The sequence below is a fragment of the Ovis aries genome, chromosome 11 (assembly GCF_016772045.2).
Source record: "Ovis aries strain OAR_USU_Benz2616 breed Rambouillet chromosome 11, ARS-UI_Ramb_v3.0, whole genome shotgun sequence".
In the NCBI taxonomy this organism is placed as follows: domain Eukaryota; kingdom Metazoa; phylum Chordata; class Mammalia; order Artiodactyla; family Bovidae; genus Ovis; species Ovis aries.
Genome location: NC_056064.1, coordinates 41,542,398 through 41,610,296, shown reverse-complemented (window position 1 = coordinate 41,610,296; position 67,899 = coordinate 41,542,398). Strand labels below are relative to the sequence as shown.

At 53.1% G+C, this 67,899-nt stretch overlaps 3 protein-coding genes and 1 non-coding gene across 6 annotated transcripts; all 4 read left to right on the top strand.

The window, feature by feature from the left end:
• Positions 1-8,924: 8,924 nt before the first annotated feature.
• LOC114117039 (U6 spliceosomal RNA) lies at positions 8,925-9,028 on the top strand. Its single transcript, XR_003590834.2, has one exon. It is a non-coding gene; the product is annotated as a U6 spliceosomal RNA (small nuclear RNA).
• Positions 9,029-13,918: 4,890 nt separating this feature from the next.
• Positions 13,919-26,716, top strand: LOC101118712 (keratin, type I cytoskeletal 42). 3 transcript variants are annotated; one of them, XM_027974527.3, is made up of 9 exons: positions 13,919-18,620; positions 19,761-19,889; positions 22,205-22,287; positions 22,413-22,569; positions 23,711-23,872; positions 24,452-24,577; positions 24,825-25,045; positions 26,232-26,281; positions 26,406-26,716. In XM_027974527.3, exons 1-9 carry the CDS (start codon positions 18,498-18,500, stop codon positions 26,501-26,503), a joined length of 1,149 nt encoding a protein of 382 aa, XP_027830328.1. In that variant the 5' UTR covers positions 13,919-18,497; the 3' UTR covers positions 26,504-26,716. The 3 variants fall into 3 exon arrangements, with proteins under 3 accessions (XP_027830328.1, XP_027830329.1, XP_027830327.1); XM_027974528.3 differs by lacking the exon at positions 13,919-18,620 and adding an exon at positions 18,814-18,907; XM_027974526.3 differs by lacking the exon at positions 13,919-18,620 and having other exon boundaries at positions 19,052-19,889.
• Positions 26,717-28,612: 1,896 nt separating this feature from the next.
• KRT17 (keratin 17) lies at positions 28,613-34,168 on the top strand. The gene is given in 8 exon segments (NM_001308600.2): positions 28,613-29,128; positions 30,187-30,269; positions 30,861-31,017; positions 31,813-31,974; positions 32,594-32,719; positions 32,814-33,034; positions 33,127-33,152; positions 33,944-34,168. Coding segments are annotated over 8 exon segments (1,326 nt in total). The 5' UTR covers positions 28,613-28,672; the 3' UTR covers positions 34,039-34,168.
• An 881-nt stretch (positions 34,169-35,049) lies between these two features.
• On the top strand, positions 35,050-43,626 carry LOC101108147 (keratin, type I cytoskeletal 16). The gene is given in 13 exon segments (XM_060394896.1): positions 35,050-35,076; positions 38,256-38,735; positions 39,456-39,551; positions 40,639-40,908; positions 40,911-41,329; positions 41,784-41,823; positions 41,826-41,865; positions 41,972-42,128; positions 42,231-42,392; positions 42,482-42,607; positions 42,907-43,127; positions 43,223-43,269; positions 43,352-43,626. Coding segments are annotated over 10 exon segments (1,512 nt in total). The 5' UTR covers positions 35,050-35,076; positions 38,256-38,735; positions 39,456-39,551; positions 40,639-40,712; the 3' UTR covers positions 43,456-43,626.
• Positions 43,627-67,899: the final 24,273 nt, after the last annotated feature.

The window sequence follows — 67,899 nt, the reverse complement described above, 5'->3', positions numbered from 1 at the left end:
TCAGCCACCCGCTGGCACTTGGGGGTGCCAGCCCTGGGCCAGGCAGTGGCCTAAGCAGTTGTATAGGAAGCCCTCGGAAACAGGGCCTCCCTGCCAGCTGTGAGTCCCTTGCCCACAGCCCTGCTCGTGTACCCCTGGTTCAAGCCAGCTCAGCTCCTGGTGGACAAACAGAACGAGGGAGCCTTCTCAGGGACCACCTAGGCCAGTTTCTGACAGATGAGGAAACTGAGATCCAAGAGAGGTGGTGACTTGACCCAGAGTCCTGGGACCCTCTCCCAGGGCTGGCCCGAGTGCTGGATGGTACAGAGTCAGTCCTGGGCATCAGGACATGCCAGTGTCTGCGGTGCTGGGGCCCCTGCCCCCAGCTGGCTCCACCTGGCTGGCGTGTCCCAGAGCCAGCAGAAAGCTAGGGCGGAGGCAAGTCTGAATTGGCCCAGGTGGCTGCAAGTCCCAGCGGGCCCTCCCTGCCCGCAGGCGCTGGGAGCAGGGCCTGAGCTCCACACCCCAAATCCTCTGCCTTCCCTCCCCACCCTCGCGTTCAGCCTGGGGCCCAAACAAGGCGCGGAGCCAGCCCCAGCCTCCCTCCTTGGTAACCGAGGCACAACACCTGACAATAGAGACTCTTTGTCCTGCCAAGGCCGCACCCCACCCTGGGCCTGCATGCCTGGCTGGGGAGAAGCCTGGGGAGGGGAAGGTGGGAAGACAGGCAGGGGGAGGCGGCAGCAGGGCCCCTGAGCTTAGAGACCCTTCCCTCCCTTTTCAAGCTCGGGGGAGCCAGGGCTGTCGCCCAGCAGCCTTGGATAGTGTGGCCCCAGCCCCTTAGACTTGGTAGCAAGCAGAAGGTAGAGACGGGTCAGGTGGGTCACAGGGAAGAGTGTTATTGTTCAGTCGCTAAGTCGTGTCTGACTCTTTGTGACCCCATGGACTGCAGCACTCCAGGCTTCCCATGTCCTTCACCGTCTCCCAAACTCATGTCCATCGAGTCAGTGATGCTATCCAACTTTCTCATCCTCTGTCGTCCCCTTCTCCTCCCGCCTTCAATCTTTCCCAGCATCAGGGTCTTTTCCAATGAATCAGTTCTTCCCATCAGGTGGCCAAAGTATTGGAGCTTTCAGCTTCAACATCAGTCCTTCCAATGAATATTCAGGACTGAGTTCTTTTGGATTGACTGGTTTGATCTCCTTGCTGTCCAAGGGACTCTTAAGAGTGTGGGTCTGAGCAAGAAAGCCCTCCTGGGCCAGCTGGGCTGTGGGAAGGTTTCAGGGGGGTGGTTATGAGAAGACCCTTCTGTCCTGGTAGGGAGGAGGGCAGCAGGGCATCTTTCTTGGCAGGGGATGGATGGGAAGTTCACCAGCCCCCAAGGCTGGGGCAGGGGGCACTGGGAGGCTGTTCTAGCATTGTGTTTGGGGGCGGCTGGGTGAGCAGCGGGGATCAGGACCTAGGAAGTTGGGTGGTACTGAAGAGGGAAGGACAGCTTTTCTGGACTTCACTGGCTTTTAGTTTCCATGGCCCAGGGCTTGGGACTGTGGGGTGATAGAGGCAGACAGGGTCTCCGTCCCTGGGGAGCCCCCAGTCAGGGGAGAAACAAGGCCCCAGCCCTGGAGGGCACCTGGTCTGAGACGGGGGGCCCAGCTTCTGTTCTGGGGAGTTTGGGAACATCCATATTGGGTGACAGAGAATGGATGGAGTCTCTCAGCTTGAAGCATGGACCTCACAAGGCCTCCTTAGTGAATGCCTCTGACACTCAGGGAGCGATGGAATCTGGGGGTCTTCCTGCTTCTCCTCCCTGGGTTGGGGCACCTTCCCAGAGCTGGTGAGCCCTTCCCCTGGTTACCAGGCCTGGTCAAAGTTGTGCTTAATTGAAACTGCTTGTCCAATGCCTGCAGGTTGAGCAGAAGCTTCTCCCCCTACCTCTGCCTGGCCCTGTGGGAGAGGAACCAGCCCTGGCCCCCTTCTATGGATGAGGAGACTGAGGCTCAGCGACACGAGGGTGCCATGCTTGGGGCTTGGGTCCTACTGGCCAGACCGTTGTTTTTAGAGCTCCCAGCTCTCCGACATCTGGGGGGGAATCTGGTGTGGGTAGACCATGGGGAGAGCTGGGAGGGGGAAGTCCCACGGTATCCCTGCTGTCCCCCTCGTCCCGAGGTCCGGTGGGTGCTGTCCCGGCTCTCCGCCCCTCTCTCAGGCCCTGTCCCTTGCTTCAGTCCCTGGTGGGCTGGGGGAGGGAAGGGTGGGGCTGGAGAGCCTGGTTCCTGCTGAGACTGTATCTTCCGGGCCCACGGCCCACCCAAGCTGAGTCAGGGCTGGGCGGGAGCCAGGGGGGTGGCAGGTTTCCCAGGGCCAGCCCAGGCGGTGTCCACATTCCTCACAAGCAGGGTGCGTCGGGGTTTGGCCAAGCCAGGTGTTCTGGGCCCAGCCCCGGCCCCCGCCTGCCAGCTCAGCGCTGTGGCCTTGGCCTTGTATGGACCCTGCCTGGCAGCCGCCTAGAACGGGGCGTGGGAACTGCTTGCCTTGCACATCCCTGCTGGGAGGGGTGCAGGCTGGCTCGGGGGAAGCCTGCTGGAGCCCCAGCCCCCACCATGGCCTGGGCAGCTGGGGGGCCCACTGCTTGCCCCTCCTCACGCCCCCCCTTGCCCTCTGTGCTTGGAGAGCTGGAGGCTGAGGCTTACACCAGTGTGTGGTTTGGGCCTTGGCCTCTCTCGTGGCTCAGCAAGCACTGGAGGGAAGAGCAAAGGGTGTTCTGACAGCTGGGGAGGTGGTGAGGGCCTGCAAGGCCAGGAGGCAGCGGGTGGGGGGCACTTCCTGTTTGTAGCCCCCCAATCTCTGGAGGAGGCCTTTGTCCTCACCAGCTTGGAGACCTAGGTGCCAGGTGGGGCCTGGGGCAGAGGCTCATAGTGGTGCCCTGTGCCCATGGGGGCTGCAGCTCTGGGGCCTGCCAATAGCTTGCCACCTTCCCTGTTTCCTCCACAGCCCAGCCGGGCTCTCTGCATGGCAGGGGGCTGAGAGGGATTCATGCGGGGTCGGTCAAGGTCAGTCCCCACCAGTTCCCTGTGAGACACTCCCACAATCCATCTCTTCTCTCTGGCTTCTCCTGTCACAGGAAGACAGAGCCCCCTATTCTATCGAGGCCCCTGGGTTCTTGGGCGAACTGTGACCTTGAGACTAAGACCCGAGATGGGCCGTCCAGGGACCCTATCCCTTCCACGTGGGGGACCCTCCCCCCAGCTCTGCAGCTTCCCCATCAGCCTCTGTGGGTCAGGCCTGGCTCCTGGCTGGGGCTGGCGGAGATAGCCTTAAGTCTGGGATCTGGGGACCCTGACTGTAGTTGCCCTGTCTCCTCTGAGGGCGGCTGGTAGAGCTAGAGTTTCATTTCACTCCGGTGAATGGCGGCCGGGCACCCCTTGCCTGCCTGTCACCCAGTTCTGCGGCCTCAGCAGTTCTGAGCCCAGCCTGTGGGGCCTGGGCTGGCGTCCTCTGTCATGTCTCTGCAGTAAGCAGGGCTGGGCTGTTTCCCGGGCAGGCCTGGCGTAGCTTGGGCTGCAGAAACCACTTCCCAGGCCTTGGTGGGAACCAACGGCCCTGGCCCTGGGCCCAAGGTGGGCGTGGGAATTCTGTCCTGCATGAAAGGTTGGGGAGGGTGACACCAGGGCTGCGGGAGGAGAGGCAGGGGACAAGCTGAGATGTCAACCTTGCCCCTAGAGAGGCAGCAGGCTGAGTGCCAGGCAACCAGGGGGCTGGGCCATGGGAGGGGGAGCAGGTGGGCGCATGCAGCCCCCTCCCTAGCTAGCCCATTGCCGAGCACCAATCAGGCCTCCCCTTTCCAGCCGCCTTCAGCTGAGCCCTAGGGCTGGCTTTCTGGGTGCCCTCGTTCCTGGGGACCCTCTAGGGACTTCAGCTGCTTTTCTCCCTCCCCTGCCCAGGGCCTTGGGGCCGGAGGGCAGCACTTTGCCCCAGGGTAAGAGTTGGGTGCTGTTTGCAGTGGAAGGAAGTACCTCAGCTCCTGGAAGCCGCTCTGAGTCCTGGCATCTTTGAGCTAAGGACGGCTCAGTGTGTGAGTGTGTGTACATGTGTGTGTGCGTGCGTGTGCGTGCATGTGCTTATATCAGGGGGAGGCAGTTGTCCTAGTGGAGGTGGACTTGTGCACATTCAGACCAGGGTCCCTCTAGTTGGATTCTGATCCCTGAAGGATTCTGGGAGTTGGCACTGAGAAGTGGGCCCCAGTGCAGCTTGGGAAATCATGGGAACAGGTGAGAACAGGCTGGGAGGGCGCGGCAGCAGCTGGAATGTGCGGCCTGGAGTAGCTCCACCCTCCCTCATGCCAGAATGGGCATGAGCTGGGGAGCCAGGACCCATGCCCTCCCCATGCTGTCCCCAGCTCTGCTCTGCTGGCCCCCAGCCTCTGTTCCCCCCATGGGGTGCCCACACACCCCCTACTCCTTGCTGGTCTACAGCCTGTGGCCCTGCTGTGCCAGGCTGCTTAGGAGAAGCTGGCAACTGCTCCTGAAGGTTCCTGGGTTTTTGGCTGGCGGGTTTGTTTCTGACCCTCTGCACGGACAGACTCTGTCACTCATGGGGGACGTGTTCTGTTGACTTAGAAAAGCACAGTCTACCTGTGGAGGCTTCCCTGGGCCAGTGGATCGAGTTACTTTTTCAAAAACTGTTTTGGCTGGGCCATAAGGCGTGTGGGATCTTGGTTCCCTGACCAGGGATTACACCCTTGCCCCCTGCACTGGAAGCTCGGAGTCTTAGCCACTGGGCCACCAGGGAAGTCTCTGGATGGGGTTTTCACGTCAGCTCTGCTCCTGGGATGGGGGCTGAGGGCACCAGCCCCTCCTGGAGCTTCTGGACACACTGTCAGCCGCTGTAGAGCGGCTTTGTCCTCGCCTGCCCTACACGGTTGATCAGGATACCCTGTGGCCATGCTCCCCAGCAGGGCACATCAGCCCATCCCCTGTGGGCCCCTGCCAGCGTCTCCAAGCTCAGCTCCCATCTCTGCCTCCCCAGCTGACTCCCTCCATCTAGGACATCTCACTTCCCTGAGGGTACGAGGCCCCGGTGTGTCCTGGCCTTTGCATGTGGCAGTCACCTCCTGGGAAGGCCAGTGTCTACCTATGACCCTCATGTAGACGAGTCCCTACTCAGACCCCTGCCCCGGCTCTCTTGCCTCTTGGGCTGATGGGAGGCGCCTCATCAGCCCCAGCTGCTCAGCCAGCTTGTGATGTCCAGTGTCTCCCTCGGAGACAGAGTTCCCCGAGACCAGGGCCCACTGTCACGTGTGTCCCCTGGCATGTCCCCAGGCCCTCTCTCATGGAGGTGAGGGGGTGAGAGAGTGAATAGTGAAGGGTGCAGGCAGCTTGGGGAAGTCCCCTGAGGCCCGCGGACTTGCAAAGGGCTGTCACCAAGCCCTGCTTTTGCTCCCTCCAGTCTGAGGGGAAAACCTCTCTTGAGATCAAGGCGCAAGCTCCTGACCCCACCCAGGGTGGGGACTCAACGTTAATGGGCCAGTGTGCCCGGCAATGACTGCTTTCTGTGAGTGGGTGAATACAGTATAAGCAGAGAGAGGCTGTGTGAGTGTGCACAAGTGTGAAAGCGTGCATGAGTGTGTCCACAAGTGGGTAAAAACGTGAGCATGAGTAGTGAATGTGAATCAGTGTGTGAGGCTGGGAGAGTGCATGTGTGAGAGTGTGGATGTGAGTGTGCATGGGTGTGTTGGCATGAGGGTGTGTAAGTCTGTGAGTGTGAATGCATGTGAGCCTGTGAATGCATGTGAGCTGATTATGAGTGTGGGGTCTGTGAATGTGTATATATTGTGTGTGAGTGTGTATGGATCTATGAGTGTGTGAGTTCGTGTGCATCTGTGGATTACAAATGTGTGAGTCTAGAAGTGTGAGTGTGACGATGTGAAAGCTGTGGGTAACGTGTGAAGGTGGGAGCCTGGGTGTGTGCCTGTGGATGTGCCTGAGTGTGTAAGAGCTTACGAACGTGTCTGAGTGTGTGCCTCTGTGGTGTGAAGTTGTGTAAGTGGGAGAGTGAACATGTGGGAGAGTGTAACTGTGTAAGTGCATGAGCTCGTGACTGTGTCGGTCTATCTGTGCCAGTCTGAGCATGTGATATGGGTGTGTGAATGTGTGTGTGAGCCGTGTGTGAGCGTGCGGTTTATCTCGGAGGATGGCGTCAGGGGACCTAGAGTGGTAGGTAGGAGACGCTTGGCTCCTCTTCCCCAGGGTAGAGGTCAATCCCAGGGAACCCTCCCAGGAGTCTGGGGAGACCCCGAGAGCTGCCTGGCTCAAGTTTGCCCCAGAAGTTGACTCAGAGGGGCAGGGCGTCTTCCCCTCTTCTAGAAAGAGCTCAGAGACCAATCTTTACTAAAAGGAAAAAAACATACTACCAAATAGATTCAAAATACTCTTGCCTGGAAAATCCCACGGACGGAGGAGCCTGGTGGGCTGCAGTCCATGGGGTCGCTAAGAGTCAGACATGACTGAGTGACCTCACTTTGACTTTTCATTTTCATGCATTGGAGAAGGAAATGGCAACCCACTCCAGTGTTCTTGCCTGGAGAATCCCAGGGACGGGGGAGCCTGGTGGGCTGCCGTCTATGGGGTCGCGCAGAGTCGGACATGACAGAAGTGACTTAGCAGCAGCAGCAGCAGATTCAAAATATAATCTACAAGACATAGATAGGACTTAAAAATCAAGGCAAAAAAAAAAAAAAAGAATTAAGGCAATAAACACCTGTGAACCCACCACCTGAGTTTAGAAACAGTGACAGTTGTCTCGTCCGCCCACCCCGACCCGCACCGTGGCTTTTGGGTTGTTAGTCCTTCGCTGGAGACAGGCCTCTGGCGCGGCCAGAGCGGCTCAGTGCTGCCCCCTGGCGGCGAGGGACATCGGCCTCCTCCAGCTCGGCGCCCAGTTTGGAGTCCCAGCCAGGCCACCCTGCAGACCCCGCGGAGGTGCGCACACTTGCTGTGTACGCACGCGCAGGACCTGTCCGGGCACAGATGCGCACACCAGGCACTCAAAGCTTTGCACGCGGTCAACCTATTGTGAACGGAGCAGGTGCCATACGCTGTGTGGGGCGCTTCAGCTGGAGCCAGCTCACGGCAGCTGCTGTCCCCAGGGAGCTGGAGGCATGAAAGCGGTAGTCCCCACTGAGGGGACAGTGTCCTACCTCAGGGACCCTCTCACTCTCGGCTTGGGGAGTCTGGGCAGGAAGTAACTTTGGGGTGAGCCATTTAATAGAACGACCTAGGGTGGAGGGAAGAGAGGAGAGCTTTGGGCCTGAGGCAGAGAAGGATTTTTGGAGACGGAGAACTCACGGACAGGCAGAGTGAAATGGACAGTTCAGCTTCAGCAAGGAATTTTGTGTCCACTGGCCTGGAAGGGACACAATGGCCCAGCCTGGGCCCCTGGTGCTGTGGGGTTCGTGGGACTAGAGGAGGAGGAGCTGAAGATGGTGAGGAGGGGCCAGGTCCCTGGAGAAGGCGCCAGGTGTGAAGCGCAGGTAGAGGATGTCTTGAGTTTCATGGTCTTTTCTGCAATCTCAGGCAGCAAGCACCTTTCGGGACTGCACGGCAGAGACGCCCGACCCAGGGTTGCCAGCAGAGGGCGCTCCTGCTACAGATTTGAGGCACCAGGGGCCGGGCTATTGAGCCTCGGGTTTAACCAGGATCAGATCATTCTTGGAAGGCGCCGGGGTCTGCAGTCCTAACGGAAGCATTCTGGCTTCCCCCTTAGGGGTACGGAGCAGAGGGGTGAGAAGAGACAACCACGTGAGGTGGGAGCCCCACAACTCCCCCGCTCCCTGGCCAGGTGCTGTCTCGTCAGTGTTTACATCTCTTGTCTCCAGGTGGCGACCTTGGAATCAATCCAGAAAGGCAACTTGGTCTCCCAACCTGCCCAGGAAGTCTTCCTTCAGGCCAGCCAGCTTTTCCAGAAGGTTCTCTAGGGAGCTAGTCCCAGGGCTCGGCCTCTGGAGTCTCTGGGCTTCCCTGGCTTACCTCTAGATGGAAGACTTCCGCACCTGGTGCCCAACAGGCTCCCCCAGCGGCCACATCCAGCAAACCTGTGAATGCTAAAATTCTCAGAACCAAATGCAGCTCTTATCTGCCACAAAGCGTGGCAGGCTTCTGTGTGGCTGGTGAGTGGACACAGCCAGGTCCGAGACGAGGGGGCAACCCATCAGTCCCTTGGTGGTGGTGGCGCCTCCTTTCACCCCCTGGCATGTCCAGACAGGCAGAGGCACCTCGAGCTCAGGTCATTCACGTATTCAGTCGTTTCTGCAGTTATTAAGCACCATTTGCTACGTCTATTTCTGGGGACAGAGAGGAGGAGAGGGTCCCTGCCTGAGTCTAGAGGAGGAGACAGGAAATAGGTGTGGCCATCCAGAGTGGTATGTACTTCGAGGAGAATTGTTTTCTTCCTCTGAACTCTACTTTTCTGTCTGGCTTCTCTGATAGAGTCAGTGGCATCATTACCACCCATCTGCTCAACCCGAAAATGCAGAGTCATCTCCATGCCTCCCTGACTCAGCCCTATCTCCCTTTCAGCCACTGTGTCCCATCCTGCCCTCATCATCTCTCTCCCAGGCCATCCTTTCAGCCTGGGGGCTGGGCTTTGGCCCCCTTCCAGCTTTCGCATCACCACCAAATTGAGCCCTTCTTCAAAATCCCTGATGCTCAGACTCATACGAGAAAAATTTTAGCAAATGTGACCTAAGGGAAATCATTTGTTTGGGGAAAAAACACTGTAAACAAGGTTGGAAGAACAATGGTCAACTGAGAAAAGACATCTGTAACTCATGTAGGAAAGGCCTTCTTCCCACATTGACCAAAGCTCACACCAGTCAGCAAGGACAAGATCCCACAGCGAGGAAAAGGGTAAAGAGCAGGAACACGTGGCTCCTAAAAAACAGGAAGGGAGCTCTCTTTGGCAGTGCATAGACTAAAACTGGAATAATAGGGAGAAGATCAGCATGGCTCCTGTGCAAGGATGCATGCAAATCCGTGAAGTGTTACATATTTTAAAAAAAAATTATACAAATGAACTTTTTAGAAAACAGACTCACAAACTTTGAAAAGAAACTTACAGTTGCCAAAGGGAAAATATGGTGATAGGGGGAGTAAAATAGGAATGTGGGATGAACGTATACCCACTACTATGTATATGATAGATGGTCCACAAGGACCTGCTGTATAGGACTGGAAACTCTACTCAGTATTCTGTAACAACCTATATGGGAAAGGAATCTGAAAAAGAATGGATATGTGTATATGGATAAATGGATCACTCTGCTGTATGCCTGAGCCTAACACAACATTGTAAATCAACTGTAGTCCAATATAAAATAAAAATTAAACAAAAAAACAAGAAAGAATGAAAAAATTTAGGGAAGGATGGTCAGTCTCACTCAAGATGAAAGAAATGGAAACTGAAGCAACAGAGAGGACTTTTTCAACCATTGAAAGGACAAAACTTAAAAAATAGCAACAGACAAACTTCAAAGTTCGATGAGACCTAGTGCCGATGGGTGTGTTGAGGGAAATATTCGGATTCATGGTTGGTGGAAGTGAAAATGTGTAGGACTTTTTAGGAAGACTTGGAGGTGAAGATCCATGATGTACAGAGCACTGGGCCTGCCTGGGGCCTTTTTTTAAAAAAAAATTGCAAATTCAAATTTCAATTTCAAATATACATGAAAGTAGAGACGATGGCAGAACAAACTCCCATATGCCCATCAGTTCAGTTCAGTTGCTCAGTCGTGTCTGACTCTTTGCGACCCCATGGACTACAGCACACGAGGCTTCCCTGTCCATCACCAACTCCCTGAGCTTGTTCAAACATCGAGTCGGTGATGCCATCCAACCATCTCATCCTCTGTCGTCCCCTTTTCCTCCCACCTTCAATCTTTCCCAGCATCAGGGTCTTTTCCAATGAGTCAGTTCTTCCCATCAGATGACCAAAGTATTGGAGCTTTCAGCTTAAGCATCAGTCCTTCCAGTGAATTTTAAGGAGTGAATATTCGTATTCATAATATGCCCATCACTCAGCTTCAGTAATTGTCAACTTGCTGCCATTCCTTTTTTCTTTTTTCAATATTTAAAAATTGAAATATAATTGATTTATAATGTTGTGTTCATTTTTGCTGTATAGCAAAGGATTCAGTTATACGTGTATATACATTCTTTTTAAAATACTCTTTTCCATTATGGTTTATCATAGGATTTTTTTTTTTTTTTTTGGCTGAGCTGGGTCTTCCTTGCGGTTCATGGGCTTCTGTAACTGCAGCACCCAGGCTTAGTCGCCCTGTGACATGTGGAATGTTGGTTTCCCGATCAGGGATTGAACCCATGATCCCTACGTTGGAAGGGAGATTCTTAACCACTGGCCTGCCAGAGAAGTCCCTATCATAGGGTATTGAATATAGTTCTCTCTGTTATACAGTAGGACTTTGTTTATCCGATCCATATATAAAAGCTTACATCTGTGAACCCCAGCCTCCTTCTTCATCCCTCTCCTAACCCACTCCTGCTTGGCAACCACCAGTCTATTTTCTGTGTCCACGAACATGCTGCCCTTCTTGTTCCTTCTTTCTCCTCCACCACCTTTTATTGGGGAGATTGGGGTATTTTAAAGCAAAGATATAATTTCATTCACCTTGAATAAAAATTTTGCAATAGCCATCAAAAGAAAAACATGGATTTATCCTTTCATCCAGTAATCCCACTGTCAAAATTCCCTTAAGGATATATTGGTAAAAGTTCACCAGGCTAGATGTTCAGGCAGGTTTATTATATCATTGTTCGTGAGAAGGAAAAAAATTCCTGGATGCCTGAGCGGAGGTTGGGAGGGACAGGAGTGAATGAATTATAGCTCACGGTCACGATGGATTAAAGAGAGTGAGGTGGCTCTCCAGGAGGTATTATTAACTGAAAGATTGTGGTATTATTAACTGGGAAATGGAGGCATTGAAGAGATTGATCATATCCCTTTGTATGATTAAAATCTCAATAAATAGACAAAAACAAAATGAAACATCATAGCAATGCTTGGATGACTCTCTTGCTGCAGAATCAAGTCCAAACTCTTCAGCACACCCTTCATGGTGGTCTCTCTTTCCAACCTTCGTTCTAGCCATTTCTCCCTCTAATAAGCCCTATGAGTTGGTCCACAGATTCCCATAATGGGTTCCAAGGAGCCCTACCTTCACCTGCTCCTCCTGGAAGGGGCTTCATGGGTGATTAAGTTTGGGGAATGCTATCTTCTCCTTGGAGAGTCACAGCGCACATTAGCTTGTTGAAGGCTCTGGGAAGTTCACAGTCAAACAAACAAAAACTGCTTGACCAGGATGTACATGCCTTGCTCTGGTCCCCCCAGACTCTGGAGCACAGTTCTCAGCCCTGGCTTTCATCAGGGCTTCATGGTGGCTCAGCTGGTAAAAGAATCTGCCTGCAATGCGGGAGACCTGGGTTTGATCCCTGGGTTGGGAAGATCCCCTGGAGAAGGGAACGGCTACCCAGTCCAGTATTCTGGCCTGGAGATTTCCATGGACAGAGGAGCCTGGAGGGCTACAGTCCTTGGGGTTGCAAAGAGTCAGACATGACTGAGCAATTTCACTTCACTTTACTTCGACAGCTCTGTGAGTAAAGGAGGAGAACCACTACCCTGTGGGGGCCCCTGCCCTTTTCTGAGCTTACACAGTCCCACCTCTCCTCTGGTAACCACCCCCACCCCCCAGCCATGCTAGCTCTTCTAGTTCCCTAAGAAAGGAGCATCTTAGTTTGGCCCCAGGGCCTTTCCACTAGCTATTACCTTGGCCTGGAACGCCTTTCCTTGCATGAGCTGGCTCCTTCCTTAATCCGGTTTCCCCTTAAATGTCACCTGGGAGAGGCCTTCCTGCCCTGGCCCCCGGAGCACTGTTTCCCTTTTCATGCTTCCACGGAGAACATCTCATTTTCTGGTTTGATTGTTTTCCGTCTTTCCCACTAGAGTGTCTGCTCCATGAAAGCAAAGACGTCTTTTGTGTTCATCACCCTATCCCCAGAGCCTAGGGATAGCTCAGCACACAGTAGACGCTCAACTAACAGTAGCCAATCGAACGTGTTTCCTTTGAGGTTTGCTCTCCTTGGCATTCCTTTTGCTCCCAGTGAACAGTGATCCAGCTGCGAGTCTCCTGGTCCCCACCCACCTCTGCTGGGATGTGTTCTCACCTCATCTCCTCTGCTTGGCAAAGCCCTGCCCTGGCTTTGAAACCCGGCTTTGTGGTCCCTCCCCGTGAAACCATCAGCAGCAGCCTGGTCTGAATGAGTCGCTCCCTCCTGCTCCTCCCAGGTGCCTGAACATACACCCCTTCATCACCGCACAATAACTTGGCCCCAGGATGGACCGCGTGTCCATTTCTTGCTCACCTGCCTGTGCTCATTAAGGGCAGGGCTCAGCTGACTCAGTGCTGAGTTCTTGGCACCCTGCCTAGTGATGGCCCCACCATGGATGCAATGAATGGTTGCTAAGGAAAAGCCCAGCATTGGGCACTTACTGTCTGCATCCAGCAAGCATCGATTGGGCACTTCCTGTGCATAAAGTGCCAAGTTGGACCTTAGAGTGGGTTCAGAGATGAACAGAAAGCTGTCTTTTGGCTGTGCGTGCATGCTCGGTCACTTCAGCTGTGTCTGACTCTTTGCAACCCTATGGACAGTAGCCTTCCAGGTTCCTCTGACCATGGGACTCTCCAAGCGGGAATACTGGAGTGGGTTGCCATGTTCTTCTCACTGGATCTTCTCCACTCAGGGATCGAACCCGAGTCTTCTGCGTCTTCTGCATTGCAGGCAGATTCTTTTACTGCTGAGCCACCGGGGAAGCCCTCATTTGGCTGTAAAGGATTGTAATTCTAGAAGGGGAGCAGATCCACCTCCAAATAATAATTCTAACATAAGTGACAGCGACTAGCACTCTGGCGCTAGAATAGGTGAGGGAGAGTGTATTAGTTTCCGATTGCTATTGGAAAAAATGACAGCTTCATTTTTAAAAATGATTATTTATTTTATTTTCAGCTGCACTGGTCTTGGCTGCCATGCCCGGGTTTTCTCTAGCTGTGGCGAGGAGGGGCTACTCTTCGCTGAGGTGCCTGGGCTTCTCATTGTGGTACCTTCTCTTGTTGTGAAACACGGGCTCTAGGGTGCTTGGGCTTCAGTGGTTATGGCGCATGCACTTAGTTGCCCTGCGACATGTAGAATCCTGGATCAGGGATCGAACCTGTGTCCCCTGCATTGGCAGGCAGATTCTCAACTGCTGGACCACCAGGGAAATCCCAAATGACAACATTAGGGGCTTAAAGCAACACTCACATTATCTGACAATTCTGGAAGTCTGAGGTCTGAAGGGCATCTTGCAAGGTTAAATCAAGCTGTCAGCAGGGCTGAGCCCCTTCTGGAGGCACTCGGGGAGAATTGTTCTTGCCTCTTCTGCTCCTAGAGTCTGGTTACCTTCCTTCGCTCATGGCTTCTTCACTCTGACCTCCGCTTCTGTTGTCTCAGAGCTTTCTCCCCGCCCCCACCCCTATTTAAGGACTCTTCCCAGGTGGCGCTAGTGGTAAAGAACCCACCTGCCAATGCCAGAGATGTAAGACACGCGGGTTCGATCCCTGGGTCAGGGAAGACACCCTGAGGTAGGAAATGGTAACCCACTCTGGTATTCTTACCTGGGAAATCCCATGGACAGAGGGGCCTGGCGGGCTATGGTCCATGGGATCACAAAGAGTTGGACATGACTGAAGTGACTTAGCACTCATGCACGTGATTATATTGGGCTCAACCAGGAAATCCAGAAAATTCCAGTTAAGGAATGCAAATTCCTTAACTTAATCACACCTGCAAAGTCTCTTTTGCCATATAAGGTACACAGTTCTGGAGGTTAGGACGGGCACATCTGCCTAGCAGAGGGAAGGGTTACCTCTTACCCTGGGAGCCTTCACCCAGCCAGCTTGGGAGTCGCTGATCCTTCCAAATCCCTAGTGTGCACAAGGCCTGAGGCCAGCCGCTGCCTCATGTCAGCCTCACGAAGAGTTTGTCGTGGAAACCAAGTAGCCTCCTTTTGCAGGTGAGGCTGAGAGAAGGGTTGTGACTTGTCCACAGCAGAGTCTGCATCGATCCAGGCTCCTGGAGTTGGCGTCCCGAGTGAGCTCTTTCCATAAGGGGTGGAATAGTGATCATGGGGGTTGAGAAGATTAGGGGCTGTGATTCCTCTCCAACAAAACCTTACTGGAGAAAATGAATCACACCTGGAATGTTGAACAACAAGCCCAGGGCCTGGGTTTTGAGGCAGAGGCAGGACCAGGGGGCTGTGAAGCTGCCAGCTTGGGGCAGGTTTTAATGGGGAAGAGCAGTTGGGGGCCTCGTGTGGAACAGAGTAGTCCATGGGGCCCAGGCCTCTGCACAGCTGTGCTTCTCCCCTTTCTTGTTGGTAAGTCGTGTGCATCGTCTTGTGGTGGGCGGGGTGATCAGAGGAGGCCCAGTGGTAAAGAATCTGCCTGCCAAGGAACTAGAGGCAGGAGACCCGAGTTCGATCCCTGGGTTGGGAAGATCCCCTGGAGGTGGGGAGGTGGAAATGGCAACTCACGTCAGTATTCTTGCTTGGAGAATCCCATGAACAGAGGAGCCTGGTGGGCTGTAGTTCATGGGGTTGCAAAAAGTCGGATATGACTGAGCGACTGAGGATGCGTGCGGTATAGGTGATTGAAGAACCAAGAGACCCTCTTCCCGCCAGTGGTGTTAGCTGGGAGGAAGGAGACACCAAGCTCAGAGCATCACACGGGTGAGACTCAGTGCCCACCTGGAGCGAGCTCCCAGTCTGAGTGGGGAGACAGAACATTTACCCTAGGAAGCATCCACTCTGACGGGGGAGATGAAGCCTCTTTCTCAGGAAGCCTGGGCCACACATCCCCTGGAGGAAATCGCTTGAGAGTGTTGAAGAGCAGGGACCAGTGAGGGTGGATTAATCCAGGAGGAACCAGTCTCGCAGGGCATGGAGAGTTGAGTGGGCAGGTGGGGCAGGGCCTGGGGGCCTGGGAGGCTGGGGTCTTGAGGATGGGCAGTCTGGAGTTCCTTGGGATTTCTGAGTTGGTTCCCGCAGGTCCTCAGGTCCCCTTCAGCCTTCAGGGCAAAGGGGAGAGGGGATGAGCCCTGGGCCTTAAAGGGGACCCCCCTGACCTGTTGCCTTCTCATCCTCCCCTCTAGCTACCTCAGGCCAAGGAAGGGGAAGGGTGGATAGGGGAAAGAAGGGGGGGGCAGAGGGGAGAAGCTGGTCCTCTCAAGCTGGACTCTTCCAGCCTCAGAAGCAGCAAGGGTTCCCACCTGTGCCCCCCTCTGGCTCCCCTTACTGGACCTCCTCCCCATCCATTCCTGTTGGTTTGGGGCCTCCCTTGACCTCTCCTCCTGTTCTGGGCACTGAGGCCTCTGGCCCTTGCTGGGACAGGGCTCTGGACAGCTGATGTGGCTTTGCCTGGAAAGACGCGGTATCCCAGGTGGCCGAGTCCCAACTTGGGTCTACCCTGGGAGCATGTTCCCTGGAAACCAGTTATGGGGGAAGGGAGCACCTGGGGACTTCTGGTATGTGTGGGGGCACTGGAGGAACCCCCTGCCTCTGACTCTGTTAATTGGATGCCTCCTGAGGGCCCAGATTGTCCGCATCTCCCCTGGCTGCCGGGGAGTCGGAGGGTGGGGCCTTCTCTGGAGCCAGACACAAATCATTAGCGGGTGGATCTGGGCAGGGCGGCCCTGGGGCCTCAGGAGAGAGGCTGAGGAAACAGAAAAGAAGAGGATTCCACCTGAGGGCAAGCATGGCGGGGCGAGGGTTCACTTCCTGGCCAGGGGTGGGGGTGCTCGGGGTGAGGTAAGGGGTAGGGCATCCTTGGTGACCCTGTGTAGCCCATCCTGGGTGAGGTCCCCGCAAGTGAGAGGGGCTCAGGGTCTGTGAGGAAGCAAGCTGACAGGCCCTGGTGGCCGGGCTCTGGGTGTAGGGTCTTTGAGAACCCTCAAGGATTTGGGGTGTTCTCTTCATCAGTCAAGCCAAGGTGCCAGCTGGGAGCCCACCCCCACATCCTGGGCCTCTCACTTCCCCAACCTCACCCGATATGGACTCTTTCCTTGGAGGGAGTGTAGGTGGCCATGTAGTCCCTTCCTGGGTCCCTGTCTTCCACCCTCGTCATGGTCCAGAGTCCTCGTTCCTAACAATTCAGTGAACACTTACAGAGCGCCTGCTGCATACATGCTGTGTTCTGGGTTCTGGGTGGGGTGGGCACTGTCCTAGGAGGGTGACAGTTAATGCTTGGGGGGCCGGTAGGAGCCAAGGTCAGGTGGGCTGATGTGGCAAGATGTTTGTCACCATCAATATGCATCGATTTTTTAATAAAAATATGTGTATTTTTAACATTTCTTCTTGGCTGTGCTGGGTCTTCATTGCTGTGCTCAGGTTTTCTCTAGTTGCGGCGAGTGGGGGCTACTCTCTAGTTGCGGTGCGTGGGTGTCTCGTTGTGGTGGCTTCTCTTGTTGCAGAGTGCAGGCTCTAGAGCTCGAGCTCAGGAGCTGGGTCATGCCGTGGCGTGGAGTCGGACACAACTCAGCAACTGAACAACAACATCAGTGTGGGGTCTTAGTTCCCAGACCAGGGATCGAACCTGCGTCCCCTGCATTGGCAGGCGGACCACTGGCCCACCAGTGAAGTCCTGATATGCATCTGTTGAACATCAACTGCATACGGGGCCCCCAGATCACCTTGCACCTTCCACCAACACCATAGGGTGGGTGTAGTCCCAGGGACCCTCCCCGCATACCCTAGTCCTGCTCGAGTCTGAGACAGGCCTGTGCTACTCATGCCGAGAACGCATGGGCTCTTCAGCAACCTCTGGAGAGGAGACCCAGGGCCTGTAGGTTTGGTCAAGCCCGGGGCTGGCGTGGGGACCCTGGGGGGATTCAGCCCTCTCCCCGGGGTCTCTTCCTGCAGTCCCCTCTCTGCTGTTCTGGACTCCCAGCAGCCTCTGGGGCTGGACTGCCTCCTCCCTTTCCTCTCTTCTTCCTCCTCTGGGCCAAGCTGCTGGCACCTGTGGGGGGTGTGGGCCTGGCGCTGCCCCTCTGGCTGCCAGAGGCCTCTCCCTGCTGGGGGTGGAGGACAGGCCCGGGCAGGAGGAGTCACGGATGAGAGGACCTCGGCTCCTGCCAGGCCTTCCTTCCTTGCCTGGCACGGAGAGTGGGCACTGCTCGGGCCTTGGCTTCAGGCCCTGCCTACTGCCTGCCGGCTGCTCAGAAACCCTGGGCCTCGGCTTCCTCATGGCGTCGTTGGGGAGATCCGGCAAGGGCTGTCCGGAGCCATGAAGGAAGCATGTCTGGGTCTTCTTAGGTCTTTCAAGGATGGCCACACTCTCCAGAGAGCCAGGGAGACCTTCCTGGGGTCTGTCTCTGCCCCTTCACCTGGGGAGAAGGGCTGAGCTGGGCCTGTCCTTCTGCAAGTGAGGCCTTTCTGGGCTGAGGTGGGCACAGAAGTGGAGGGGGGCTCCAACAGTGGCAGAGTCCCCAAAGGCCAGAGGCACAGGGCCTGGGAGTCACTGGTGTGGGGAAACCTAGGTCCTGCCCTTGGCGCACAGCCTGATGTCAGCAAGGGAAAGGGTAGAGTAACGGGGTGATTGTGGGGCCTTGGTGATTTTTGAGAAAAGAAGTTTAGGAAACTCTCTGTCCCTTCAAACTGGGCTTTAAGGCTAACGTCTGGGCACTTTGGAGGTGGGGTGCAGGCTCTGGAGAGGCAGAGGGTGGGTGGCTGGTGCCCTGTGGCCTGGCCCCTTCTCCAGGCTGCTAGCTCTGCTTCATATTCACTTCTCTGAGCTTAGGGAGGCCTGTCTAGACAGAGGAGGGCAGTCAGCTGCTGGGGGAGAGGGGTTCCTGGGAGGGTGGCTCCAGCGGGGAGGGGAAGCTCTTTCTCTGGGGGTGAGTGGCTGGTGCAAGGCTGGCCTCTGAGCCACTTAGGTGACCCCAGGTTCTGTTTGTTCCCTTCCCCAGCCTGTCTTGGAGTAGCAGGCAGTCCTCTCAGATATCGTGGAGAAGACCTGGTGTTCTGACCTTGCCCCCTATTCTTGACCTTTACAGTCAGGGTGAGAGCAGAATCAACTCTGGTTGTCTCCTTTCGGCAGCCTGTGCAGTCCCCACTCTCCAACAAGTAGACACCCTTGCGTGCGAGGCCACCCACTTTCTAGACAGGAAGTCCTTCCAGCAGTCTGACCTCAGCACACCAGCTCTGATCTAAATGGAACCCTGACTCCCTCCCTGTCCCCGTGTGTGTGGGCCCAGAGCCCAGGCCACCCACGTGCCTCCCTCCACCCCTGGAAGCTTCTCATTCAGACAGGCCCCGTGCAGACACAGACGCCAGGGTCCTGGCAGCGCCTAAATCATTAGCACCGCCGAGATTAGGCCACTAATCTCCTGGCTGGGAGCGGGCGGGTGCCAGCCGCCAGGATGTGGGCTTGTGCTTTTTCCTTGCAGGGGCCGCCCTTCCCCAGGGTGCGGCTGCCCAGCAGGTCCTACCTCTCCTGCGCTCAGCGCCTCCTCTGGGGGCCCTTTGGGGGCATCTTTCCGCAGGTACTGGTAGGGTGAGCAGGGGCGGTCACTCTAACCAATTCTCTGATTCCCTCTCTCCCTTGGCCTCCACTTGACTCATTCCCACAAAGACCCTGGGAAGCAGGAGTTACCCCATTTTGCAAATGAGGCAACCGGGGCAGTGAACTGACTTCCTGAAAGGCTTGAATCCAGGGCTCCCTCAGGTCAGCAGCTGTGACTGTTCCTCTCAGATAGGGCAGCCCCCTGGTGAGGGACTGAGTCTCCTGCTCAGGCTGGAAGTAATCCCAGGAGAGCTGGGGCTCCCCGAGGTCAGAGGCTGACTTGCTCCCACTGTAAGGGGTGGGGGAGGGTGTCCCCCTGGATCTCTCCACCCTCTCCCTGGGATCCAAGAATGCTGGGTGGGGGGCCAGAGCAGCCCCAGGCTCCGGGCCTGTGGAGCCTTGTCCCAGGCCCTTTCTGGCTCCCAGGGTTGGGTTCTCCGGACTCCCCCAAGAATGAGCTCAGCTGCCTAATTGCGGTTGAGGATGGAAGATCACCCTACCCCCGGGGCTGCGGCTCCAGCACTACCTTTGTTTCTAACAGACAATGGCGGCTAAGAGGCCATCGTGCCCAGGCCAGGCTTGGGCAGGGGAGGGGGCCGGGGGAGGCACTCGGGTGTCCAGCCTGAGCCCCAGGCCCTGGGCGGCTTGTACAGAAGCAAATTACATGGCTGGGGTTTTGGCTCCGACTTCAAGGGCCAGGGGCCCAGCCCCGCTTTAGCCCGGCTATAAAGGGCTGCCCGGGGTCTCTGTCCAGACCAGGCCCTGCGCTCGACTTGTGGACATCATGACTGCTACCGCCACCAGCATCCGCCAGATTTCCACCTCCGGCTCTGTCAAGGGCCTGTGTATGCCCAGCGGGGGCTTCTCTCGGATGTCTTCCATCCGTGTTGGGGGTGCTTGCCGGGCCCCCAGCCTCCTGGGAGTCGGCAGCTCTGGCAATATGTCCATGTCCTCATCCCGCTTCTCCATGGGCTTGGGGGGTGGCTATGGTGGGGGCTACACCTGCAACCTGGGCGGGGGCTTCGGCTCCAGCTTTGGTGTGGCCGACAACTTGCTGGGGGGCAGTGAGAAGGAGACCATGCAGAACCTCAATGACCGCCTGGCCTCCTACCTGGAGAAGGTGCGTGCCCTGGAGGAGGCCAACGCAGACCTGGAGGTGAAGATCCATGACTGGTACAAGAAGCAGGGACCCGGGCCCGCCCGCGACTACAGCCACTACTTCAAGACCATCGAGGAGCTTCGGAGCAAGGTGGGTACTCCCTGCCCTCTGTCCTCAGTATCTACTTCCGACTCATGCATCCCAACTCTGGACCTTTGCCAACATCTCTCCTCCAGCCTAGGTTTCCATCATTCATTCACTCACTCACTCACTCTCTCACTTGCCCCGGAACCCAGCTCTGGTCCCCAGGCCTGGAGGGCATTCCGTGAAGGGAGGCTGTGTGGAGTTCCTTCTTCCTGGGGGAGGGTATTTGGTGTGGGTGATGTAGGCATGGTCAGGGAAGTCTTCAGAACCTTGAGGGCAGCAGCAGATGTTCCAGGTATAGAGATCAGTGTGGACAAAGGCACAGAAGTGGGAACGAGTTTGGTGTGGCTGCTGGAAGGTGATGCTGGAAGTCTCCTTCTCACTAGTCCATTCTCCTCTGAGTTTGCTCCCCTGCAAACTCCTGCCTCATCTCCTGCCTCATCTCCTCCAGGCAGTCCTCCTGGATGGATGGCACTTGACTTTTGTCTTCAGACCTTGGGGTCCTTTCTATACGTTGAGGTTCAGTCTATACTGTGTTCATTGTGCTGATTTCACTGAGTTTGACATAGTCTCACAGCTGTTTTTGCTCTGGGTCTTCCTCACTCTTTCCACGATGGTCACTCTGGGGTTTCCTAAGGGCAGATGCTGTCTCCCCTTGCAGAGTTTGCGGAGGAGGGCGGGGTGGTCCCTGAAAAAAGGAGCTGTGTCTTCCTACTCAGACTGGAAGCTCCCAAGGGGAGAAATTTCTCTAACTTAGTCTGATGGAAGAGGCAACACACACACACACACACACACACACACACTATGATCTCTATGAACTCATGACCTTGGCATTCTGTGAACGTCGCACCTGGGTCTTTTGCACAAACCTTCTGGCTGGAAGGACCTAAAGGGCTGCAGTTTCCAGAGGTGGCAGAGAGGTCAAAGAGGTTCAAGAGCCAGGCTTGGGGAGAGCTAGGCTAGGGGCTGGCTGGCCTGGGCTCAGTCTGCTCATTTTCCTGGTGGAGAACCAGGCCTGTGGCCCTGTGAGGGGCTTTGCCTGCTCCTGCCAGGGACCCAGGCCAGAAAGGGAACTCCTGCAGTTGCCCCCTGGAAGCCGCACCGACGGGAGTGCCAGATCAGATACCGGCCTTGGTCTGGGCAGCAGGGAACCCAGGGGAGCCCTGGTGAGTCAGTGTTCCCGAGCTCCGGGGTCAGCCAGCTCCTCACCCCAGACCCCAGCGCGATGCGCACCAGGCCGCTGAGTCACTGCCCCTCGGCGGTTTGCACCACCACCCCCTTGCTGGGCCCCATCAGCCTCCTGAGTGGGAGGTGGGAGGTGGGGCAGGTCTGCAGGCTGCAGACCGGCCCACTGAGGCCCTGGGGTGAGTTCAAACTGGCTCTTGGGTTCAGTCTGACCCAGGGAGCCTTTTCAGAACTTAGGGCCTCAAGTGGGCTCTGAGGTCCAGCCTGAGTTTCCTGGGGCTTCCCCCTCTTACAGCTTGTAAACGTCAACCCTCAGTCTTAAAAAACTTCAAAGTCTACCCAGCTCATCTGCCAAGACTTCCTCTCTGCTTCCTCTGGGCAGCGTGCAGGGGCCTCGCCCTCCCCCTCCCCCATGGCCCTTGACTGGAGCCTCTCTCCTGTGTTTCTCACAACAATAATGACAGCTCTGCTCCTTCCAGAGCCTCCCCCTTCCCCTGTGGTCGTTTGAACCTCCCAGATAACCCTGTGGGAAAAGAAAACCTTGTCCTAAGGTTTGATGTGGGACCCATCATAGCTTTATTAACTATTTCATTAATTGTTTAATTAAATTAATGTTTCCTGGGGGCTGACTCTGGGCCGGGCACTGTGCTGGGGATTCCAAACAGAATGAGACAGGGATGAGACAAGGCGACATTCCTCTGGAGCACAGAGACCAGTGGGAGAGAGCAAAAATACATATAAAGTCATGGAAAAAAATTGCACTTGTGAGAAGTACTGTGTAAGAGAGATGGGCCGAGGGGAGGAATGATGGGGAGGAAAGACTCAGGGAATGGAAGAGGGCTTCCTGGAGGAGGTGGCAACTAAGCCTAGAGGTGGGTTTAGTTGGGGAAGATGGAGTGAGGTCCAGGCAGCTTGGGCAGTGACTCCCATGGTGGGAGAGGATTGCATATGGGTCTTTCTACTGGCATCATGGTATCCATGTCTGGGTATCATGCCTTCTCTCCTTGTGAGGAGACCACAGGGGCCCTCACCTCGCTCATTCCAGCCCACTATCCAAAGGGCTGTCAGAGGGGTGTTGCAAGGCCTTCCCAGGGCTGCCAAGCATGCTTGCTCACCAGCCCCACCATGTCCCCCAGATCCTGGCGGCCACCATTGACAATGCCAACTTGGTGCTTCAGATCGATAATGCACGCCTGGCAGCCGACGACTTCCGCACCAAGTGAGTCGGGGCCTCCCAGGCGGCTCAGGGGGCTGGTGCGGTCCGGCTCTGCACCCCACAGAGCTCTCTGTGCATATGAGGGTGTCCTCGCAGCACTCCATGGCTCATGCTTCTCCTTGCTCCAGGTACGAGACGGAGCTGAACCTGCGCATGAGCGTGGAGGCCGACATCAATGGCCTGCGCAGGGTGCTGGACGAGCTGACTCTGGCCAGAGCTGACCTGGAGATGCAGATCGAGAGCCTCAAGGAGGAGCTGGCCTACCTCCGGAAGAACCACGAGGAGGTGAGGCTGGCTCAGGGATGCAGGAAAGACTTGCCTGGGAACAGGCAAGGCTGGGCTCCCCACATCTTCCTAGGCCAAGGCCACGTTCTCCATCCAATTCCTGTCTCTGATGTTTTCCTGGCTCTGACCCTGGGAGACCCCCAGAGGGCCCTGGTTGAGGCCTGGAGGGCCCTCTCTCCGGAAAGATACTTCTCTATCCCTCGAGGCACAGCCTGCTATGTGGTGGCAGTTAACCATCTAATAGGCCAATGGGTCTAAGAACACGCCGGCTAATTATTATGGTTAATTGTAATAGTGATAGTCATAACAGCAAGGAACATCTGCCCAGCACATTCCAAGTGATTCACAGCAATTATCTCAGCTGATACTGACAGCGTCGCTGTGAGAAAGGAGCGTGTTCCTCCCTTTACCAGTGAGGAGACTGAGGCTCAGAGAGGTTAAGGAATTTATCCAAGGCTGCACAGGGGCGGGTCTTCCCTCAGGTCTGCCTGAGCCATTTCTGCACCAGCTCTGCCGCCACCACCCTGCCACTTCTCCCACCTCCTAGGGACCCCAAGGCTTACCCCCAGGGTAGGGATCCAAGACCCTGCAGGAGGGCTGATGAGCCCTGTGGCTTCCTTCTCACCAGAGCTCTGGGGTGGCCTGAGCTGAGAGAGCCGAATGCCCGAACAGCAGGAGTTCAAGTAGTTCTGCTTGACTTTGAGGCTGGCTTTGGGGATGCCTCCCTGAGCAGATCCACATTCCCTAATGAGGTCTGACGCCCCCAGGACCAGCAAGGGGCTGCTTTCCCTGTGCTTGTGCTGCGCGGTTGGTGGTAGGGGCCCGAGGAGAGGGGTCAGGGCAGGGAGTGAGGCTGTCCTTGCTCATCCCCCAGCATAACCAGGAGTTGCCTTCTCTCCTGCCCCAGCACGCACTGGGGCTGGGCAAAGTCCACTGTCCAAGCGTGTGTTGGGGGAGATTGTTGACATCTAAAGCCACGCGCGTTTGAGACACGACAACATCTATCTCCACCTTCAGGGTGAGGAGCTGTTGGCTTGTCTGTGTCTGTCCTCTGCAATCATCTCTCCCAGAATGAGAAGGCAGCCCCAGGGGCTCTCCCCAGGATGGCCCTGAGTGAGCTCCTGTACCCCTCTCTGCCCAGGAGATGAATGCCCTGCGAGGCCAGGTGGGAGGGGACGTCAACGTGGAGATGGACGCCGCCCCCGGCGTGGACCTGAGCCGCATCCTGAACGAGATGCGCGACCAGTACGAGAAGATGGCGGAGAAGAACCGCAAGGATGCCGAGGACTGGTTCTTCAGCAAGGTGGGTGGCCCGCGTGAGCAGGTGTGCACACGTGTGTATGCCTGTGCTTTGTGCTCAGCACTGAATGGAAAATTTGCAGATGTGGCTTCCCAGCTGGAAGGACCTTTGGAAACCAGTTGGGACCAAACAATCACGTTCAGGGGGAGACTATGAGGCTCAGAGAGGCCTCAAGCTCACATAGCCCTTCACGGGGGCAGAGGGAGCAGAGCCAGATCTCCTGACCCCACCAGACACTCCCCCAACCCCGGGAATTCATAGGCAGGTGTGTATTTGGATGCAGACTCCTATGCCCCCAGTAAGAACAACACACCGAGCAGTGGCAGCACCCAGACTGTGATGGGCACACAGAGAGCGAAGGCCAGGGCCTGCCCTTACGTGTGCCTGCAACCCAGTAAGGAAGAAGCAAAGGACCGCAGGACAAGATGAATCCTGCAAGCACCAGTGTGTACCAGTGGGCCTGAGGCCCTCTAGGGCGGGGGAAGGGCAGGTCTGGGAGGTCAGGGCTCGGGTGTGGCCCCTGCCCTCTGCCTCACCTCTGCCAGCCTCCTCAAGCCCCAGGGGCCCCATCCTGCCTTCCAGACCGAGGAGCTGAACCGCGAGGTGGCCACCAACACTGAGGCCCTGCAGAGCAGCCGGACGGAGATCACAGAGCTGCGCCGCACGGTCCAGAACCTGGAGATTGAGCTGCAGTCCCAGCTCAGCATGGTAGGGCCGCTGTCCCCTCCCTGCCCTGTGCCCACTGCTCCAGGTTGGGCCCCGCCTCCTGGACCCCCGCTGGGAGAACCAGAGGCTCCCTGCCCTGCCCTGCCTCTTCACACTCTGTCCCACCTCCCACCCTGCCATGCTGGCAGCACCCACAGGCGGGCACCACCTGGGGACCCACTTCTGGGGGCTCCATCGTGGGGAAGGGCCCCAGCTCGGTTTCCCTAGTTACCTACACCTTGACCCCCAGAAAGCGTCGCTGGAGGGCAGCCTGGCGGAGACCGAGGCACGCTATGGAGCCCAGCTGGCCCAGCTTCAGGGGCTCATCAGCAGCATTGAGGCTCAGCTGAGCGAGCTCCGCTGTGACATGGAGCGGCAGAACCAGGAATACCAAGTGCTGCTGGACGTGAAGACGCGGCTGGAGCAGGAGATCGCCACCTACCGCCGCCTGTTGGAGGGCGAGGACGCCCAGTGAGTGGAGGGCAGCCCGCATGTGCTTGGTGGGCCGGGATAGCACCAGCTGAGGCAGGAGGAGGTGTGGAGGCTTGCAGGAGATGAAGCAGAGAACACTGGCTGGGGTCCCACTAGATGGTATAGGTTCTGGGGAGCCAACAGGGCGCTTTTGTGTAGAGAGAAGTATGGTTGTCAAGACATCTTAGAACAGTCACTCAGGCTACAGAGAGAGAAATGTGTCTGAGGGGACAGGGTGAGGTCAGGGAGACCTGTCAGGAGGCTGGAGCAGCGAGTAAGGCCAGGGAAGGTGTTAGTCGCTCAGTCATGTCCAGACTCTTTGTGACACCATGGACTATAGCCGTCCAGGCTCCTCTGGCCATGGAATTCTCCAGGCAAAAATCCTGGAGTGGGTGGCCATGCCCTCCTCTAGGGGATCTTCCTGACCCAGGGATTGAACCCGGGTTTCCTGCATTGCAGGCAGATTCTTTACCGTCTGAGTCACCGGGGAGGAAGACCTGCTGTAAGGCAGGCGGAGGACGGGGGAGGGGAGATCATGCACCCATAGGATGTGTTAGCTAAAAACAGCAGGGCTGGATGCCTGAAAGCGGGGCTGAGCGTGCCTTGTAGGCGGAACTCAATAAACGTTTGAGTAAGTGTGTGAAGGAATGGGTAACAATGGCACTGGGTTTCTGGTTCCAGTGACTGGTTGGTGATCCCATTGTCCAGGATGGGTGGCGCTCTGGTTTGGAGTTGGGAGGGTGCTCAGGCCCTGGTGTAAAGGGGCCATGGATATCCTGGAGTCTCCATGCTTAGTCACTCATTCCTGAGTTTTGCTCTGTGAGGATGGCCAAGTCCATCTGCAGTCTAACCACAGTCTCTCCTGTTTTAATGAAGTTTATTTGTTGGGCCCTTCAGGATATGAAAAAAAAAAACACACCACTCACTCAGCTTCTCCTTATAAATCCCTGGTTGGCAGCAAAATGCCTCTGGGCCTCCTGTTGGGGTATCCGCTTTCCTTATTCCTGCCCACTGGGCCTGTCCCTCTGACCCTGTGGTTGCCATTCTCTGCCGTGTACCCCCCGCTGTGATTTCTCTCCGATTTCCTGGGGCTTCTCTCCCCTCGGCCTAGCCAGCTGCTCCTCCTCCCACGGGGCTGGACTCCCCACTGGGACCCCTGGGCTGACAGCTCCCCTTCTTCCTGCAGCCTGTCCACCCAGTACTCCTCGTCCCTGGTCTCACAGCCCACCCGGGAAGGTAAGAGCCTGCCCCGTCCTGCCCGGGGCGGGTGGGGAGAGGCTGAGGCCCCTTCTGTGCGGGGGGGCTCAGGGAGGGCCTCCAGCCTGAGGTTCTGTGTGTGTTCCTCCCCCTCCGCCCACAGGCACGGTGACCACCCGCCAGGTGCGGACCATCATGGAGGAAGTCCAGGATGGCAAGGTGGTCTCCTCCCGCGAGCAGGTCCATCGCTCCACCCACTGAGGCCGCTTTCCACCTGCAACAGCCCAGCCTCCAGGGCCCAGGGGCAGCCATCGCCTCCAGCTCCCAGCACGCTACTGCCGCGCCCCGAGAGCCCGTCTGGGCCACCACCCAAGAGCTGTTGTGTTTCTCTGTCTGCTTCCTGCCTCCCCTCGCTGAGGGGGGCCTCCTGACTTTGCCCCAGTGACTGCAATTAAAGCTTTGCTTGAAGTTCAATGTCTCCTGTGATTCAGTCTGGTCATTGGTTTGGGCAGTGTGGGCTAGGGACGGAGGGGTGATGAGAGTTTGTTAAATGTTTGGGGCTGCTTGTCACCTGCCAATCTGTTCTCCCAACCCATCTGGGCCTGGGGCTCAAAGGAGGGAGGCAGGATGCTTGAGGATGGAGGGATGGGACAGTCCACCAGGTTGGGGAAGTTTTTGAGAATCAGTCCCTGGGTCCCCCATTATTGGTGGCTGGCCCCTGGGAGGGCCCCATAGACTTTCCAGGAGCCACACCTGTTATAGAGAGCGCCCTGCCTCAGCCTGGGGCAGGTACAAGGTCAAGATCAGAGGGAGAGGGGCCGGGCAGGGGGTTTCCTGGAGAAGTGGTCCAGGGCACTGAAGGGTATGAGTGTGGCAGGGGTATGGCCAGCCCAGGGAACCAGACGGGCTCTGTTGGGCTTGGGGGTGTATGGGGCGTGGTGGCCGCTCTGCGTGTGAGCGTGGGGGGGCGTCCTGTTTGCTTTGGTGGCTTGGCAGCTGCTGGGCTATTGGGGAATCTCTCTCAGCTGCTGGTGGGGGCTGTCTGGGCCTGTCTGGGAAGTGGAAGCCATCAGCAGTCTGAGACACGACCACATTCCGCCCAGCAGGCCTGCCGGGACCCTGGGACTGAGGGTGGTGGGCAGGGCAGGGTGGGGCTGTGGGGCGGGCACTCGGCCCATTCTGAGGGGCTAGCTCAGAGGATGGGGTGGGGCCTCTGGGGGTGGCTGCAGGGGACCTCTCCCAACTGGCGGGGGTTGAGGGTTCCTAGGAAGACCGTCTTCTTGGGCAGTGTCCTTTAGATTTCCAGCCAGCTGGGATCTGAAGCCACATACCCCCCATCCAAGGGTTCTTGGGGCACAGGAAGGGTAGGGAGGCTGGAAGGGGCAGTTCTTCCTGTTCCCCTTATCTTGATGCCCCCTCCCAACCTGCCACTTCCCCAGCCTGCAGCTAAGCTCCTCTTTGCCTGCTCCAGCCCAGAACTCCCCACCTGAGAAAGAGAAAATGGGGAAAGGTCAAGAAAGGATGCTAGGGTCCCAGGGGGTTCCAGGGTGAGAGATAGGTGCAGAAAACTAACCAGATGGGGGTTCTAGGGTGAGAGACAGGAGCAGAAAACTAGCCAGATGGAATCATAGCCCCTACATGCTCCCCTGGCATCAGGGCTCTGCAGAAGGGGGGGCCAGTGTGTCAGGGGCCCCCAGGGAGGCGGAAGGGTGCTGTGGCTGAGTGCAGTGAAGGATGAAGGATGAAAGCCTGCCAGCCGGGTTCTGAGTCAGGTCGGGCAGAGGGACACCCTTCCCGTATAAGCCCCAGTTTCCTTTTCTGTAAATGGGGTGGTAATCAACCTTGACCCAGCTGCTGCCTGCTGAGCCCGGTGGGTTTGGGTCCAAGGCAAGATGGGGTCTCGGCGCTTGCTGCCCACCCTGCCGCCCAGGGGGAGCACCAGCTGTGGCATGGTGAATGGCTGGGAGCAGCCTGGGTTCCAAGCCCACTGCCCACCAGACACAGGGTCCAAGCAGGTGTGGCTGGGGTGGCAGCTGCCTGGGAGGGCCCGTGACGGTGACGTCCTTCTTATTCCTCTTCTCCGTATTAGGTCATGGGAAAGCGTAGCTGGAGGGCCCGCCTGAATCACAGGTGACGGGCCTGAGACCAGAGACACACACGCAGACGCCCAGCGTGAGGGTTCAGAGAAATTATGCAAAGACCTGACGGTGGGAGGGGAGGGGGCCCACAGCCACCTGGGAGCTGGCGGGCAGCCAGCAGTGATGAAAGCCCAGGGGAATGGAAACAGAGGAGTGAGCCTGTTGTAATCGCTACGCCCACTTGTCAGGGCCTATAAAGGAGGCTGGTGAGCCCTGGCAGTAACAGCATCTTGGGCTTCTCTCCTCTCCAGCCTTCTCGCTCCGTGTCTGCCCGCCACCTGCTGCCACCACCATGACCACCACCATCCGCCACTTCTCCTCCGGCTCCATCAAGGGCTCCTCCGGCCTGGGGGGCAGCTCATCCCGCTCCTGCCGCGTGTCTGGCAGCCTGGGTGGTGGCTCCTGCAGGCTGGGGTCTGCCGGTGGCCTGGGCAGTGTCCTTGGAGGCAGCAGCTACTCTAGCTGCTACAGCTTTGGCTCTGGTGGCGGCTATGGCAGTGGTGGCTTTGTCGGCGGTGGCTTTGGAGGTGGCTTTGGAGGTGTCGACGGGCTGCTGGTGGGAGGCGAGAAAGCCACCATGCAGAACCTCAATGACCGCCTGGCCTCCTACCTGGACAAGGTGCGTGCCCTGGAGGAGGCCAACACGGAGCTGGAGCTGAAGATTCGTGATTGGTACCAGAAGCAAGCCCCGGGGCCGGCTCCTGACTACAGCTCCTACTTCAAGACCATCGAGGACCTGCGGAACAAGGTAGGAGCTGTGATGGGAGGGGTCCTGGGTGGGGCACAGCTTCTCCTCCCCTACCATCTGCCCTTGATCAAGGCCTGGAGCCCAGCCTGGGGGCTGCCACAGGGTCTCGGGGAGCCAAGGACAGCTTGGCTCCAGCTTGGCCTCTGGGAGCCCACCTTGGGGCCACTATGTGGCTTACGAGTTCTTTTTCAGGACAGTAGCCTGGGCTAGGGACAAGTAGGTCTTGTGGGGCTCCCTGGAGCCTGTTTCCCATCATGGAGCTTTTTACCACCTTGTGTGGTTGTAGGATAAGAAGGATGGAGGCAGGAGGAGGGCTGGGCTCCTGGGGCTGCCGGATACTCAGACATGGCTTTCCTTGGAACAAGAGGGGGATTTAGGGCTAAGGTGGTGTCAGGGGTCTGGTGATCTCCTGCTGGCACCTGCTGGGAGGAGGAGGCAGGAGAGAGTGGGTGGGACCTCAGGAGGCCACTTCTATGCCTTATTTGGGGATTTTTCTGGCTTCTCCATCTCTCCTGCTGCACCCTCAAGACGGGCTCAGTAAACTTGGAGCAGGGCTGCCTCCTGGAGCCTGGGGTCAGGGCTTAGCCGGGGTCATGACTTCTGATTAGGAAGTACATTTTGGTGAGGGCTCCTTTAGTTTTCCTCTTGCGGGAAGCCTCTTAGGGGCACTGTATCCCGAATTGTAATATGAGGGAGTTTCTCACATCCATCCTCTTTCCAGGATTAGGGAAGAGCTGCCTGGGGCATCCTCCTATTCTTTTCTGGCTCTCCTGCATTCCGAGCCTGGCACTCCCAGCTGGCTGTCTGCTTTGGTTTAAGGCAGAGTCTGGCAAGGGGGTTCTGTGGGGGGAGGAGGGGAGTATCAGCCATCAGACTCCTGCTGGCCCTGCCTCTGTCACCAACTGTAGAGCAGTAAAGCAGGGAGACAGGGTGGGAAGGGAGCCTTCCTGGAGAAGGTAGCCACATCCTGGCCCCCAGATGGACAGTCTCATCTCAGAATCCTGGTCTGGGTTGAGTTATTCCAACCCAGGGACCTGATCACTCTCCCATCTTCCCAGATCCTCACGGCCACCGTGGACAATGCCAACATCCTGCTTCAGATCGACAATGCCCGCCTGGCTGCTGATGACTTCCGCACCAAGTGAGCCCTGGCCAGGGTCTGGGGAGAAGCTGGGGGCAGCCCTCCCTACTGAGGAGCCTAGGCCTCCTCGGTTGCTGATGGCAAGGTCCAGAATCTGAGGGTTAAGGAGTTCACCTCTTAGCCCAGGATGCTGCAAAAGCAGCAAATTCTGAAGATCACTGGGCTTAGTCAGGTGATGGAAGAGAGAGAGGGGAGGCAGGAGGCAGAGAGGAGAGGAGTCAGGAAGCCAGGTGGGGTGGGGCCTTGCCCTGCGTTCCCAGGGTCCCAGGGCTGGGAATGGCTTCCACTCCACCCTGTCATTGGAAGAGACTCTGATGCTGGGAAAGATTTGAGGGCTGGAGAAGAAGGGGGCGACTGAGGATGAGATGGTTGGAAGGTGTCACTGACTCAACGGACATGAGTTTGAGGAAACTCTGGGAGATGGTGAAGGACATGGAAGCCTGGCATGCTGCAGTCCAAGGGGTGGCAAAGAGTTGGACATGACTTAGCAACTGAACAAACACCCCCTCATCATTCAAGGGAAGGGTGCTGGTCAGAACCTGCACCGGCCAGTCCAAGCATCTTGACAGAACTCTCTGGTTCCCTTTGCAGGTTTGAGACAGAGCAGGCCTTGCGTGTGAGTGTGGAGGCCGACACCAACGGCCTGCGCAGGGTGCTGGACGAGCTGACCCTGGCCAGAGCTGACCTGGAGATGCAGATCGAGAACCTCAAGGAGGAGCTGGCCTACCTCCGCAAGAACCACGAGGAGGTGAGGCAGCTGGGGCAGTAGGTCAAAGAGATGTGAGGGGGTGGCAAGGCTCCATTGCTGTGCCAAGGCTGTGCCATTGCTGTGACTGGGACGAGCACTCCTACTGTGCAGCAGATTCTGAAGGTCCCTGGGCTTAGTTAGGGGAGGCAGGAGGCAGAGAGGAGAGGAGTCAGGAAGATGGGCAGGGGTGGGGCCTTGCCCTTCGTGGTCTCTGGGCCCCAGGACTGGGGTTGGCTTTCACTCCACCCTGCTCAGCATTTGAAGGCAGGGTGCTGCCCAGGTGTCCAGGCTGGTTAGCTTAGAGTGTTGCCCTGTCTGCAGAGCCCAGTTCCCCATGCAGGGCAGCCTTCTCCATGTACCACCTTACTTCCCTGCATCTGGGGAGTCTCCCAGGGGCCCACAGAAGCCTCTTATGCCCATCCTGGCCTCCCTCACCAGACAGGAGATAATTGAGGAGGATTCCCAGCTCAAACCCTCCAATATGGACCCTAGGTAGAAGTTTGGAAGTTAGATGGGAGGTTTTGGGGGCTCAGGCCTAAGAATTAAGATTTTATTTTCAGAGAGTGTTCAGTCTAGTGAGGGAGCACAAGATTTATCCTGGGGAACCCCTAGTCTGATATTGGAGGCAAAGCCCACACAGACCAGGTGAACAAAAGTCATTTGGAGGGTCAGAGGGTAGAAGGTGAGCCGAACAAAGGGGACGTTGTGGGAGGGGTCTGGAGAGCTTGCCTGGGAAGGTTGGGAGTGAGAGGTCAGAGCGGGGGATACCCACACCCACCATCCCCTCCTCCACAGGAGATGAAAGCCCTTCGAGGACAGGTGGGTGGCGAGATCAACGTGGAGATGGACGCTGCCCCCGGCGTGGACCTGAGCCGCATCCTGAACGAGATGCGTGACCAGTATGAGAAGATGGCAGAGAAGAACCGCAAGGATGCCGAGGACTGGTTCTTCAGCAAGGTGAGGGCTGCTGCAGACCAGAGGTCTCTCCCGGGGCATGGGGCGCAGGGCCTGAGTCCCCACAGCAAGCCCAGACCCTGGCACCTTGGGTGCCTTAACCCCGGTGAGCTGCACGGACCCCAGGTGTCAGGGTTGCCTGTTGCACTCACAGGCCTTCAGCTTGCCTGAAACTGGGATCTGAGGGGGTCAGGGGGAGTCCTCCTCAGGAATAAAGCCAGAGAATCAAGACCCCAGGAGCTTCCATCTGTCCCTCAAGAAGTTAGGAACCAGTACCACGGGTCTGGCTACTGTCCTGGCTGGTCCTCAAATTTCCTACTCTTGTACCTTCTTCTTGAAGGCATTAGAGGTAAAATTTAACAGCCTCTCAAAGTCTTCTGGGTTTGGGGAGGTGGGAGGCTAATGAGAAGGCGTTGCTCCCGCAGTCAGGTTTGGAAGGAGGCCTGAGAGGCCTAGGCAGGTCAGGAAGGCAGCCATGGTGAGGGGAGTTGCGGGGAGTGGGTGCTCCAGGTGTCTGTCTGGGTCCAGAGTGGGCCCTGGGCTGAGCATATGGAGACCATGGGGGTCGCCTTGGAAAAGGGAAGCCAGGCTCATGCTGCCCTGTCCTGTGTCCTGTCTGCAGACGGAGGAACTGAACCGCGAGGTGGCCACCAACAGCGAGCTGGTTCAGAGCGGCAAGAGCGAGATCTCGGAGCTCCGGCGCACCTTGCAGGCCCTGGAGATCGAGCTGCAGTCACAGCTCAGCATGGTAGGGGCGCTGCCGGGCCTGGTGGGGAGGTGCCCAGGGCTCTGGAGGGGGCCCTGCACACCCTCGCTGATCTGGTCTCTCCTGCTCCCCGCAGAAAGCGTCCCTGGAGGGTAGCCTGGCCGAGACAGAGAACCGCTACTGCGTGCAGCTGTCGCAGATCCAGGGGCTGATCAGCAGCGTGGAGGAGCAGCTGGCCCAGCTACGCTGTGAGATGGAGCAGCAGAACCAGGAGTACAAGATCCTGCTGGACGTGAAGACGCGGCTGGAGCAGGAGATCGCCACCTACCGCCGCCTGCTGGAGGGCGAGGACGCCCAGTGAGTGGGGGAGCCGGGCCAGGGGTGGGGGCCTGGGGCAGAGCTGAGTCTCAGACCCACATCTAATCTTTGTTTTTTTTTTTTTTTTGCAGCCTGACCCAGTACAAGACCAAAGAACGTAAGCATTTTGGTAACCGAGGGCAGGGCTTCATGGGGCAGGCAACCCACCTGCACCTTACTGGGGGAGTGTCCCTAGGAGCTCCAGGAAATGATGGCTGATCCTCAGCAGGGGTGGGGGAAGAGACCTGGGTCCTAATTAGATGAGGGAGACACTGTCTGGTTCCATGGGGGCGGGGCAGGAAAAGGCCCTTACCTTGGAGATCCTAGGCTGAGAAAAGAGATGTGGTCCCAGCCCTGAGACTCTCATTGATAGGCACATGGTCTCACTCTCTTTGCTCCTGGGACCTTACGGATGAGTAAAAGCAGTCTCATGTCTGGAGTCTTTTGTCTGGTGGCAGAAAGGGACTTGATCCTTGTCCTCCAGATCCCAGTCTGATGAGGAAGATAAGGTCCCAGCCCTGGGGTCTCTAGTCTAAGGGAGGTGATGGGGACCAGGGTCTTGTCTTGGAGATCCTTGTCTGAAGGGGGCAAATCCACGTCCTGGAGACTGCAGAGAAATGGAATCAGACTCCATTTCAGACTAGCATCTGATCTGCGCAGTCTTCCTCTTGCAGAGGGTCAGAATCAAACCATTTGGGAGGAGGGACTCACCCAGGGGCACCAGCAAGGAACAGGGTGGGAAGGAGGGAGGGGTAGGGTCAGAGGGGGCACGTGTCTGGGTGTGATGTTGAGGGGCCATCAGAGGCGTGGACACAGGTAGCCGTGGTGGGAAGAGCTGGCTCTGCTCAGGGGGCTGGGGCTGGGGCTGGGGCTGGGCCCCCACTCACCCCGGCTGTCTGTCTCCTGCAGCCGTGACCACCCGCCAGGTGCGCACCATTGTGGAGGAGGTGCAGGATGGCAGGGTCATCTCCAGCCGCGAGCAGGTCCACCAGACCACCCACTGAGGACTCTCCCCCACCAGCCCCCTGGGGCTCCCCACTGGCTGTGCAGCCTCCAGCCTCCCCAGCCTCAGCCCCCCAGCTTCAGTCCCTTTCCTGTTCTCACTCCCTGACCAATAAAGCTTGTCGACTGAAACACAGGATGCTTCCTATTTGTGGCCAGTGAGGACCCTGGTGAGGAAGGGGTGAAGGGTATGGGGGAAATGGGGGCGGGGGGAGCTGTCCGTGGATACCTACTGTTGTCGACTTGGAGGACAAGGGTCGTCTTAGAACAGGGGTGAAGACTAGATCTGGGCAGAGCTTGGGGGGGGGGTTGCTTTGTGCCTCCCAAGTGCTGATGACCCCAGGGAGGGTGGTCCAGGCAGTGACCCCAGGGAGGGTGGTCCAGGCAGCACCAGACCCAGAGTGAGGTCAGCGTGTCAGGAGGATGTCTTAGGTGTCCTCTTCTTGCCCCATAATTGGGTCCATGACCTTAAGCAGTGCCTTCCCCTCATGGAGACTCATTTTCTCCTCCCTAAATGGACAAGAAGATCTCAGGAGCCAGAGGCCCAAGGGGTGACACGTCCAGCCAGTGGGCTGTGTCCTCCTCTTAGAGGGGACTAGGTGGCGGGGGAGGTTGGGGAAGAGAGGCAGGCCAGGACAGGAATCAGGATCCTCCTGAGAGAGGCACCAGGACTGAAGGTGGGTGGGTGGAACCAAATGCTTCCGTTGCCTCAACTCCAGGAATCTGAGACCTGCGCTTCCAGAAAAGGCAGGTGTGGGAGAGAGGGCGGGGCCTCTTCCAGGAATGTCTCCTCAAACAGTCAGCTGAGGAAGGGGCGTTCAGGGGAGGTGGTACCCTAGGAGCAGCACCGCCCTCCCTGCCCTTTGTCCCCTCCTGGTTCCAGCAGCTTGGAGGTCAGGGGAAGCTGCCTCCTGGGGAAGGGGGAGGGGCCGTCCTGCCCATCTGCTCTAACACCCTCCAGCCCAGCCCTTCTCGCTCAGCCAGCAGGGGAGGAGCCCCGGAAGTCTTCCTTTGAGTAAATCTGAAAACCACTGGGCCGGGTGAGTCTGATTTCCTGGTATTCTTAAGAAGTCGGGGTGGGTGGAAGGATTAATGAGAGGAGGGATGCCCCCATCCTAGTTCACAGACAGGCCTGGACTCTCTGCTGCTGCAGAGTCACACAGACCCCTCCACCAAACACCTGCTCTCCCGGATGCCTGGAGACTGAGGCAGGGAGCGGGCAGGAGCAGCCAGAGCCCCCAGTGGTGGGGGTTTGGTACCAGAGGGAGAGGGGGCGGGAGGAGTAGGCGGGGCAGTGGCACGGGAGCGATCTATGAAGTGGGCAGCGGGGTGTGAGGACTTGGAGCAGATCCCAGGCACTCTCTGGATCTCGGAAGTAGCAGTGAAGAAGGGGCTAGATGAGTCCCTGGCCCGCGGCCCTTCCTGTCCTGACCCCACGGACACGGAGGACAGTGAGTTCCCTTCCACGGGCTGGTGTCCAGGGCATGCGTCTGCAGAGGCAACTGCAGGACTCCAGCAGGCTTGGAGTGTGGGCTGGCGTCTGTCCGTTGCCTGGGCAGCAGTCCCGGTAGGGATGAGGGCGGGAGGGAGGAGGCGCTGAACCCACCTGGCCCCCAACCATACATCCGGCTGCAACCAGAAGAACCAGCCCTGGGCCGGATGGCTCATCGCGAGGTGATCTCATTTACCTGAACAACAGTCTCAGGAAGCGCGAAGAGGCGCCCCATTGAGTGGATGGAGACACTGAGGTTCTGAGGAGCAGTGACTCAGCCCCTGTCCGGAGCCTGGTGTGTCAGGGGTGGAGCGGGGCGCAGGAGGGGCGGGGCTGTGCTGGGAAGGGCGGCTAGAGCCCCACCCCCTGCCCAACCCCAGGCTCTTGGGCGGGGCCCCTGTCTCTCCGCAGACTCTGGAGGTCCACTCTTACTGATGGGCTGAGTGAGGAGGGGTCAGAGTGTGGGGCGGGTCAGAGTGTGGGGCTGGCCAGAGGCAGACCCCGACTTCACCCTTCTGCGGGGGAAGAAGCCCCTGCCCACACAGTGAGTGGGTGGGTGGGTGGTCGGGAGGCCACAGTGGGGGAGCGGCCAGATGTTCCCGGCTGCCCCAGGAAGGCAGTGGCTGCAGTGCTGGGGTTGGGTGTCCTCGGGACAGAGTGCTGGGCCCAGAGAGGAAATGCTGGCCCTTTCCAGGAATGCTCAGCCCAGGCCTGGGCAGGAGGGGGCAGCAGGGAGGAGTGACTGGGGGTGAGGGACCATGGTCCTGGGGACACTGTTTGGCTTTGTCCAGGCACGCCACGCTGACCTAGGCTGCTGGGGCGTGTGCAGGCAGCGGGATCGGGGGACTCACAGTCTGTCCACAGCCACACTCCTGCCCACTACTGCACGGAATGTTTCAGTGAGCCGGGCTGTACCTACCCTTGGTGCCGCCTCACCTACTTCTCTAGGCTGTCCACATGCACGGGATTCCCAGGATGGGGCAGGGCCGGTGGTAGCCAGTCCCTGTGACTCTGCCTTCACACACCCACACCTGGAAGGGTGCCCTGGCAGCACTTCTGCTGAGAAATGACACGGCAGTCACACGGTCCGCAGCGCACTGTGTCGCTCTGTGCCCGGGTCTGCACTGGGCGCAGGGGAAGGAAGAGACCCAGGCCCTGGCCTGGGAGGACCCTGAGCGACCAGGAGGGAGCCCAGTCTATGGGTGGTGAGCCGGGCACAGCGGCCGGCCTGACACTTCCCTCAGCCCTTGGGAACTGCTGTCTTCTGCACCGCCCAGGCTGTCGGGGGCTGGGGGGAACAGAGGGACAGAGCCAGGACAGTTCTGCCTCTTGGCAGAGCGCAGGCGGTCACCCAGCCTGATCCAGCCACAGGCTCCCCTGAGGGCCTCTTGGTTTTGCAGGCATCCTGAGGGGCTGTGAGAACAATCCCCGGGGAAGGGGGCCATGAAACATGGCGGGAAGACCACAAAAGGCAAATCAGTTGCTCACAGACTTACCCAGATCCTGGGACCAGTCATGGGGCCGGAGCCTGCATCCAGGCTATTTGTTCCCTCCCAGAGAGCTGCCCCCTCCCTGCAGGCCCCCTGCACCCCATCATGGCCCAAACACTCAGTGTTAGCATCACCTCTAGCTTCTCCAGACGTCCTGCTTTGAGGGCCTCTCTGTCTCGTTCTTGGCATCTGAGTGTCCACACAGTGTGTGGCACATAGTATGTGTTTTATAAATACCTGTGGGTAAATGCAGTGATAGCCACCACTCTGTGCAAGCTTCTTTATTGATTTCACCGCTATGTGCCTGTGAAGTAGTGCTGCTATTCCCATTTCCCAGAGAAGGAAACTGAGGCTCAGAGGGGAGGAGTGACTTGCCCAGTATCTGGCCCCTCCTTGCCCAGCTCCAGCCTGCTCTGTCCTGGCTTGTTTGGGCTCCTCTCTTTCTTCATTCTGACCTGAAGCCTGTGGCTCTGGCTGCCAGCAGGGGCTGGGACCTCTCTTCCTCCCCCCGCCCCTCCCCATCTCATTCCCCCCCTCCCCCACCCAGAATCTCATTTCCCCCCTCCCCCAGCTGCCTCTTGCTCCCCAGCCTGGCTGGAATCCCCTGGGACCTTGTAAAAAACGTCCTCATCATCAGGTTTATCCAGCCCAGTGCTGATGAAGTGGGTCATAGCAGGGCCCAGGAATCTGTATGGAGACTCTCGTGACCAGTCAGGTTTGGGAATCACTGTAAGCTGAGTCGTGGCATTGTGTGCTAAGTTACTTCAATCCGTTTCTGACTCTTTGTGACACATTGGACTCTGCCTGGTTCCTCTGTCCATGGGATTATCCAGGCACGGATATTGGAGTGGGTTGTCATGCCCTCCTCCTGGGGAATCTTCCCGACCCAGGGACTGAACCTGTGTCTCTAACGTCTCCTGCATTGGCAGGCGGGTTCTTTACCACTAACGCCACCTGTGAAGCATGGCATTGGCCAGTGATATTCCCTGGTCAAGTCAGGTGTGTGTTGCTACCTGGGATGGGGCTGGACCGAGGAGAGAGGAAAGAGACCCGGGTGGAGGAGGGGATGGCAGTCTGTGCTCTGCGCCGACCAGGCCTGGCGATTCCGGCTCTTGCCAACCTTGGGGCAGGTATGCCTCACTGGCACCGAGGAAATGCCAGCTGCATGCTACAGGCCCAGCGTCCCACGTTTCCTGCTGTACCGGGTTGTATTCCCTACCTTAATTTTTCTTTCCAGGGTCAAATGATAAGTTTGACCAGTTCAGAGACCATGACGACGTCACTCTCCTCCCCTCCGCACCCCAAATGCATGGTGGGTACTCGGTCTGAGGTGTTGACTAAAGTGGTCTGATGGGTTGGTTGGCAGCTTCCTGAAGCTTCTCAGCCCACGCAGGTTCCCGATCTCCAGGGCAGGACCTGGTGTGTAATCCCATCCCCCTGACTCATCCAGGATGGGGGTGGAGGGGAGGGCCGGTAATCTGGTGAGAAGGGAGGTGGAGGGCATGTGGGGCAGGTGGGGGGTTGCAGAGAAGAAGAGACCCCTGGGAGAGTCAGTGTGGGCCTGGGTCAGGGTGCCGAACCTCGGTCCAGTCTCTGCTTCTCTGCTCTTTCTGGTTGGCGCTTGGTGGTCTTTGGTGACCTCGAATGCTGTTTCCAGTTCTGAAGGTGATGAGTCTGATTGGACCTGAACTCCAGGCCCATGCTGATGCCGGCAATGGTAAGATATCTGTCCAAGATTCCAAAGTCCCTTTTGCCCATTTTGGGGGTTGGGGGAATGGAACAGTAAGTTCCCTCTCCCAGGCCTGGCCCTGAAGGCACGTGTTGGGTACCAGCTCTGCTCATCTCTCTGGGCCTTGTGCCTACAGGTGAGGGGAGTGATGCGGCAGAAGCAAAGCCCTGTTTACGCTGAGACAGACTTTCCTGCCTCAAGGTTCAAGGTGGTATCGCTCAGGGCTCAGGCTGAGACAAGCCCTCTCTGCCTCTTCTCACCTCCACAGAGGCACTTCAGAGCAAGGACAGTGGCCACCCCCCAGGGCACCTCAGGGGGGCCTCTGTGTTGGAGTCCAGACCCCCCAGTCTTGTCTTTAGCCCCCAGGCCAAGGTCATGCCCACTGGGCAGAGCTCATTCCAGGCACCTTGGGGAGGCAGATGGTAATGGACACACCTGGTCCCCACTTGCAGGGCATTTGTGGGAATGTGGAGACATTCCAAGCACCAGGGTCTCATCCTGGCTGTGCAGCTCAGTGACTTTGGGCAAATCACCATTTCTCTGGCTCTCCCTCTCTCCTCCTCACTTCACAGAGTTGACTCAAGACAATGGTGTTTATTGGAGGGGCATAGAGAGAGTGGTTTAGGATGGTGGAAAGGGTTTGGGCTGGGCGAGCAGACAGACAGGGTTTTGAGCCCTAGGTCTTGAAAAGTCCACTTCCCCTTCCAGGTCCATCATCTGTGAACTGGTGGCAGGAACAGGGCTCCTCACAGGACCGTGTGGCATACGTTACATATGATATCTCCATACGATGCCCGAGCCCTGGTCAGTGTGGCAGGTGACCAGAGATCCACCTTCCCTGTCTCCTTTGACTGAGCGAATGGAGTTGCCAAGTTAAACCTAGAATCTGTGGGCGGTCCAGAGAAAATTGTTCAAATCTGAGCTGCGGATGTAATGTCGGGGCTTAGAAGCCTGTGGTGGGGGTCGGGGTCATAGGCGGTACCAGCAGCAGAGTGGGGACTCCTTCCCAATGGAGTTCTTGGTGGGTACCCATGATTAAGTGAAGCAAGGCATTGGTGGAGGGGTGCTGCTCAAAGGGCGGGAGTGCAAGGGGGCAGAGGGGAGGGCCAGGGGGAGGGAGGGAGGTACCAGAGGATGGAGGTAGGTGAGAAAGGGCAGGTGAGGGGTAGCTGGGCTGGAAAGGAAGGAAGGGGAGACGGGAGGGGAGCAGGGGTGGCCACTGAGGAGGGGCCAGCTGGGTCTTTCATGCATGTTCCTTTGTGGCTAGTGGTATGTCCTCCCCTTTCACAGATGAGAAAACTGAGGCCCCGAGGCTCATAGACCAAAGGATTGCCTATGCCATGTAGCTTGTCAGGGCAGGGATTCAAGCTGCCATGTACTGGTTTCATGGTACACACCACTTCCAGGAGGTCCTGGGGACTCATAAGCAGCCCCTGTAACTGAAATTGAATCCAGTAAGGGAAAGAGGCATAGAATTTTTAGAATTAGAAAGAACTTTGAGATTGCCCAGTCCAGCCTTGTCACTTTACTGAGGGCAAACAACAGCTCATAGAAGGAATTTGGTCACACAGCGAGCACAGCAGAGCAGGGCCATGAACCCAGCTCTCCTGTCCACAGCCAGGATGCCACAGCTGTCTTCTGAGACAGCCCCTGGACAGTGTCACTGAGGCCGTTCATCCAAGGCTGTCACCATGGGGCAGGGAGTCCTTCCATGGCCTGACTCACTACCTGGGGATGCAGTCACCACAGAGTCGCCTGTGCCAGGGCACTGCTGGCCCCTCAGGCTCTAGGAACGGGAACCAGATTCTTGTCGCCTAGCCTGAGTCACCACCGACTCGAGTTGGTGTGTCTTCTCTTGGCTCCACCCCCCACGCCCCCCCCCAAAAAAAAGCTGGGTGGGAACTCAGCGCAGAACAGAGTGAAGTGCATCGACCCTGGGCTGAATAATCCGGAGAGGGGCGTTGGATGGGACCCGGAGCGATGAGATCTGGAGGGGAGCCCCGCCTTCCTCACGTGCATGTAAATGTTCCTGTTGTTCGAGGCCTCAGCATCCTCTCGGCCTCCCTGAGCTCCTCGCTCTCCTTGCTTCTCGCCATGACCACCTGCAGCCGCCAGTTCACCTCCTCCAGCTCCGTGAAGGCCTCCAGCCACATCGGTGGTGGCTCCAGGTCCTGTCTGGAAGCTCCTGCCGGGCCTCCAGCGCCTATGGGGGCCTGTCCGTATCCTGCTCCCCTCGCTACTCCTCCGGGGGTGTCTGCGGGCTGGGGGGCGGCTATGGCAGTGGCTTCAGCAGCAGCAGCAGCCTTGGAGGGGCTCTGTGTGGCAGCTTGGTTGGAGGATATGGGGGTGGCCTTGGTGTAGGCTACAGTGGTGGCGATGGTAGCCTCCTCCCTGGCAATGAGAAGGTCACCATGCAGAACCTGAATGGCCGTCTGGCCTCCTACCTGGACAAAGTGCACACCCTGGAGGAGGCCAACAGGGAGCTGGAGGCGAAGACCCATGACTGGTACCAGAGTCAGGGGCCCAGGCCCGCCCGCGACTCTAGCCCCTATTTCAAGACCATTGAGGATCTGAGGAACAAGGTGGGTTGGCCAGGTGGGTGGCTCTGGTGGTGGAGTGTTGATAGAGATCATGGCTGCAGTGGCCCTTAGAAGAACGCTTGCTAGTGTCTCCATTTTACAAAGAGGGAGACTGAAGCCTGCTTTTGAGGAGTGACTACAGGCCACTTAGAATTGGTGGCAGAGGGTCCTTTTTCAGCATCAGGGTGTCTGAGCTGGGCTGGTACCCCGAGTCTCTTACTCCATGCAAGCATTTCTTTGGATTCAGCTTCTCTCAGGCTTGGGCCCAGGATGCGGTGGGGGATATGTGGTTGTATCACCCCCGCACACTGTGCTCAGTGGGGAAGGCACCTGAGGCTGACTGGGGGTGTAAAGCCTGACCTACCAGCTAGACAACTCTCAAGATTGGGGAGGCTGCTGTTCACTTCTGAACAGTGGGGCTTTGGCTAACTAGCCCTGTCCTTCACCCCCTCTGCAGACTATCGAGGCCACCATAGCGAATGCACATCCCCATCTGCAGATGACAACGCCAGGCTGGCAGCGGATGACTTCAGGACCAAGTGAGCAGAGGGCGAGCAGTGGGGTTGTCCAGACAGGAGGATCAGCAGGTCTTGAGCCTCAGAAGCCTCATGATGGACCTTGAGGCCTTGACCTTTGTCTTGCCAGGTATGAGCATGAGCTGACCCTGCGCCAGAGAGTGGAGGCCGACATCAGTGGCCTGCGCAGGGTGCTGGACGAGCTGACTCTGGCCAGGACTGACCTGGAGATGCAGATCGAAGGCCTGAAGGAGGAGCTGGCCTACCTGAAGAAGAACCACGAGGAGGTAAGGTTGCTGCTGGTGGAGGGAGGCAGGTCCAGTGGGGTTGCAAATGCACCTGGGGCCAGGGAAGGGGTAAGCTGAGCACCTCCTCGCATCCCTTCCTAGGAGATGCTTGCCTTGCGGAATCAGATTGGTGGGGACGTCAGTGTGGAGATGGACGCCGCCCCCAGTGTGGACCTGAGCCGCATCCTGAATGAGATGCGTGACCAGTATGAGCAGATAGCAGACAGAAACTGCAGGGACGCCGAGGCCTGGTTCCTGAGCAAGGTGGGACATGGGTCCTCGGCCCTCCTGCTGGACTTCCCAGCCAGGGGTCCTCCGGAGCACTCTACACCTTCTGTTCTTTCCTGTCTCAGTCTGAGGAGCTGAACAAAGAAGCGGCCTTTAACAGTGAGCTGATGCAGAAGAGCCTCAATGAGCTGAATGAGCTCCGGCCGGTGCTCCAGGGCCTGGAAGTTGAGCTGCATACCCAGCTCTGCATGGTGAGAAGGACCAGGAGGGCACAGCCCCAGCCTCCAAATCGCCAGCAATGGTGCCACCCCCTGTAGTGGAACCTTACCACCGCACAGTTCCTCCTCTTTTCCCAGGAGTGGGTTGGAGGGATCACTGCACCCATTATATAGACAGAGAAATTAAAGCCCAGAATAAATTTTCTCCACGTTGTCTGGCTCATCAGCAGCCCAGCTGAAGTAAAAATCCATGCACCTCTCAGGACACGTGCCCAGAGACCTAGGGGGTCAGCAATGATCACCTCTGTTGACTCTCTCCCTCCCGTTCACAGAAAGCATCCCTGGAGAAAAGCCTGGAGGAGACCCAAAGCCGCTACTGCCTGCAGCTGGCCCAGATCCAGGAGCGGATCTGCAGCCTGGAGGAGCAGCTGGCCCAGCTGTGCTGCAAGATGGAGCCGCAGAACCAGGAGTACAAGATCCTGCTGGACGTGAAGGCGTGGCTGGAGCAGGAGATCGACACCTACCGCCGCCTGCTGGAGGGCGAGGACACCCAGTGAGTGCCTGCAACCCTGTCCTGCCCCCAGACCCTTCAGCCCCACCCCTGCTGCTCCCAGCACACCTGACTGCTCTGCCTTTTCTCCCGCACAGCCTCTCCTCCCAGAAACCATCCGGCCAAAACTATGCTTCCTGAGAAGGTAAGGCTCCTGAGGGTCCCAGCCACCCTTGAGCCCCTGGCCCTCCCAGCGCCCTTCTCACTTCCTCTTCTCTCTCCCACAGTCTTCACCTCCTCCTTCCCATCCTCCTCTGGTTGGCTGACCCAGTCCATCCTCAAGGAGGAGGGCTCGTCCGGCTTCTGCCCTGGCCAGAGCTCCAAGCCCTGAGCAGCTTCTCCAGGAGCCTCCTGCCTGCCCTCCCACCTGCCCATCCACCAGCTTCACTGCCCAAAGGCCCGAGTCTGGCCCCTGCTCCCCCGCTATGCGGCTCCCAGCTGTCTTCCCTTCCTCTCTGCTGGTGGTGGGCTAATAAAGCTGAATTTCTAGTTGATGCAACAATTCTGTGTGGTCTCCATTCTTGAAGGGGGGCTGGCGGGGGTTGGAGGTGCCTCCAAGGAATCTTCTGGGGCCTGACAGCCTGAGGGAGGAAGGAAAGAGCCAAGTGAAAGAGCTTGCATGTTGTTCCTAGACGCCCTCTGGGCTGTTGTGGGGTGGGAGTAGGAGTTGGGACACAGGCCGGGGGCTGGCTCGCTCATGTTGCTGGGTGCTGAGTGAGGGCTTTACAGCAGCCCTTTCCTCCCACTGTCTCCCAGCAACTCGGTGAGCTGGCTGTAGTCAGGCCCATCTTGGAGAGTAAAGTCACACAGACACCAAGTGGCATGACTGTGGCTCAAGTCTGCTCGACTGCAAAGACCATCTTTCTTTTATATGGCTCTATCTTTTTAGGTATTTTAACCCAAAGACTCCCACATTTGAGCTCCTAACTCTACCCCTTGGCTCCTCAACTTTGCGTCCCAGGATCTTGGTGTTGGATGGTAGAGGGTGAGACTTCTGTCTTGGGGGGTGGTGTCCATGGTTAAGACTGAATTTTTCTTCTTCCAATCTGCTTCCCCTCATCACTCCTATTAACTCTTTTCTCTTCCTCATTCCCCTCAGCTAGTGAACTGAGTGCCGATGAGTCCCCTAGAATTATCTGTCACCCATGCCCTCCCATTCATCCCCACAACCACCGCCACCTTCCTTTCTCCCTGGAACTAGGCCTCTTGCTGTTCATCTCTCCCACCCTCATTTCTACCTAAGGACCTTTCATTCATTTTTTTTTTTTTTTTTAAGTATTTATTTATTTGGGCTTCCCTGGTGGTTCAGATGGTAAAGATCTGCTTGCAGTGCAGGGGACCTGAGTTCGATCCCTGGGTTGGGAAGATCCCCTGGAGCAGGGAATGGCTACCCACTCCGGTATTCCTGCCTGGAGAATTCCATGGACTGAGGAGTCTGCTGGGTCACAGTCTGCGGGGTCGCAGAGAGTGGGACATGACTGATCGATGAACACTTTCACTTTCATTTATTTGGCTTTGTCGGGTCTTAGCTATGCATGGGCTCACTTGCTCCTTGTTTTGTGAGATCTTAGTTCCCTGTCCAGGGATTAAAGCCACATACCCCACACTGTAAGGCAGATTTCCAACCACTGGACCACCAGGGAAGTCCCCCCAGTGACCATTCTAATGAGAATGTGGGCAGGATAAAAAATGAGGATGTGATCAGGACCCCTCTTTTCAACCATTCTTGATGTTCCCTCTCCCCTGGGACACTTGGCCGTCCTGTCTCAACCCACCAAGGTGTCTCCCTCACCCCCTACACTTTACCCCTTAAATCCACCCTACCTGGCTGTTGAGGTGTACAATCCTCTCACTTGCCATGATGCCTCTCATATTTTAAAATTTTAATGAAAAAAAATCAAACACGGGAATTCCCTGGTGGTACAGTGGTTAGCACTCAGTACTTTCACTGCTGGGGCGTGGGCCTTCGATCCCTGGCTGGGGAACTAAGATCCCACAGGCCATGAGATGTGGCCAAAAATAACCCCAAAATGAACCTAAACATCAAAGTTATGTCTGCATATCATCATTAGACTTTTATGAAAAGAGCGGTCCCCAGGCTGACATCCCCAGGTGTCACACACCTCTTTTCCCACCTCCCACTTTCAAGTTTCAGCTCTTAATTATTTGCCTCCTTATTTCTGAATACCAGGTGCTACCACATCCTGATCTCTTTGATCATCCTTGATCTCTTTGGTCATCCCTGATCTCCTTGATCTCTTTCAGTTTTAGATTTCTTTTTTAAAAATTGAAGTATAGTTGATTTACAATGTTGTGTTAGTTTCTGGTGTACAGTAAAAAGATTCACATCTATATATCCACATATGTATTGATATATTCTTTTCATACTCTTTTCCATTATGGCTTAGTACCGGCTATTGGATACAGTTCCCTGAGCTGTAAGAACGACCTTGTTTATCTCTTTTACAGGTAGTGGTTTGTATTTACTAATTTCATACTCCTCTGCCCTGTTCCCCTGTGGTAGCCATAAGTTTGTCCCCTATGTCTGTGAGTCCGTTTCTGTTTTGTAAATAAGTTCATTTGTGTCGTCTGTTTAGCATCCACGTTATAAGTGATATCATGCGGTACTAGTCTTTATTTATCTGACTTACTTCACTTAGTATGCTAATCTCTATGTCCATCCATCTTTCTGCAAATAGCATTATTTCATTCTTTTTTATGGCTGAGTAGCATTCCATCATATATATGCACCAAATGATGATATTTCATTCATCTGTTGATGAACATTTAGGTTGCTTCCCCGTCTTGGCTATTGTGAATAGTGCTGCTATGAACATAGAGGTGCATGTATCTTTTTGAATTCCAGTTTTCTCTGGATATATGCCCAGGAATGGGATTGCTGATCATATAACAATTCTATTTTTTTGTTTTTTAAGAAACATCCATACTATTTTCCATAGTGGCTGCACCAATTTGCACTCCCAACAACATTGTGTGGGGGTTCCTCTTTCTGCACACTTTCTCCAGCATTTATTATTTATAGACTTTAAATGATGGCCATTCTGACTGGTGTGAGGTGATACCTCAATGTAGTTTTGATCTGCATTTCTCTAAGAATTAGTAATGTTGAGCATCTACTTCTATGTCTGCTGGCCATCTGTATGTTTTCTTTAGAAAATTATATATGTAGGTCTTCTGCCCATATTTTGATTGGTTTGTTTTTTTTTGATATTGAATTGTATGAGCTGTTTATATATTTTAGAAATTAAGCCCTTGTTAGTCACATCATTTGTAAATGTTTTCTCCCATTCCATAGGTTGTTTTTTTCATTTTGTTTGTGGTTTCCTTTGCTGTGCAAAGCTTACAAGTTTGATTAGGTCCCATTTGTTTATTTTTGTTTTTATTTCTATTGCCTAAGAAAACATTGGTATCATATATGTCAGAGAACGTTTTTGTTTATGCTCTGTTCTAGGGATTTTATGTTTTGTCTTAAGTCTTCAAGCCTTTTGTGTTTATTTCTGTGTGTGATGTGAGGGAATTTTCTAACTTCATTGATTTACACATGGTTGTCCACTTGCAGAAGAGACTGTCTTTTCTCCATTGTATATTGTTTCCTCTTTTGTCGAAGATTAATTGATGGTAGATGTGTGGGTTTATTACTGGGCTCTCTATTCTGTTCCATGGATCCATATATCTGTTTTTGTGCCAATACCACACTATTTTTTAAAATAAATTAATTTGTTTATTTTACTTGAAGGCTAATTACTTTACAATATTGTAGTGGTTTTTGTCATACATTGACATGAATCAGCTATGGGTGTACATGTGTCCCCCATCCTGAACCCCCTCCCACCTCTCTCCCCATCTCATCCCTCAGGGTTGTCCCGGTACAATTACCATCGCTTTGTAACATTGTCTGAGGTTTGGGAGGGCTATGCCTCCAGTTTTATTCTTTTCCCTCAGGATTGCCTTGGAAATTCTGGATCTTTCTTATTCAGTCACTCAGTCATGTTTGACTCTTTCCAGGTCTTTGTTACTTCCATATAAATTTTAGGATTATTTGTTCTTTTTTTTTGTGTGTGTATGTTCCAATAAAACTTTATTTGTTGACACTGAAACCTGATTATTTGTTCTAATTCTGTGGAAAATGTCACAGGTAATTTGATAGGGATCCTATTAAATCTGTGGATTGCTTTGGGTAGTATGGCCATTTCTGAAATTTAGTTTTTTTTTTTTTTTAATGTTTATTTGGCTCTGCCAGGTCTTAGTTGCAGCGTGCAGGATCTTCAGCCACTGTTGCGGCATTCAGGATCTTTAGTTGCAGCACGCAAACACATATTTGCAGCGTGTAGGATCTAGTTCCTTAATCAGGAACCAGTTCCCAAATCCAGGGCCCCTCCATTGGGAGTATGGAGTCTTAACCACTGGACCAGGAAAGTCCCTCAAGTTTAGTTTTTAATTGCTGCTATAAAGGAAGGGGATTCAGCTTTCTATACAGCACTTTTTCTCTCCACACTCTTGTACCCTCTCAATAAATTGTAACTAGATAAATGTTTAATGCTTACGTTATTCATAGTCAAATCATGTTGTATACCATATTAAATTTCCTCAGAATAAATATGTTTTTCAGTTTGCTTAAGTTTTCTTTGTACCTGTGACTAATTCATTGCCAAAACTATGAAAGTGAAAAAGGTGGAAATGTTAGTCACTTAGTCGTGTCTGACTCTTTGTGACCACCATACCTCTGGGAGGTATATATACACACAAACATAGCTACAATCATACCAAATACATTTTAATGCTGTCTCCTTTTTTTTTTTTGAGTTGTTTACTCTTCAAAATTTTCCTTTAGAGTTAATTTATTTTAATTTTGGCTGTGCTGGGCCTTCTCTGGTTGTGGTGAGTGGAGGCTTCTCGCCGCAGGGGCTGTTTTGTTGCAGAGCACAGACTCTAGGCTCCTGGGCTTCAGCAGTTGTGGCTCACCGGTTCTGGAGCTCAGGCTCAGCAGTTGTGGCACACGGGCTTAGTTGCCCTGCAGCTTGTGTTTCCACTTTTCCTTCTGGTTGCCATTTAATATAATGCAGCAATGAATATCTTTCTGCATAAATCTTGGCTTTCCTATATATTTTTTGCAGTATTTCTTTAGGCTAGATTCCCAGAAGTATAATTACTAGGTGAGAAGGTAGTGAATATTTTAAGGGTCTGTCACTTTTAAAGCTGTTGCTATGGAAGGAGTCTGACACAGAGATGTAGTCCTGGCCTGGGTTGTTAAAAACGGAGCTGGAGCACACGGTCACGAGTTGTTCAGTAATGAGATGTCGGAACAGAGTGTGCAGAACACCCTCTACTTGGGTGTGGGGAGCAATTTTAACAAAGCTGGTTGTGCTCGTGTCTTCAGAATGAATACCACCCATCTGTGGACCCTCGGGAGGCTCCCTGAGAAAGTCCTCCATTTGACAGATGGGAAAACTGAGATTTCAACTAACCAAGGGGGGTGGGGTGGGAAACTTGCTTAGGATCTCCTGCTGCTGCTGCTGCTGCTGCTGCTGCTGCTGCTGCTGGTAAGTCGCTTCAGTCGTGTCCAACTCTGTGCGACCCCATAGACGGCAGCCTACCAGGCTCCCCATCCCTGGGATTCTCCAGGCAAGAACACTGGAGTGGGTTGCCATTTCCTTCTCCAATGCATGAAAGTGAAAAGTGAAAGGGAAGTCGCTCAGTCGTGTCCGACTCTTCGAAGCCCCATGGACTGCAGCCTACCAGGCTCCTCCTCCCATGAGATTTTCCAGGCAAGAGTACTGGAGTGGAGTGCCATTGCCTTCTCCTAGCTAGTTAGTAAAACTGCCTAAGAGCAGGAGCGATGTGTCTCCTGTTCATTTTTGTGTCCAGTGTAAACAAAATGTGAGCCCCTGTTTTAATTTATATTTTTACTTCATTGAGGCATAATGGATTTTCAACGTTATATCAGTTCTAGGTGTACAACATGGTGATTAAATATTTTTATAGATACACTCCATTTAAAGTTATAAAATATTGGCTATATTCCTTGTGTTGTATAATATGTCCCTGTGGCCTATTTGTTTTATACATAGTAGTCTGTACCTCTTTAATACATTTTCATGTATTTATTTCTTTTATTTTCAGCTTGCTGCTGCCTGCAGGCTTTCTCTAGCTGCAGTGAGTGGGGGCTACTCTCTAGCTGCAATGTACTCGCTTCTCATTGCAGTGGCTTCTCTCATTGTAGAGAATAGTACAGGCTCAGTAGTTGTGGGGCACTGGCTTAACTGCCCTGAGGCATGTGAGATCCCCCCAGACCAGGCATTGAACTCGTGTCCCCTGCATTGGTAATCAGATTCTTTACCACTGGATCACCCCAAAGAAGTCCTACTTTGTACCTCTTAATCCCCTACCCCTATCTTGCCCTTTCTCCCTTCCCTCTCTCCCCTGCCCCGTAACCACTCTATATCTGTGAGTCTGAGCCCCTTTTACAGAAAGACATTATCAAAGCAGAAATGTGAATTTCCCCTAAAGGAAGCAGCTTTTCCACCTGGAAATGCCTGGGTTTCTCAAGCCAAGAGTCAAGTCCCAAATTGGACTGCATTTTTTATTTCATAAAATTTTGTTGAAGTATAGTTGATTTACAACGTGATAATTTCTGCTGTACAGAAAAGTGACTCAGTTACATACATATATGGGGCTTCCGTGGTGGTTCAGATGGTAAAAAATCTGCCTGCAATGTGGAAAAGAAGATCCCCTGGAGAAGGGAATGACCACCTACTTCAGTATTCTTGCCTGGAGAATTCCCTGAACAGAGGAATCTGGCCGGCTACCGTTGCAAAGAGTCAGACATGCCTGAGTGAATAACATACCTCTCCTTATGCACATATATTCTTTTTCATGTTATTTTCCATGATGGTTTATCATAGGACATTGAATATAGTTCCTTGTGCTGTACAGTAGGTCCTTGTTGTTTATCCATCTTAAATACACTAGTTTGCATCTGCTAACCCCAAACTCCTGATCCTTCCCTCCCGCTCCGCTCCTCCCACTTTGCAACCACCAGTCTGCTCTCTATGTCAAGTGAAGTGGAATAAAAAGTGAGAATCGCTCAGTCGTGTCCAACTCTTTGCGACCCCATGGACTAAGCAGTCCATGGAATTCTCCAGGCCAGAATACCGGTGTGGATAGCCTTTCCCTTCTCCAGGGGATCCTCCCAACCCAGGGATCGAACCCAGGTCTCCTGCATCACAGACGGATTCTTTATCAGCTGAGCCATGAGGGAAGCCGAAGAATACTGGAGTGGGTAGCCTATCCCTTCTCCAGCGGATCTTCCCGACCCAGGAATCAACCCGGGGTCTCCTGATTGCAGGCGGATTCTTCACCAGCTGAGCTAACAGGGAAGCCCTCTCTATGTCAAATCAGACTGCATTTTGGTCTTGCCTGCTCTTCCTGCTTCCTAAGATCCTGGCACCTGAGGTGAGGAGGTTGAGCGCTCTTGAATGTTCCTTGTAACCTGTCTATGTTGAACACATCCTCAGATTCTCTTTCTATCTTTTATTAAAACTTCTTATTTTACATTGGAGTATAGCCTATTAACAATGTTGTGATAGTTTGAGGTGAACAACAAAGAGATTCAGCCACACACGTACATGCGTCCATTCTCCCTCAAACTCCCCTCCCATCCAGGCTGCCACATAACATTGAACAGAGTCTTTGTGCTATACAGTAAATCCTTGTTGGTTATCCATTTTAAATATAGCAGTATGTACCTGTCCATTCCAAACTCCATAACTACCCCTTCCCCTCATCCTTCCCCTTCGGCAACTGTAAATCCCTTCTGTAAGTCTGTGAATCTGTTTCTATTTTGCAAATAAGTTCATTTGTATCATTTCTTTTGAGATTTCACATTTAATGGATGTCATATATTTTCCCTCACACCCTCAGATTCTTAATGCTTGAGTTAGAGTCAAAGTTGGTGAAATATTGTTTTAGGTAATTGTACAAAGTGTTAAAAACAATGACTGGTGTGAGAATTAATGATAGCCCATAAAGTGTATCTGCTGATGTCAATGGCTTAGTGGTAAGCTCGTAAGGGTTTGCTTTCTTTGGGCCCATTGTTTCTGAGAGCGGTTAAAAGCTCTGCGTCACTCCTGATATCTGAGATAAGTGATTTCTTCTGTTTGCCTTCCCATTGCTGTAGCTTGCTGTTTTAAGATCTGGCAGCTTCCTGAAACATAAACACAAATGAAGCTTTTGGTTTTGCCCATGCCCTATAAACTTCGATCGCACCTAGCTTGTAAGGGACACTCAAGATTTGTGGAGTTGAGCTGGGGGTTTAGTGTACAAGCCTCTGCCCTCTCTGGTCTCCATGGAACCTTCTCAGAGGCAGATTTCTTGGGCACCGGCTCTTCCAGACTCCACATGCCTTTCATCACGTTGGTCCAAGGCTGTCACAGAAGACAAAGCAAGTATCTTTTTGAGTCATGGAGAGGTGGAGTTAGGTCTGTGAGAGCTGGGGCCGCAAGCAAGCGCAGCTTTTTATGTCGCCTCTCTCTGACATGCTGCCCCTTCCCGTGATGTGCTGTGTGGTCACTGCCAAGGGCAGACACAACTCTGTCCCCCTTTCTCCAACTGTCCAGGACTCTGGAAAGGCTTTGAGCAGATCAAGGTGTGTTAAAGAATAAAGAGCTGTTTAGAAGGAGAGTCCATTTCTGACTCGGTTCCCTGTTATCTTGTTGCTGGGGCCCAAAGGTCCCTTTCTTTCCTACAGTTATAGGATTTTTACACATAAATCAGATATGTTCGTTTCCTTCCAATCGTAACTGAGCAAGACCCTAACAGGGCCTTCTTGGGAGAGACTCCCCCTTCATCTCCTCTGCTGTAGCTTCTCTCTGAAGTATCCACATAATAGTATCTCATGCATATTTCCCGAGTTTTTCTTTAAAAATGCTTTGCTGAAGCCCATCAGAGTTTGGGTTTCTTTTGGGCATGAGCCACCCATTCTCCTGCAACGGACCTTTTTCTGCTCCAAAACTCAGTGTTTCGGTGTGTTTTGTCTTCGCTTTGCGTAGGGCAAGTGAACTTGTGTTCAGTAACACAGTTTTTATCTGCCCTATGAATAGTGTGACAACATAAATGGAAATATGAAAAAATGAAGCATTTGTCCATTGTTCTGTTCCCAGGATTTTTATTCTCCTGGGTGCCTTTCTGGCCTCCTTAGGTATGTGTGTGTGTTTGTGCTTAATCACTTAGTTGTGTCCAATTCTCACAACCCCATAGACTGTAGCTTGCCAGGTTCCTCTGTCCATGGGATTCTCCAGGCAAGAATACTGGTGTAGGTTGCCATTTCCTTCTCTAGGGGATCTTCCTGATCCATGAATCGAACCCGGGTCTCCTGCATTGCAGGCAGACTCTTTACCAACCAAGCTTTGGGGGAAGCCCTTATATGTGACTACGTGGCAAAGATGATTTTCAAATATTTTAGGGTTTTCATTATTAAGTGAATAAGTTAATAGAAATAAAAGTATAAAAGGACATATGTGCAAGGTATTTATTGCTGCATTATTTACAGTGACTGAAAATGGAAAACCAACTGGCGGACACTGGTAGTGTACAGTCAAGCAGATAGTGACTGACCAAGCAGGACCTTATGGGGCCTTCCTGGGACAGACCGCCTCCCCCGCATCCTCTTGTTCTTGTTCAGTCGCTAAGTCATACCTGATTCTTCATGACGCCATGGACTGCAGCACACCAGGCTTCCCTGTCCTTCACTAACATCCTCTTTAGCTCCTCTCTTGAAGTAGCAGTAGATAGATAGGAGATGCACATTTCCTGTATTGTCTTATGGATATGAAAACCCCCACCAAGTGGAAGAAATTAACTCCTTGATGATCAGGAGCACCTACTGGAGCCTAGTGTCAGTCACTCAGTCTTGTCTGACTCTTTGTGACCCCCTGGACTGCAACCTGCTACGCTCCTCTGTCCATGGGATTCTTCAGGCCAGAATACTGGAGTGAGTAGCCATGCCCTTCTCAAGGGGATCTTCCCAATCCAGGGATCGAATCTGGGTGTCCTGTACTGCAGGCAGATTCTTCACCATCTGAGCCACTGGGGACGCCCCACCGGAGCCTAAGAATTGATGATTTTAGCTCCAGTGACACCACTCTGCTACTTCACCAACCAGTCAGAGAACTGTGCACTAGATCACATACCCTGAGACTCCCTCCCCTCACCTGGTCTTTAAAAATGTTTTGCTGAAAACTGTTGGGGAGTTCAGGCTTTTTGAGCATTAGCTAGGCGTCCCAGACGCCTTGTATGGTGCCCTGCAATGAATGCTGTGCTTTGCTTCACCAAAGCCTGGGGTCAGTAGCTTGACCCTACTGTGCACAGGGGATCAGAGCCAAGCCTGGTTCCATAACAGTGCTCCACTCACACTATAGAGTATTCAGCAGCCATCACGATCGATAAGTTGGAGCTATGTCAGATGGCAGGGGTGCATGCGTGCTCAGGCGCTTCAGTTGTGTCTGACTCTTTGTGACCCCATGGACTGTAGCCTGCCAGGCTCCTCTCTCCGTGGAATTCTCCAGGCAAGAATATGGGCGTGGGTTGCCATTTCCATCTCCAGGGGATCTTCCCAACCCAGGGATCTAACTTACATCTTTTTACGTCTCCCACCTTGGCAGGTGGGTTCAGATGTTAGATGGCAAGGGAGATTCCTCAAATGTAGAAAAGCATATATAGGATATTAATCTCACTTGCGTGAATAAACCAAAGCCAGTCCCCCATTTATTTAATACACACTTGTGTGCGTGTGTTTGTGTACAACTATATGAGCACCAAAAATATTTGAACAGGAACATATTCTGTGATTAACATGTTTATCCTGGGGGTAGGGTGGGAGGCTGATGTGGGTGGAGGAGAAGAGTAGAAGGGAAAAGGGGATCTAAGAAAAACAAGAAAGGAGAAAAAGAGTGCAAATATTTATCTATCTATATATCTATATACACACACACATAAAATTGTGTATGTGTGCTTATTAACAAAGAAAATAAACAAAATTTAAAAACCCCCCAAAAAATCAATTAATTTGTTGAATACCACATCACATTCCTTGGGTTTCTCTGCTGGCCTAGACAGTAAAGAATCTTCCAGCAATGCAGGAGACCCAGGTTTATGTCTCTCGGAAAGATCCCCTGGAGAAGGTAATGGATACTCACTCCAGTATTCTTGCCTGGATAATTCCGTGGTTAGAAGAGCCTGGTGGACTACAGTCCGTGGGATCACAAACAATTGGACATGACTGAGCAACTGACACTTTCACATCAAATTCCAATTAAAAAACAGATTGCACACACGAATATCCTGGACTGTCATTTTTATGTTGCTATATGAAAGTTTTTTGTTATTTTATTGAAGTATAGTTGATCTGCTGCTGCTAAGTCACTTCAGTCATGTCCGACTCTGTGCGACCCCATAGACGGCAGCCCACCAGGCTCCCCCGTCCCTGGGATTCTCCAGGCAAGAACACTGGAGTGGGTTGCCATTTCCTTCTCCAATGCATGAAAGTGAAAAGGGAAAGTGACTACAATGTGAGGTTAATTTCTACTGTATAACAAAGTGATTCAGTTATAAATATGCATATACATTTTATTTCGAATTCTTTCCTATTATGGTTTATCACAGGATATTGAGTATCGTTCCCTGTGCTATACAGTAGGAACTTGTTGTCTATCCATCGCATCTGCGAATCCCAAACTCTCAATCTATCCCTCTCCCTCTTCCCCTCCACCTCAGCAATCACAAGTCTGTTCTATATTTCTCTATTTTTTTCAGTTTCATTTTGTCATATTTTAGATTCCACATGTAAGTGATATCATCTGTCATCTTTCTCTTTCTGAATCACTTCACTTAATATGATAATCTCTAAGTCCAACCATGTTGCTGCAAATGGCGTTGTTTCATTCTTTTTTAATGGCTGAGTAGTATTCCATTATATTTATACCATATCCTCTTTATCCATTCATCTGTTGATGGACATTTAGGTTGTTTCCGTGTCTTGGCTATTGTTCATAGTTATGCTCTGAACATACGGGTGCATATAGCTATATGATAGATTTAAAAAACCCTCTTAAATGTTGCAGTGGTGTTCGGTAATGTGAAATACATTTACATTGTTGAGCAAGAACTTCATGTTGCAACACTGACACTCTGTACCTACAGAACACAAGTTCTTTCTCATCCTGCCTCCCAGGCCTTGGTAACCAGCTTTCTACTTCTGTTTTTATGATGCTGACTATTACAAGTACTTCATATGAATGGAATCACACAGTATTTGTCCTTTCTGGGTCTGGCTTATTTTACTTAGCATGATGTCCTCCAGGTTCATCCATGTTTTGGCATGTGAAACCATATAATAGATTTTAAAATTCATTTTATATTTAGATAACAATATGGCTATACAAATCAAAGGTGATAACCAAAAAGAAAAAAATAAAGCAAGCCTAAAGTAAGATCATAGTCCCTTGCAGAAGGTAGTGTGGAATAGTGGAAGGAAGCAGGAAGACAACATGGATTGAAATTTGATCATGACATTGAGCTGATCTCTTCATCTCTCTGAATTTCAGTTTCCTCTTCTATAAATCTAGGATATCCACCTGAAGGGATTCATGAAAGGAATCAAGGAGATAAAAGGTGGACAAAGTACACAGTAGGTACCCAATAAGTGTTTGCTTGCTCCTTCCCTCTCTCTTGGGCTTCCCTGGTGGCTCAGACAGTAAAGTGTCTGCCTGCAATGCAGGAGACCCAGGTTCGATCCATGGGTCGGGAAGATCCCCTGGAGAAGGAAATGGCAACCCACTCCCAGTACTCTTGCCAGGGAAATTCCATGGGCAGAGGAGACTGGCAGGCTACAGTCCATGGGGTTGCAAAGAGTTGGACACGACTGAGCAACTAATACATTCTCTCTCTCTTGAGCTTCCCAAGTGGCGCTACAGGTAAAGAACCCTCCTGCCAATGCAGGAGACATGAGATGTGGGTTTGATCTCTGGGTCAGGAAGATCCCCTGGAGAAGAACATGGCAACCCACTCCAATATTCTTGCCTGGAGAATCCCATGGACAGAAAAGCATGGGGGTGCTACAGTCCATAGGGTCGCAAAGAGTCGGACACGACTGAAGAGACTTAGTGTGCACCTCCCTCTCTCTTGCTCAGTTTTCAAAGCATTCTTAACCTGCTGTTACCTTCTTCGATTCTTTTCTTTTAATTTATTTTTTAATTGGAGGAAAACTGCTTTACAAGGCTGTGTTGTTTTCTGTCGTGCAGGCTTGCACGTTCAGTCACTTCAGTCGTGTCCGATTCTTTGCTATCCCACGGACTGTAGCTCGCCAGGCTCTTCCGTTCATGGAATTCTGCAGGCAAGAATGCTGGAGTGCGTTGTCATGCCCTCCTCCAGGGGATCTTTCTGACCCAGGGACTGAACCAGCATTTCTTATGTCTCCTGCATTGACAGGCAGGATCTTTACCACTAGCACTGCCTGGGAAGCCCGGTTTCTGCTGTACTGTGCCGCAGATCAGCCGTAATTATACATGCATGCCCTCCCTCATGATCCTCCCTCCCCTCTCCTATCTCACCCCTCTAGGTTGTCACTGAGCACCGGGCTGAGCTCCCTGTGTTACACAGCAGATTCCCACTAGCTGTCTATTTTACACGTGACAGGGTATATATGTTGATGCTACTTTCTCCATTCATCCCACTCTCACCTTCCACTGTGTCCACAAGTCTATCTCCTTTGATTTTTGCAGCAAGGCTGGGGCAGGCACTGTGTTCTGACTTCTAACGCTGACCTGGAGCAAACGCCTCCTCCCTGCCTGCTCTCTGCCAGGGTTCCTCTTTATCTCCCTGTGTGGCATTCATTCCATCTTTCAGACGAGGAAACTGAGGCTCAAGGAGGCTGAGCAACTTGCTGAGGGGCATGTGACTGGTAGGTGGGATGTCAGGATGGGGTCCCCTCATTTTACCTTGAGGTAGGCCTTCCAGACAAGTGGACCCCTGGTCTTGTTTGACTTGATCAGGTTGGCAGAGGAGGTGAGTTCCCACAGGAGGAGCCCAGTGAATTCATCCTATGTCCACTTAGAGGCTGCTCTGGTGTGCTGGGCTGAGAGTGGGTGCAGGGTCGGGGCTGTGGTGATCAATCAGGAGTGGTCCTGGCCTGAAAGGCGATGCTGACTTACAGCTCCTATGCGGGGAATGGCACTCCTTGTCCTTCTCCGAGAGGTGCCTCTGGTGTGTGCAGGGGGCGTGGATCCCTGTTCTCCCCATCCCCCATGTTACTCGCCTCACCAGTGTGGTCAAGTGCCTCTAGGCAGGCTGGCCTTGGCTGATGCCTTCCCTCTTCCTCTCCTCCTCTAGGTAAGGTGATGAGGCATTTACACCTTGCAAATGGCCCATGCTACAAACTGGGTCTTGATTTGTTGTGTTTTAGTGATTGCAAAGACTTAGGGAAGTATAGGCTTTAACATTGCAAGAAAAAAAAAAAAGTTAAAATGCAGATTAATCTGAAAAGTGTGTCATGTCTGTAGTTATTGCCCGTGAATAGCAAAAAATAGAAGAAAATATCTTTTCAGTATTTGAAATCTGCTATTAATATTTCACTTAGCAGAGTCATTCACATCACATCAGTGCTGAATGATTGAAGTTAGAGTTTAGGTCTTTGTTATTTCACTTTTATCATATCCCCTGATGTAAGCATTCATGTCAGAACAACACTTGCTTATCAGGAGCAACTATAGATTGCAAGAATTTGGCAAAATAGATGAAAGCATTCTGTAGGAATCATTTGACTCTGAGGAACTACAGTTTAAGAGTTTGTCTTATTATTTGTAAATTGTGGGCTGAAAAGTGAAAGTGAAAGCCATTCAGTTGTGTCGACTCTTTGGAGTTTTGCAGGCCAGAATACCGAAGTGAGTAGCCGTTCTCTTCTCCAGGGGATGTTCCCTTCTTCAGGGGATATTCCCTTCTTCAGGGGATCTTCCCAACCCCGGGATGGAACCCAAGTCTCCCTCATTGCAGGCAGATTCTTTACCATCTGAGCCACCAGGGAAGCCCCCAAATTGTGTGCTCAGTTCAGATCAGTCTCTCAGTTGTGTCAGACTCTTTGCGACCCCATGAATCACAGCACGCCAGGCCTCCCTGTCCATCACCATCTCCCGGAGTTCACTCAGACTCACGTTCATCGAGTCCGTGATGCCATCCAGCCATCTCATCCTCGGTCGTCCCCTTCTCCTCCTGCCCCCAATCCTTCCCAGCATCAAAGTCTTTTCCAATGAGTCAACTCTTCACATGAGGTGGCCAAAGTACTGGAGTTTCGGCTTTAACATCATTCCTTCCAAAGAAATCCCAGGGCTGATCTCCTTCAGAATGGACTGGTTGGATCTCCTTGCAGTCCAAGGGACTCTCAAGAGTCTTCTCCAACACCACAGTTCAAAAGCATCAATTCTTTGGTGCTCAGCCTTCCTCACAGTCCAACTCTCACATCCATACATGACCACTGGAAAAACCATAGCCTTGACTAGACGGACCTTAGTCGGCAAAGTAATGTCTCTGCTTTTGAATATACTATCTAGGTTGGTCACAACTTTTCTTCCAAGGAGTAAGTGTCTTTTAATTTCATGGCTGCAGTCACCACCTGCAGTGATTTTGGAGCTCAAAAAAATAAAGTCGGACACTGTTTCCCCATCTATTTCCCATGAAGGGATGGGACCGGATGCCATGATCTTCGTTTTCTGAATGTTGAGCTTTAAGCCAACTTTTTCGCTTTCCTCTTTCACTTTCATCAAGAGGCTTTTTAGTTCCTCTTCACTTTCTGCCATAAGGGTGGTGTCATCTGCATATCTGAGGTTGTTGATATTTCTCCCAGCAACCTTGATTCCAGCTTGTGTTTCTTCCAGTCCAGCGTTTCTCATGATGTACTCCGCATATAAGTTAATGTAATATGTAATTAATATAATACTATCTAATGTCTAACATACATGGCTATATAATAACATTATGTGTGCATGTGTGCTAAGTTGCTTCAGTTGTGCCTGACTCTTTGAGGCCCCATGGACTGTAGCCTGCCAGGCTCCTCTGTCCGTGGGATTTCCCAGGAAAGAATATTGAAGTGGATTGCCATTTCCTTTGCCAGGGGATCTTCCCGAACCAGGGATTGAACCTGTGTCTCCTACATTGCAGGCGGCATCGCAGGCAGATTCTTTACCACTGAGCCACTAGGGAATCCTGTTATATTTTATGTTATGAAATTATGTATTTATTCAATCTAATTTGTAACATATTACATATTATATAATACATTTGCTGTTGTTTAGTTGCTCAGTCATGTCTGACTCTTTGCTATCCCATGGATTGTAGTATACCAGGTTCCTCTGTCCTCTACTATCTCCTGGAGTTTGCTCAAATTTATGTCTGTTGAGTCAGTGATGCTACTATATGATGCTAATGTATGCTCTATGCATTATATAATGGTCTTCCCTGGTATCTCAGTGGTAAGAATCTGTCTGCAATGCAGGAGACACAGGCGATGTGGTTCAATCCCTTGGTCAGGAAGATCTTCTTGGAGAGGGTATCTTCCTCTGCAGGGCAACCGGATCCAGTATTCTTGCCTGGAGAACCCCATGTACAGAGAAGCCTGGCAGACTACAGTCCATGGGGTCCAAAGAGTCAGACATGACCGAACAACTGGGTGTGCACACACGCATTATATATGCTATATTATTTAATACATAGATATAGGTTTGGAGAAGGCGATGGTACCCCACTCCAGTACTCTTGCCTGGAAAATCCCATGGATGCAGGAGCCTGGTGGGCTGCAGTCCGTGGGGTCGCTAAGAGTCGGACACGACTGAGCGGCTTCACTTTCACTCTTTACTTTCATGCATTGGAGAAGGAAATGGCAACCCACTCCAGTGTTCTTGCCTGGAGAATCCCAGGGACGGGGGAGCCTGGTGGGCTGCTGTCTATGGGGTCACACAGAGTCGGACACGACTGAAGCGACTTAGCAGCAGCATTCATAGGTTTCCCAGGTGACTTAAGTGGTAAAGAATTGCCTGCCGATGCAGGAGATGCAGGAGACACGGGTTCAATCCCTGGGGCAGGAATATCCCCTGGAGGAGGAAATGACAACCCACTCTAGTATTGTTGCCTAGAGAATCCCATGGACAGGGGAGCTTGGTGGACTAGAGTCCATGGGGTTGCAAAGAGTTGGACACAATGGCACACATGTGTTTTACAATATATTGTGAAGTTATATAAGTACATATTAGTAAAATGATATTATATATATCATACAAAATAATATATACACAAATTATACAACATTTTATACAAATAATATAAATATTTCCCCTCTCCCCTGGATATCTGGTGGGTGAACATTTAACAGCACACCGCTGGCTTGTATAGTTAAAACTCAAAAACCCAGGTGACTCAGTTTGGGTTTTAGAAGCAGATCCTTAGACAAAAATTTCAGAGGCAAGAAGAATTTGGGGTGATGTCTCATGAAACATTGTTAGGAAGTGGGAAGTGAGACAGGGAGGGGATGGAAGCTAATAAGGAGGCTGTTATCAAGCATGTGACCACTGAAGACAACTGGAGCTTAACCCCACCAGGGAACTCCCACTGAACGCCTCCTTCTTCCCAAAGGACAAGGGAGCTCAGGTATTTAATACCCCATCCTATTGGCTTCCCTTGTGGCTCAGCTGGTAAAGAATCTGCTCGCAATGCGGGAGACCTGGGTTCGATTCCTGATTTGGGAAGATTCCCTGGAGAAGGAAAGGCTACTCATTCCAGTATTCTGGCCTGGAGAATTCCATGGACTATATAGTCCATGGGGTCACAAAGAGTTGGACACGACTGAGCCACTTTCACTTTCCAACAGTCTCAGGTTGAGGGTGCGCTCAGGCAGGGGGAATTTGTTAATTCCCTAGCACGTTGGCCTGCTCTGTGTGCTGGCAGAATGGGCTCTTGTGCCCAGAGAAGGCCCTCAGGCTAAAGCCTCTGAGGCTCAGAATGCCACTAGGCTGATACCTTGATCTTGGACCTCCCAGCCTTCAGAAGTGAGAAATAAATTTCTGCTGTTCATAAGCTACCTAGTCTGTGGAATTTTGTCATAGCAACTGAACTGAACTAAGACACATACCTATTTATTTTCTTGAGCCTTTTTGCTGGAATAGCTCAGAATTTTAAAGGTCTTTAAACCACTATGGTGGTGGTGGTTTAGTCGCTAAGTCGTGTCCGACTCTTGCGACCTCATGGAGTGTAGCCTGCCAGGCTCCTCTGTCCGTGGGATTCTCCAGGCAAGAATACTGGAGTGGGTTGCCATTTCCTTCTCTACTAAATGGGGCTTAATGGCATCCACCTCACTGGGCCGTAAACCACATATAGGTACATACATTTGACTTTCGCAGGATGAATATAAAGAAAGATTTCTTTTGGGAATTCCTCGGTGGTCCAGTGGTGGACTCCGTGCCTCAAAAGCAGGGAGTATGGTTTGATCCCTGGTCAGGGAACTAGGATCCCACGTGCCGAGTGGTGTGGCCAAAAAATAAAAAAGTAAAAATAAAAAAAGAGAAAGACTTCTTTTTGGGAGGTAAAATATGAAAAGATTTAACCATCAAAAAGAAATCTCCAGTGTTGACAAATCTGGCCGCTGAATGCCTAGGAGAGGCGGTGGGGGCTTGGTGGCAGCAGGAGGTAGGCTGTGATGCTGCCAAGGTTTGCCTTTATGGAGCGTCTTGGCACCTTTGGGACACCTGCAAGTTCATCGGCAGCTGGGAGGGGCTCAGTGCCTGGAGACTGAGGCCTAGGGGCACTTCCTTGCCTTCCCTCCTCACAATCTGTAACATGGACACAGCAATGCCTTCCCCAAGGGGGTTAGGATTAAGCGAGGACGTTGATGGTGGTGCATAGCACAGGGCTCAGTAGAGGAAAGCTCTTCGTGCCTTCCAGATTCCGTGAAGAGAGATTCTTCTTAGACCTCAGGAGTGATTCTTTCTCTTTACAGTCAGATGTGCCTCCTGCTCAGCGAGACTTCCATATTTCATCGTGTTTCCCTTTTTGTCTCATCTGCTGGGAAACCTAGCACTAGACGTTGGGTACAGCAGCCTCTTGCCTTCAGTTACCACCACTACCCTTTTGCAGTAGACACAAACTGGGTGGCTGCTCAGATCGTAAAGTTGGGACCAAACCTGTGTCCCTTAATTCTTCTGATCCTAAATCTTTACTCCTTGAGGGGTGAGGCAGCGGGGCAAACAGGCCTACTGGGTTGGTCATGTAGGATTCTGGCTACTGGTCACATCAGGCCATGCAGATGGCCTTCCCTTGTTTTTTTCTCCCCCCAAATTTGAGTTGATCCTCTCTAGCCAAGAGGCTGAAGGATGAATTTAGCAGTGGTTCCAGCCTTGTGTGTGTATGAGTGTGTGTGTGTGTGTGTGTGTGTGTGTGTGTGTGTAGGAAAGAGAGAGAATGAGGAATCAATGAATTGTCTCTTTTGAAACTAATTCAAATTGATTTTCTGTCTTTTGCAATCAAAACACATTCATCAATATACTGTATTATCTGATTCTTGGTTTCCTTTTCTTTGATGAACATTTTAAGCTTTATTATACATGACTATTTTTTGTGAAGAGGTAAGTTTTCTGTTATAGGCTTTTTCTTTTTTAAATTAAACTATAGTTGATTTATAATATTTAGATATACAGCAGAGTAGATGCCGTTATACATGTATGTATATGTACATATATATATATTTCAGATTCATTTCTGTTATAAGTTATTCCAAGATACTGAATATAGTTCCCTGTGCTATATTAATCCTTATTGCTTATTTATTTTATATATAGTAGTGTGTATGTTATGTTAATCCCATACTCCTAACTTATCCTTCCACCTCCCCTTTCCCTTTCGTAGTGAAAAGAGTGTTAGTCGCTCAGTCTAACAGAGTCTCAGAGTGACTCTTTGTGGCCCCATGGACTGTAGCCTGCAGGCTCCTCTGTTCATAGAATTCTGCAGACAAGAATACTGGAGTGGGTAGTCATTCCCTTCTCCAGGGGGTCTTCCCAACCCAGGGATCAGACCCAGGTCTCCTGCATTGCAGGCGGATTCTTTACTGCTGGAGCCACCGGGGAAACCCTTCTTTGGTAACTGTAGGTTTGTTTTCTACGCCTGGGAATATGTTTCTTTTTTGTAAATAAGTTCATTTGTATCATATTTTAGATTCCACATGTAAGAGACATATGATATTTGTCTTTCCCTGCCTGATTCATTTTACTTAATATGTGAAGTCCCTGCCATGTTGCTGCAAATAGCATTACTTCATTCTTTTTTATGACTGAGTCGTGTTCATTGCATACATAGACACCGCATCTTTTTAACCCATTCCTCTGTTGATGGACTCTCAGGTTGCTTCCGTGTCTTGTCTATTGTAAATGATGCTGCTGTGAACATTGGGGTGCATGTATCTTTTCAAATTACAGTTTTTGTCTTTCTGGATACATGCCCAGGACTAGGATTGCTGGATTATGTGCAGCATAATTATGCATTATTGGAGAAGACTCTTGAGAGCCCCCTTGGACTGCAAGGAGATCCAACCAGTCCATTCTGAAGGAGATCAACCCTGGGATTTCTTTGGAAGGAATGATGCTAAAGCTGAAGCTCCAGTACTTTGGCCACCTCATGCAAAGAGCTGACTCATTGGAAAAGACTCTGATGCTGGGAGGGATTGGGGGCAGGAGGAGAAGGGGACGACAGAGGATGAGATGGCTGGATGGCATCACGGACTCGACGGACGTGAGTCTGAGTGAACTCCGGGAGTTGGTGATGAACAGGGAGGCCTGGTGTGCTGCGATTCATGGGGTCGCAAAGAGTCAGACACGACTGAGCGACTGAACTGAACTGAAACTATTTTTAGTTTTTAAAGGAACTTCCATACTATTTTCTATAGTGGCTGCATTAATTTACATTCCCATTAACAGTGTAGGAGGGTTCCCTTTTCTCCACAGCCTTTCCAGTATTTACTATTTGTAGACTTTAAAAAGAATTATTTATTTTTTATTGAAGGATAATTGCTTTACAGAATTTTGCTGTTTTCTATCAAATCTCAACATAAATCAACCATGGGTATACATATATTCCCTCCCCTTTGAACCTCCCTCCCATCTCCCTCCCCATCCCACCCCTCTAGGTTGATCCAGAGCCCCTGTTTGAGTTTCCTTAGCCATACAGCAAATTCCCATTGGCTATCTATTTTACATCTGGTAATGTAAGTGTCCATGGTACTTTTTCCATGCATCTCACCCTCTCTTCCCCTCTCCCCATGTCCCTATGTCTGTTCTCTATGTCTGTTTCTCCATTGTTGCCCTGTAAATAAATTCTTAAATACCATTTTCTAGATTCCGTATATATGCATTAGAATATGGTATTTATGTTTCTCTTTCTGACTCACTTCGCTCTGTATAATAGGTTCTAGGTTCATCCACCTCATTAGAGCTGACTCAAATGCATTCCTTTTTCATTTGTAGACTTTTTGATGATGGCCATTCTGACTGGTGTGAGTTGACACCTCAATGTAGTTTTGATTTACATTTCTCTAAAAATGGGTGACATTGAGCTCCTTCCATATGCTTATTGGCCATCTGTATGTCCTTTTTGGAGAAGTTTTTATTTAGATCTTCTGCCCATGTTTTGATTTTTCTTTTCTTTTTTAAAAAATATTGAGCTGTATGACCTGTCTGTATATTTTAGAAATGAACCCCTTGTCAGTTGCACTATTGGCAAATGTTTTCTCCCAGCCCGTGGGCTATCTGTCCATTTGGTTTATGATTTCCTTTATTTTTTGCTTATGGTTTCTGCCTCAATGGACACGAATTTGAGCAAACTCCTGGAGACGGTGAAGGACAGAGACGCCTGGTGTGCTGCAGTTCTTGGGGTCGCAAAGAGTTGAATATGATTTAGTGACTAAGCAACAACCACCACAAATGGTTTCCTTTGCTGTGTTATACATGTGTCTTTTCTCATAAGTTGCCCATTCTCTCTTTTGGAAGTGAGTGACACAGAAATAGGTGTGTGTGAGTGTGTGTGTGTGTGGCCGTGCAGCCTGATATTGCCCTCATTGCACCAACAGCTGGGATTGGGAGGAGATCCAGATCCTGGTGATGTCAAGTGACTGGTGGGACTTCCTTGGTCTTGGGGCCTCACTGGAACCCCTGAGCTGTTGCTTCCCTGCTCCCCTCACTCCTGGACTGGGGTAGGGGATGTCACGGGGAGGCGGGAGATGCTGTTGGGCCTCTAGTGTCAGAATGTGGGCCTTGCCTTCTCCCCTCACACCCAAACCATCCTGCTGACTCTTCCTCAGCAGGGTGTCTGGGTCTGCCGGTTCCTAGAGACTCCACCCTGGCCAGGCCCTCACAGACTCACCAGCTCATCATCCCTGCCCGCTGGCCTCAGCATCTCTCCTGAGGCCTCTCTCTTTCTGTCACTGCGATGCCCTAGCTCTATCTTGGACTCCTCTTTGTTCTTTGCTCTGCCTTTGCCTGAATTTTGATACCCGTTTTCCATCTGTGCTCACCTCCTGCCCACCGCTGATTAACCTCTGTGGGCTGTGTTCATTCGCTCAGTTGTGTCTGACTCTTTGCGACCCCATGGACTGTAGCCCGCCAGGCTCCTCTGTCCACGAGACTTTTCGGGTGAGAATACTGGAGCTGGTTGCCATTTCCTACTCCAGGGGAATCTTCCTGATCCGGGGATCAAACCCGAGTCTCTTGAGTCTCCTGCATTGGCAGGCGGATTCTGTGACATTGAGCCCCCTGGGAAGCCCCTGGTCAACCTCTAGGGCTTAATTTAAGAGAAGTTTTTAAGCTAAACATGTTCACTGGGCCAAATGCCATGCTGGCTACTCGCCCTGAATTGTCAGCTCCTCGCAATAAGTCTGCATGGGAGGTTATTAAACCCATTTGCTAGGAAGCAGGCGCAGATGGCTGCAGTGACTTGACCAAGGTCACATGGCTGGTCAGTGGGGGATCCTAGGCTGGAACCCCAGGTCTGACTAGCCTGGGAGGACCTGCTCCCTCCCTGGCCCCTTGGTGTCTCAGCCTAGGTGTGGGCGGCATGGCATTGAATCTGGTCCCCCAGTTCTTACTGATGGAAACTGCTTCTTCCTTCCACCCTCCAGGCCGGAACTGCTCAGGACCCCTTCCTTTCTTGCCCTTTTCCTTACACTCTCCCAACTTGTTGCTCAAGGCCCCTGACACAGCTATTGTGATTCCCAGGTGCTGACTTTGCTGGCACTGGAGTTCCCACAGCCACGCCCCTGCCTGGGAATGCCGTCTCCCACTCCACCCATTCAGGGATCTTCCTTCTTTCAAACCTGAGTCAAACCTTTCCAAGAAGGTTTCCATGTGCTACCCACCCCCCCTGGTGGCTCCTCAGCTTTGGGCTCCCCTCAGCCTAGGAAGCAGAGTAAGCTCTAAGCTCCATCAGAACTAGATCCTCCATCAGATTGGGTGTCCCCGAGGGCAATGGCTGTGTCTCCCCTGGCAGACTAGAGTAATTAATAGTAAATGAACACACTGAACACTGCTATGGGAGAGAGACAACGTGTGGCCCCCTAAGGCACTGTAGGAAGCTGCAAGGGCGGGTGCACAGATTATAGACACATTGGGAGGGCTGAGAAAGGGGAAAGCCAGGTGATCCCAGGTGATGAGTGAGACTTCCTGGGAGAGGAGGGGTCCGCCAACCCATCTTTTATCTGGATAAGGGTGAGGGGCATCTTCCTTCCCCCTTTGTCCTTTGCTGCCCCCTCTCCCAAAGCGGGTCTTGCGCGGATGCCAGAGGGGCCCTTGAAAACACACCTGCCAGTGTCACTGCCTTGCTTAGGGCACTTCAGTGCCTCCAGAGTGGTCAGAGCACCTCAGCACAGCCTTTGTCCCTCAGCCTCTGTTCTTAGTTCCCTCAGGCAGACCCAGCCTTCAGCGGTGGGCCCCAGCAGTGCTTAGGAGCTTGCATTCTCCAGCAGAACCATGTCCCATGCCTCTATGTCTTTGCTCAGGGGCTTCCCTGAGCAAACAGGCTTCTTTAGCATCTATTCATTGTCAAGGTACAGCTAAGTTAAGAATTCCTCTAGGATGCTTACCCATCCTGGGATGGGTGGGATGACTTCCCTTTCTTTGTGTTCCATCAACCCTTCATCCCTGTGACCTTCCCACTCACCATTTCATCCACCTTACTCTATTTATCCATCCGTTATTTTCCGTATATCCATCTACCCACTCCCCTGCCAATCCATCCATCCATCCATCCATCCACATTTCCTTACCATCTTCCCTTTCCTCTCTTCCTTCCTTCCTTGTTCTCCCCTCTCTTTTACCTCCCTTTCACTGAACATTTGTTTTATGGTCCACAGTTTATAGAAATCATATCTTAAGTTTGCCTGTCGGATTGAGGCTTGGCCTTAAGAAGGCATGAGGGCTTTGGGCAGAAAGAAGACAGAAGCAGAAATTCAGGCAGAGCCTGGGAGATGGGTGTGAATGTAAGGGTCTGGGAGGCAACTGGGCTGTTGGGGTGGAGCTCTGTTTGCACTGGGCATCACGGGTAATTGACTAGAGAATGTAAGCCTTGTTTTTTTGGAACAAGGAGCTAATAGAAGGTTAGTGAATCCTTCTGTTGTCCTTTGACCACCTAAACATTCATGTTCTTAACAACCCGAATGTGATTCTGGGGTGCAGACACAGCT

Coding starts and splice junctions, on each gene's coding strand:
- LOC101118712 (XM_027974526.3), top strand. CDS start 19,425: ATGACTGCTACCGCCACCAGCATCCGCCAGATTTCCACCTCCGGCTCT. Junction 24,578..24,824: donor TGCAGTCCCAGCTCAGCATG/GTAGGGCCGCTG, acceptor CTTGACCCCCAG/AAAGCGTCGCTGGAGGGCAG. Junction 26,282..26,405: donor CTCACAGCCCACCCGGGAAG/GTAAGAGCCTGC, acceptor CTCCGCCCACAG/GCACGGTGACCACCCGCCAG.